This window comes from Pleurodeles waltl, chromosome 7 (genome assembly GCF_031143425.1).
Source record: "Pleurodeles waltl isolate 20211129_DDA chromosome 7, aPleWal1.hap1.20221129, whole genome shotgun sequence".
NCBI lineage: Eukaryota > Metazoa > Chordata > Amphibia > Caudata > Salamandridae > Pleurodeles > Pleurodeles waltl.
The window spans coordinates 74,184,919-74,257,007 of NC_090446.1; the positions used below are offsets into that span (position 1 = coordinate 74,184,919).

At 43.6% G+C, this 72,089-nt stretch overlaps 1 protein-coding gene across 1 annotated transcript; it reads right to left on the minus strand.

Annotated features, from left to right (window-relative positions):
* Positions 1-36,787: 36,787 nt before the first annotated feature.
* On the minus strand, positions 36,788-51,981 carry LOC138303666 (epidermal differentiation-specific protein-like). The gene is made up of 3 exons (XM_069242975.1): positions 51,845-51,981; positions 45,837-45,937; positions 36,788-38,643 (listed from the first exon to the last, which is right to left on the minus strand). The coding sequence occupies exon 3, from the start codon at positions 38,598-38,600 to the stop codon at positions 37,593-37,595; it is 1,008 nt and encodes a 335-aa protein (XP_069099076.1). The 5' UTR covers positions 38,601-38,643; positions 45,837-45,937; positions 51,845-51,981; the 3' UTR covers positions 36,788-37,592.
* Between the last annotated feature and the right edge of the window lie 20,108 nt (positions 51,982-72,089).

Below are 72,089 nucleotides of genomic sequence, written 5' to 3' on the forward strand. Positions count from 1 at the left end.
GAAATGCCAGCTGTGGGTGCAAAGAATCTTCTACTGGACAAGAGAAGCTTAGGTTTCTGCAGGAACGACAAGGGCTAGAGACTTCCCCTTTGGAGGACGGATCCCTCACACCGTGAGAGTTGTGCAGAAGTGTTTTCCCGCCGAAAGACCGCCAACAAGCCTTGCTAGCTGCAAATCATGCGGTTAGTGTTTTTGGACGCTGCTGTGGCCCAGGAGGGACCAGAATGTCGCAAATTGCGCCAGGAGACAGAGGGGACGTCGAGCAAGACAAGGAGCCCTCTCAGTAGCAGGTAGCACCCAGAGAAGTGCCAGAAACAGGCACTACCAGGGTGTGTGAAACGGTGCTCACCCGAAGTTGCACAAAGGAGTCCCACGTCGCCGGAGACCAACTTAGAAAGTCGTGCAATGCAGGTTAGAGTGCCGTGGACCCAGGCTTGGCTGTGCACAAAGGATTTCCGCCGGAAGTGCACAGGGGCCGAAGTAGCTGCAAAAGTCGCGGTTCCCAGCAATGCATTCTGGCGTGGGGAGGCAAGGACTTACCTCCACCAAACTTGGACTGAAGAGTCACTGGACTGTGGGGGTCACTTGGACACAGTTGCTGGATTCGAGGGACCTCGCTCGTCGTGCTGAGAGGAGACCCAAGGGACCGGTGATGCAGTTCTTTGGTGCCTGCGGTTGCAGGGGGACGATTCCGTCGACCCACTGGAGATTTCTTCGGAGCTTCTAGTGCAGAGAGGAGGCAGACTACCCCCACAGCATGCACCACCAGGAAAACAGTCGAGAAGGCGGCAGGATCAGCGTTACAGAGTTGCAGTAGTCGTCTTAGCTACTTTGTTGCAGTTTTGCAGGCTTCCAGCGCGGTCAGCAGTCGATTCCTTGGCAGAAGGTGAAGAGAGAGATGCAGATGAACTCGGATGAGCTCTTGCATTCGTTATCTAAAGTTTCCCCAGAGACAGAGACCCTAAATAGCCAGAAAAGAGGGTTTGGCTACCTAGGAGAGAGGATAGGCTAGCAACACCTGAAGGAGCCTATCAGAAGGAGTCTCTGACGTCACCTGGTGGCACTGGCCACTCAGAGCAGTCCAGTGTGCCAGCAGCACCTCTGTTTCCAAGATGGCAGAGGTCTGGAGCACACTGGAGGAGCTCTGGACACCTCCCAGGGGAGGTGCAGGTCAGGGGAGTGGTCACTCCCCTTTCCTTTGTCCAGTTTCGCGCCAGAGCAGGGCTAAGGGGTCCCTGAACCGGTGTAGACTGGCTTATGCAGAAATGGGCACCAAAAGTGCCCATGAAAGCATTTCCAGAGGCTGGGGGAGGCTACTCCTCCCCTGCCTTCACACCATTTTCCAAAGGGAGAGGGTGTAACACCCTCTCTCAGAGGAAGTCCTTTGTTCTGCCATCCTGGGACAAGCCTGGCTTGACCCCAGGAGGGCAGAAACCTGTCTGAGGGGTTGGCAGCAGCAGCAGCTGCAGTGAAACCCCAGGAAAGGCAGTTTGGCAGTACCAGGGTCTGTGCTACAGACCACTGGGATCATTGGATTGTGCCAACTATGCCAGGATGGCATAGAGGGGGCAATTCCATGATCATAGACATGTTACATGGCCATATTCGGAGTTACCATTGTGAAGCTACATATAGGTAGTGACCTATATGTAGTGCACGCGTGTAATGGTGTCCCCGCACTCACAAAGTCCGGGGAATTGGCCCTGAACAATGTGGGGGCACCTTGGCTAGTGCCAGGGTGCCCTCACCCTAAGTAACTTTGCACCTAACCTTTACCAGGTGAAAAATGGGGGTAACATGCCAGGCAAGATGGTACTTTCCTACACCCACCATATGCAAATATATTGTAACACTGCTTCAATGGAACAGCATTTGGATCCACCACATGCAAATATATTGTAAGCCTGCTTTAATGGGAACAGCCTAGCCCTAACTGCCAAGCCAGGACCTCCCCAAACTGGAAAACAGGCAATCCAGAATTGGATTTGCCCTGATTTGGGCTCATAAGCTAGGTATTTCCTTTGACACAGTGTGCACAGGACCCACATCTGGGCATACCCATGACACTTAGAGCCACATTCTAAGGTCTATAAAAAGGTGATGGGTGAAATGCTTGAATTCTTCTCAGCCACAGGTGATTACTTGGGATCCCGTCCCTCTCCACTCAACTATGTAGACCATCAAAATGGAAGCGATGGAGCATTACCCAGGGTTGCTGCAGAAAGCTGCAAACCTCAAACATGAAAAGCCACTGCCAGCAAGTATACATGATTTGGTGTCACTTGATTTAACATCCATGGGACCAGATGCTCTCCAGCCACCTACCTGCCAAATAAAGCTAACTCATCATAATCACCTTTGGTAAATTAATGTGTCACCCACTGCAGCTCTATCACAACATAATAGCACATGAAATCCAGCACACTCAAGCCACCTTCCATACTAGGAAGCTGCATCACTTCACTTCCAATCCAAACTCCATGGCCGTTAACACCCACAACAAAAAACTCCCACCTAACATACCAAACACTTTCCCCATGACTATGGGTGCCATGGCAGCTTGCAATCCTCCCAACAGTGGGTGATTTCAGATTTGATATAAATACCTTAAGGCTCAGTGTGGAATTCCGACCAGGGACAAATCCGAAACTGATCTTGATGCATTATCAACAGGAGAATCACCACAACCCTTCGCTCTAACAACTTTGTCAACACCTTACATCCTAGTTTAACATGGGCAAAGATTTATATGAACTCTTTTCCACAAGAAATCTGTAAGGCTTGGGCAACATAACTAGTAATACCTCTTTAGTTGTAGGGGGCAAAAATCCCTTCTCTTTAGGCCCCTGGAACATGGTCAATAAGTGAGGTGTCAGTATACTGGGATGAGCAGCATAGAATTGTTGATAATATTCAGCGAAGGCCTGGTTGGTGCTCAGCTGCCTATACAGTAAATTGCAGATTGGCTGTGTACAGCAGTTACTATAATTGAATTAGATTCACCATGCACTAGCCAAGTTAGTAAGCAGCCATCTATACCTTCATAACTGTGCTTCTTCCAAATGTATGCATTCTAATGATGTTTACCTAGTCTGTGAATTATGTCCTAATAAACTTTCCTGGCTGTCACCAATGCCTGACCATGTACAGGTGACAATACAGTTGCTTTTTCTAATTCCCATAAATGGCCCTCAGCTTTCTTTAAAACACTCTCTGGGATTTTTCCTAACTGTAAAGGTCATGCCCAAACAATTGTCCCCTGAGATCACATTAGAAGTGTCCCTCAAAACACAAGGATCCTGCATTGACATCTCATATAATTGAAGGAAGTGTTTGACAGCAACACCTTATTCTGTTTTATATTCTTCATTTAGAAGTGCTGCAGAATGAAAATGGCACAATTTTTGGTATTACCCATTCGCAATGGCAATTTGAGTGGGCTATGATCCCAAAATTGTAATTTTCAAATACTTTGCAGCAATCATGTCCACTAATTCCTGTGAATTACAGAGAAAAGGAAATAAACTATTCTACTGTGAAATACGTGAACATGGGAAAAGTTGGAATATTCACTGATCCCAGGATGTATACTTCTCCAGGCATCAGTCAATCTCTACTGCTATAACTGCTGTAGTGCTTTCATTTAGCCTCCATTTTAGCTTTCCTTTTTAACTTAGCATCTTCTTCTAAATGGTGATTTGCACGTTTGCCCTTAACACTAGAATGTGCCACACACATTTTTTTTTCCTCTTAGGGATTGTTGCCCTGTAGTCTGCTCAATTAGTTCCCGGGTCACGCATTTTGAATGTAACACCTTTGTTATATTTTTGTTCTCATAGGAGATGACCCTTTCTCTCCAGACTAACTAGAGAGATGCTGTTTGTCGCCTCTGGCATAGTACAATAATGATAGTGTTTTATTATCTAAACTGCATCCATGCTGAACTTGGCGAGGGGCACTTCATGCTGAAGTTATCATTGAACTGCTGTGAGGTGTGACTGAACATTGCCCTGTTTGCCTCAACATTCATCCTGAGAAGGAAAATAGTTGTGCAAGATAAATGTGCAGGTTGCACATTAAGGCCCTCATTACAACCCTGGTGGTCGGCGTATAAGTGGCGGTAATACCGCAAACAGGCCGGCGGTAAAAAAAATGACATTACAAGCATGGCGGTTACCGCCATGCCAAACCACCACTTCTACACTCTGACCTTCCAGGGTGGTAACGACCGCTGGGCTGGAGACTTCAGTCTCCACCCCGGTGGCTGTTACTAGACCGCCGGCAGTATCACAACCACGCATATGGCAAGGGATTTCGTGGGGTTCTGTACCGCCACGCAATCCATGGTGGTAGGCACTATTAGTGCCAGGGAATTCATTCTCCCCCACGCCCCTCCCCCTCCCCAGAGTCCTCCCCCCAAATCCACAACCCCCCTACCAGCCCCCAAAAGTGGCAGGACCACCCCCCTCCCCAGCCCCCAACATTGACATACACATCCCCTACATGCACACTCACACAACTACTACACATACACTCTGACATATACGCACACATAGACACAGACATATGAGCACACATTTCCCAAACACACAACACAACCCCTGCATGCACACACGCACTCACACACCCTCTCTACCCACTCACACGCACACCCCCATGCAAGCTCAGAACACCCCGACCCCCTCCCCTAATGGATGATCACCTTACCTTGTTCGGTGATCCTCAGGGAGGGAACGGGATCCATGGGGGATGCTCCGCCGCCAGCTCCCCGTTACCAGAACACAGCCACACCGAATCCTGGGACGTGATTCGGTGGGTGGTGTTTTGATGACGTGGCGGTGGAGCAGCCTCCACTTCACCGCCGACCGCCAGTATGGCTGCTGGCGGCTCTCCATCTGAAAAAGGGCCGAGGGCTGACAGAAGTCATGACACGCTGGGTGGAAAACCACCTGCACTAGCGGTCTTCAGCACGGCGGTACCTCGGCAGTCTTTGCAAAAGACCGCCGAGGTCCAAATGAGGGCCTAAGTCTGGTGCAGCCATCAATGCACCAAGGCTGGCTTCCTAACTCCTAATGCCAAGGTATGGGGTTAGATCATTCTAAAAAGTCTAGCAGAAGGGTACCCCTGCTGTGCTCTCTCTAATTTTAGGAACATTTCACATGGTTGAAGTGTTTGTGTTTTTCACCACTCTAACAATGCTCATTACAATGATGTGTCTCATCTGCTTAATAATTGCAGCTCATTTTCATTTACAAGGGTAAGAACTTTTCAGTAAATGCATTTTTGTATCTTTTCTTAGTACACCTTGGGTATGCAAAACTGACGAACCAAAGGGTAAGGTCTGTTTTTACAAATTCCTTAGAAATTGGAGTAGTCATGTTTGAGGTTATAACATATATAAGCCTGAAAGGTTAGGAGTTTTAGATATGGTACTATGAGCTAGTCATCATTTACTGAGGAAATAATAAGACTCAGGGTCTCATTATGAGTTTGGTGGTCGGCTCGCGGGGAGGACACCACCGTCATGTCAGTGGCATCCCCCCCAAGCATATTACAATGTTCCCACTGGGCTGACTGGTTTGAAAATTGTATTATGCGTTCACACTTGGCTGACCAGTGGGAACCGTGCTACAATATTGGACCCAAAACTAATATCATAGCACACCAGCACCACCAGAATGCGCACTGTCTTCAAAGCTGTCTGTGACATTGGTGATGTGCCAGCAGCTCACGTTGGTTCCTATTGCGGAGCAGGAACACAAGCTATCTAAAATAATCTCTGAAACCTATACTTGTAAAGGTCATAATAGTTTGGGAACCAGTCCTAATAACACACAGCTTGAAGGCAATTTGATACTGATACTACTGATCAGACACCTCAGTCTTCTAAAATGTGCTGGGATAAAAATAAAGATAGGGCCAAAACTAAAACGCTTCTGGATGTCCACAACCGGAGCTTTCAGGAAAACATTACAATTTACATAACTGTGATACTAATAAACAGCTTGATAGGTATCAGTATTCTAATACACGCCTTTTCCTTCCTTTCAGGACTCTACAGATAAGCGGTCAGAGAGAAGGGGATGAGGCGACCATAGACAGTAAGATTATGTGAAACTGGAGACAGACTTACAATGCTCCTTTAATCCTATCATAAAAAAGGAAGAGAAACTTTCACAACCAAAAGTTCAATTTATTAAAAAGAAAGTGGCAGGGATTTCCGATAAATATGTCACAAATACTCAGAACTCTTCTTATGAACAACATGTGGGTGAGAACTCTTCTCAACAGTGCAGCAGAGGTCACAATAGTTTGCCAGACTCTTCTGGAGTTTCTGATGGCAAAACCGACTGATGACTATGTACAGGTTGAAACTCCAGATCAGTGGCTACACCCTCCTGATAGACTTTATGAATTGGTCATACGAATTGAGGGTTACATACCGCGTACTATGGCACAATTTAACTAATGAACATGGCATTCTCTGGGCTGAGGTAGATTGGCTGAGTTTATAAAAAAAAAGTCCCAAAAGGGAAGATGTAAATATTACCTTTCTTTTCTGTTCTTGTTCCAGAAGAATTTAACTCCCTCGGGTGCTCTGGACAAAGTGGTTACGTCCGCTGCCGTGGTGCTGAGCTGCAACCACCTTGTCCAAGTATAGGCCCCCGGGGGAAGCGCTAGTGTTCCCCGCCAGATGGCCTTGCACCCCCCTCCCTTGGGCAGGGATGGAAGGGGAATCGCGTCCCCTTCCACCCCCACCCACCGCCTCCCCAGTGATGTCTGATGATGTCAACACGCAATCGCGTGCTGATCTCACCAGAGGTCGCCGCCCATCACGCTGGAAGCTCAGCTTTCAGCACGATCAGAAGACAAATGCAAAGCATTACTCTTCCGACTGGGAGGTGGGGGCAGGGAGAGGCATGAAAGGAAAGGCCTTTCCTTTCATTTCATGTCTTTATGAGCATTTCTGCAGCCCGCTCGTAAAGCAATCAGGCTGCAGAAAAGCCTACTAGACACCAGGGGGGCAGAAACCTCTAGACACCAGGGATCATGCTTTGCCCTTCTGTAATTGTTTACATGTGGGGAGCAACCCCTTAGGCAAGGGTCGCTACTCTGGGGGGCAATTTTATTTTAAGCCATTACTGCCCACCTTTGGGGCAGATCAGCCTATTTTTTTAGGCCAATATGCCCCCAAGGGGAGCAGAAACTACTGGACACCACGGATTTTTTGTTTTTGCACCAATTTAACCCAAGGGGAGCGACCCCTCAGGCAAGGGTCGCTCCCCTGGGGACAAATGTATTTTATGCCATTTCTGCCCACCCTTCGGGGCAGATCAAAATATTTTTATTAGGCCGACCTGCACCCAAGGAGGGCAGAAACCACTAGGCACCAGGGATTTTTGCCATGCTCTATACTACCGCACACAGTACACTGACACTTATAAATTTACCAGAAATGTTGAAACAAATTTGAGATGAATATGGGGCTGCCCCGGCCCTGGACTTGGGGATGCAACTAAAGGGCAATTTTGCCACAGTATCCTCAATTATATTAAGTAACCTTAAAGGGGAGCAGGTGCACTAGCGGTGTGCATGCGGCTCCGAGATGTTCCTCCACAGGATCAAGAACGTGAGCTGCCAAATATTATCATGGAGTCCTACTCTAGTACTGGTCGAGATAGTCTGGGGGCCAGACCCACAAAACCACAACTACAGGGTTAATCTAATAAAGATTCTACCAAGCAAGCTCCGGAAGGTACTAAGAAATGCTGGGATAAACAACAAACACCTAAAAAAGAAAGGGGATAATCTCCGCATATGGAGACCCCATAAAATAGATATAATCTCAGAAATACAGATAATATAAAGATGCCTAACAGATATCAATATACTGATACACTCCTATCTTGTTACTTTCAGGACTCACTGGGAAACGCAGTGAGAGAGGTGAGCAGTCAGAGCAAAGAACTGAGTATGTGAAACTGAGACAGGAATCACAACGCTCAACAGAAGTTTCAGTTAAAAAATAAGAGAATATTCCCCAACAAAAACCCCAATTCAAAAAGAAAAAGGTGGCAGCAGTTGCATTTTGACATGCTGCTCAAGAAGAGTTCTCTATTGAAGAACAAGAAGTGGGCATTAGCGCTATTAGACAGCGCAACAGAGGTCACAATAGCTGGCCGGAATCTTCTAGAGTATCCGGAGGTGAAAGCAACTGTTGACTTCCTACAAGTAGAGACTGCGAACATGAGTGTCTCCACGTCTGATAAGGTGTACAAGGTAACGTTACAGTTAGAAGGAGACATTTAGAGCACAATCAATGCAATCCTTTGGGATTGTGTTGTAAACATATATGATATTCTACTGGGCGAAAGGGATTGGCCACCTGAATTTGCCCATACCTGCTCATAAGGGGAAGATGTTATTAAACCTTCTTTCTCGCATCTTGTTCCCGAGGAGCTCGCAGAATCCTATGCCATTGATTGGGCATTGGCACAGGCACCTGAGTTATATTACAACCACATAGGGTGGGATAAAGATTCCCCGTATCATGTAATGCCTTTTAAAAATCAACCCCAACTACAACCCCAATATCTGATTTAACACGACAGCAAAAGCTCCCGTGAGGGAAATGCTCACACAACTGGAGTACCAGAGCGTAGTCGAACCCTGTGTCTCACCAATGAATAATCCCTTATTCCCAGTAGTTAATCCGGACCATTCGTACAGAATAGTTTTACACTACAAACAATTAAACAGTCATAGACGCACATACGCTATACAAAACTCACATAGCACAGCACTCATGAACAACATAGTGCGCAAAAAACACAAAACAACACTGGACATTTCCAATGGTTTCTTCTGCCAAAATATAGCACCTGAGAGTAGAGATTTAACAAGTTTTAGCGCACTAGGCTCCCAGAAAAAATTCTGTCATTTACCCCAGGGGTACAGGAACAGTCCAGGACTGTTTGCAGCTCGTGTGACTTCAATATTGCATGACACTGACCCTGAAGCATTGTCCTATGTAGATGATATTTATCTCACAGATGATGAATTACTGCAATATTTAAGTTGGATTTGGCAAGTTCAGCTACAAATTCAATAAAAAAAAAAAAGCTTTCCTTAGCGTCCTGTTTCTGTGATATCAATCAATCAATCACTGCATTTGTAGAACGCGCTACTCACCCGTGAGGGTCTCAAGGCGCTTGAGGAGGGGGGGAGCTGCTACTGCTCAAACAGCCAGGTCTTGAGGGATCTCCTGAAGGTCAGTAGGTCCTTGGTCTGCCGTAGGTGGATGGGGAGGGTGTTCCAGGTCTTGGCCGCGAGGTAGGAGAAAGATCGGCTGCCGATTGTTGTCCTGTGGATGTGTGGGACGGTGGCGAGGGTGAGGCCGGCGGATCGGAGTTGCCAGTTCTGGGAGTAGAAGTTGAGATCGTTAAGGTATGCTGGTCTGGCATTGTGGAGTGCTTTGTGGGCGTGGGTTAGGAGTTTGAAAGTGATCCTTTTGTTGATAAGAAGCCAGTGTAGGTCTCTCAGGTGGGCTGTGATGTTGCTGTGGCAGGGGATGTTGAGGATGAGGCGTGCAGAGGCGTTCTGTATCTGTTGCAGTCTTTTCTGGAGAGCTGCTGTGGTTCCCACGTAGAGTGCATTGCAATAGTCCAGTCTGCTGCTGACAAGGGCCTGGGAAACCGTCCTTCTGGATATGAGCTATCAAGTGAAGGAAAGGGCCTAGCGCCAAAATTGTTGGAAAAATGCGCACAGTTACAACCTCAAAATGCATTTAAAAAACTCCAATCCCTATTGGGTTGTCTAAATTTTGGCAGAGCCTACATTCCAGATCATGCATCATGCATAAAACCTTTATATGACTTAATACGTCCTAACTTTTCAAGTGAATTTTGGACAGTCGAACACACGCATTCTCAGACTTTTACAAATAGACAAGCTTGCAGCACAGCACTTATACAAGTAACAATAAAAAAAATCTGGTCATCAGAGTAATTGCTGGTGCCATTGATTTTACCTAACTTTCAATGAGAGTGAGACAGTCCCAATTGCATACAAATCAAATTTGTATTTAGCAGCAGAACAATGCTTTCCTCCGACTGAGAAAATTCTCACTGCTGCTCAGATGGCCGTTATTAAAGAAAGACCACTAGCCCAAGGCAAACGCATTATTGTCGTCTCTCCAATCCCAGCCCTTTAGGCTGTTACCAAAGCCAGCTTTCCAAATGCTAAAGCATTACAACCACGTTGGATTCAATGGGCAGCATCTTTGACAGCCACTGATGTTGATTACATTTTTGACCCAAAATTACAAAATCAAGAATTTTTGCAAGATGAATTAGAATACCCAGTTCCAGCAAATACACTGACTATTGATCAGTATCAAAGAGTCATATACACCGATGGCTCAGCGCAACCTACAATTGGCACAAACGATCAATACTCCGCTGCTTGTGCAGTCGTAAGTGGCTACATGGAGGATAATATATTTTGTCCCCAACGTACATTCACGCAAACCCTAGGGGATTGCACAGCACAATTAGCAGAGCTAAAGGCTCTGGTGATGGCACTGGAACATACAGATCCTGCACAGTTAACACAGTTGCTACGGCTGCTGTTGCTGCAGTAACCTGTTCTGGAGTGAAACCGGATGATGACATTTGGGCTGCCGTGAAAGCCACGGCTGAAGGCACACCCTATCCAAAGCATTCCCTGTTAAATATTCCTACCGAATGGGAGGCTGCTTTGAAGCCGAAGTAAAAATACCAGGTGTGGGGGTTCGAGTAATTCCCAACAAAGATAAAAGATCAGAGTTGATTAATGCAGCACATGAGGGGGTAGCATCTGCCCATGCTGATGTGGCGGCTACAGTATCATTGTTGCACACACGTTATTGGTGGCCAGGTCTATGCAAACAGGCCAAGCAGTATGTCTTCTGTTGTGACATCTGCCAACAAATTAAAGGTTCCACTGTCAAACTCCCACCACCGACACGCCTCCTAATTTCCAACAAACCATTACAATGTGTGTACTTGGACCACTGTGGTCCCCTAACATGGGACAGTGCATAGAAATACATCTTAATCACTGTTGACTCTTGCTCTAGATTTCAATGGGTGGGGCCACAACGCTCGGCTGACGCTCGGACTGTTATTAAAGATTTGCGACTCTTTATCAGTACATATGCAGTTGCAGCTTTCCTCTCAGGCCAGGGCCCTGCAATCGCCTTGAGGGCATTCAGGAATACCATGGCTTCATTAGGGGTCCAACTCCATTACTCATCTCCATTTCATCCCCAGGGAAATAGTGTCGTGGAGGGAAGAAACCGTGATTCAAAGCAATCCTTAACAGCCAGAGTCTTAGTTAAGGGTTGTAGTTGGCTTAATCACCTGTATGGAGTCCAGAGAGCACTTTACAATCCGCCTAGAAGGTCCCTGGGGGGGATCATACTTCATATGAGGGCCTGGTCGGAACTCAAATGTATGTTCCAGATCTTGATTGTCCTGGTGTGTAGGCAGCAGAAACACCTTTTGACATAAATGAACGTGTCACTGTCCTGCTGGAATTACAACAGTTCCGTGACAACAATGCTTCTGCCAGTGCTGCCTCCATAGGAATTAATGATGTACCAATAACACCTACTGACTGGATTCCTAAAGTTGGGGATCTAGTATGTGAAAAAGTTGCTGTGAAAAAGGAGTTCAGTCCTTATCGTGCACCGGTCTCAGTCTTGGGAATACACAGTACCAGAACTGTCATTCTACAACCGTTGGCTGGTGCAAAAGAAAACCGCTTTGTATCTATCGACAATGTCAAGTTACACCATGTGGCCGATCCTGCACAGCAGACCAAGAGGAGCAGCCAGTAGTTCCCGAATCCCTCTCACTACTGGTCAAGAAGTCCCTCTACAAGTTTTGAGCAGCAATGCTGACACCTCTCCGAGTTTGGTGAGGGTGGAAAATGATCTTGCATTAGTTCCACTAACATCTGTTACAACAAACAATACTTAAAGTACTGATCAATTGGACACAACTTCAACACAGATGGATGGCGTCATTTACTATGAACCACCGTGGGAGACCCTTACCAGTTCTCCTCCTACAAATACAGCTCTAGCTTTTGCACAAACTGCTACTGGATACTTTGCCAACATCAACAACATCTTCTCTGACTCATTTGCCTCTTCTACATCTGAACTGCCAAAAACACGTAAGCTGATAAACTGGCTTAAAACAAATTATTTTATTTTCCCATGGAACTATCTGTGGCTTTCCTTGACTGTATTAGCTTTCCTCCTTTGGATTGGCTTTGCCATAACATTCTTTTTATTAATACATGGTCATTGTCTTCCTGAAAGATCAACAGTTGAACTGGTGGATGAGGTCCGAAAACCCAATTTTTCTTCTTACAAGGTCTGCAGAGATTTGTCTTTCATGAACATTCCCGCTTACCAATTCCTGATGCTATTTTTTGGGATAAGGTCACATTTGATATATGTGGCCCTACGGAGGTCATTCAACTACCATATGTATTTAAACTTTCAATGAACGATGTAATAATACCCGGAGTTTTTTCTGATGAGTGTGATGTGAAAACAGTTGATTTGATGATGACTGAATTGCAGTATTGTACAGTATTTGAAAGTGAAGATGTTTATCAATCTAAAGAGAATTAGGTGATATGTTTTGCTATAATTATTATGGCCATAATTTCATTCACAGAGCAAGTAGCCCAAAGACTATTTTTAATTACACACAATGGAACATTGTCCATCTCCACCACAAAGGAGTTCTAAAACATATTCTGAAAAGTATGCATAGTTTTCTGCGTACAATGTTAAAAATGGTGAGTCATAGTATTTTAAATTGCCATCAGTGGAACATGTCCACATATTTGTGACAGGTACGAAATTCATTTGTTCGTATTCCTTTGTTTCCCAGGTGGCTGTAAAAGGCTATGAATATTGGCTGAAGTCGATTGACTTAAAAAGTGTGAGGGGAACTAGAAATTGACAAATAAGGGGGTAGGAAGCTTTATTTAGAGCATGCCTGATACCTGTTCAAATGATATTTTTAAATGAAACTGTACAACAAACAAGGTGCTTAGGCTTAGCAAAGATTAAGGAATTAAATGGGCCTAGTATTACTGCCCCAGCAAAATTTTACAAATGGCAAAAGTATATACATGCAAATTAAGATCAGCTTGATGAATGGCTCCAGAATGGCATGTTTAATGCTACACTGTCATGTCCTGGTGGGCGGTTAGTATGGCCAATAGATAACATTTTATAAACTCTATGGGGGGTTTTTAGAACCAGTAGGCCGGACCCTCGCTCTGTGTCATCCGAACATGCGGATATAGTAACAAGTAACAACATACACTGTAGGGGAACTATGCCAGCAATGGTTGAAGAGTTCCTCACTAGATGCTGTTAGAGAACACCTCGGTCTCCTTTCTAATAAAACTGACTTACAGGAGTTACAGTTAGGCCCCAGAAAACAACACAGAAAGTGCTTCTTATATGCAGTATATAATTAAATTTGGAAGCTTTCCCAACAAGAAGCTGCTGCCCTGTTAAGGCAAATAGATCAGGAAAACTTACAGAAGGCATTAGCTGTTGTAGATAATGGGATTAATACCCTGTCCGACCGGATATACACCTTAAACAACATAGTTTCTTCTGCAATAGACATAAAACAAAGTGATATGTCTTCTTTACACCATGGACAGAGTCAATTAAGGTCCATTATGCAGTTGGGTTGGACACTTCAAACATTGAGGGCAGGTCCCGTTCCGTGGCAACATGTTAGCTCAAGGGACATATTTTCTACCTTTAATTTAATGCGGCAACAACAACTAATGGTTAAGAAAGAAGCAACGTATGTCATGTTATATATTGAAAAGTTAGAAAAGTTGCCTTTGACTGTGGCTGAAATACCATCTGCTGAGTATTTAAATCATGGGGTTATTATCTGCCTATTTCAACAATAGATTTCACATCCTGCATGAGACACATTTCAGGTGGCAGATGTGAAAGGCTAGGAGATAGTTACATCCATGAGGTGTGGAAGCTGCCCTTCTCGTACAAATGTCTCAGTGGCGTGGAAGAGATCTTTCTTAGCGGTAGTGAATGCAAGACTTCTGTCAGCCATTCTATGGTTTATAAACAGCTGTCCTTGCACTGGGTGTGTAAAGTTTCTGCAGCAAATTTGGCTTGTTATCTGAAGGGAGTCCGGGTCCCCTTGATTAGACCTGTGTTCCAAGTGCTTTCAAATGGCAGCTATGTCCTCCTCAATAGTGAAAACTGTTGTGGGATGCGAGCCGGAATAGTTGATGTTGTTTCAGTCTTTAAGATTGTTACATGCTGCAGAAATGTACTTTTTCCTCCTACACTACAGAGAGAAGTAGCTGAGACTTGGACCCATATTGCTACTTCTAATGTGAATTTTGACAGTTTGAGCAGATTCAATGCTTCATTGTTCCAAAAACATGTGGCGCTCACATCTGCACGTGAGACCTTCGCACTTCAGGTGGCAAGGTCATCAGCAGAGATACAGTCCCTTTTAAGTACTAACTTTCCGAGACACTTTGGTGAGCTCGGGGGACGAATATTTAATGCGTCCAGTACTACTGGAATTGCAAATTTCTTTAAGGCTGTTGGTTCTGGTTTTATTCACACCTTCTCCTCCATATTCAGTTTAATACCATCAGCCATCCACTCAATATTCTCCAGTATTTTGGGGGGATTTCCGATAACTTTGGCTTTAATAGGCGGCATCTTGCTCGTGGTGCTTTTTCTGCGCAAAGGCTGTCCCGCCGCAACAAGAAGGACTGAAAGTGCCCCCACCAACGCAGCTGTGTTGTGAATGCATGATGCAGTACTTTGGAGAAACACTCCTGAAGCAATTGGAGTGTGACTGGTCTCTGTCATTCAGACTGGTTTTGCATTGAGTGCAGCCTGTGTTTTGTGCCTCTGGTGCTGGTTCGAACATGTACTGAAAGTTTGCCTTTTTACGCAGACCTTGCTTTTATTGGACGCTGATCTGTTGATGTTCTCACAGAGGGCTCATTACCAGACAATCACGTTGAGGGTGCGTTTGCTACGGGAAGCTGTTTGCCCTTCATGGAGGATGCAGTTTGAACACAGCACGGAATGCGGCTGCCTTGGCTGGAGCTCAGGCTTTGGAACACGAATGCTCCTTGGTTTTCCTTGGCGGTGAAATTCCTATTTTACCACCTGCTGAAGTGGAAGATTTCTTGTCTTCAATTATCCCAGATTCGATTCACAACTTCCAAAATGACTCTGACTCTTGAAATTCTGCCTTTTTATGTCACAGTTACCATTTTAAATTGTCCTTTTATACATGTTCAAGTGTCTTTTTAACTTGTCATTATTAAAATTTTTATACATATGCCTTAGGTTGCATTTTAGTAGCTTTATATATAATTAGGCTTTAAACCACCTTTGATCCGGCAAGGGGAGGGTGTTGTGTAGCCATTTAGTTATAGCTCCATACAAGGTATTTTAGCACACTATGGCCTGTACTTATACTTTTTTAGCGCCACATTTGCGCCGCTTTTTGACGCAAAAGCAGCGTTAAAAAAGTATAAATACGGGCCTATGTCTGCTGCTGTGCATTTTAACCTAGATATATTTTTTTCAGCTTTGTTTATTATTTTACCATTAGTCACATTTGCGGTCTTGTTTTATTATTCTCTATTTAGCTGTTCTTTGCCTAGGCCAGCACTGCGTTCTTAAACAAGATATTTCTTTCACTCTGTGCTTCTTTCAAGGCTGCAGTAAGATAGGCTGCTGGTAAATGTGGTAACGCTTTGTCTTTGGTATTCATAGAAACATACACATCCTTACATAGGGACATTTTCTCTGAACATCAGCTGTTTTATTATATAAACACTTCTCTGTCCCATACACGTTAGAGGGAGATTCCAGCCAGATGACCATGACTTTATGCTGTTTGTTGAATGCTTCGCTACAGCTGCTTATGCAGACTTCAGGCCCCCCTGCTCAGGTATGAGGGATGATGTCTTCCCTGGGGAACCTGAAGGGCAGAACTAGAGCTTAACATGATGTGCTCTAACATAGCCTAGGTAGGAATTATAGTAGTGACTCTAGTGACAATATGATAGCAATATTTTTATGCTTCACTCTCCTTGTCACAATTTTAATCCTGTTATGCTTCATTGTCCTGGTTATTGCTTTATTATATAATATGCAGTTGCTTCATTAAAATCTTATTGAAACAGATACTGTCTCTGCCTGTCCTTGTATCTGTGAGACCAATGTAACTGAGAGAAATGGATGAGATCTGAGTGACCACGGTTTCCCTGAGGAGTCAATTGTGTCATGCGCTCGGCTGCCCATCATCCCTGCTCTAGAGTGGAGATGAGGCACTGCTAGTTAGCCGGAGCAAAACCTGGATTAGGCTGATAGGTGTCTCCTGTAGTGGGTTAGTCTTAGTCCCCCACACAGGAGGCAATTCTGCTGCTTGTGAGAAAGTAGCCTCTTTCTAGCATGGTTACCCCCACTTTTGGCTTGTCTGTGAGTGTATGTCAGTGTGTTTTTACTGTGTCACTGGGATCCTGCTAGCCAGGACCCCAGTGCTCATAGATGAAAAACCTATATTTCAGTGTGTTTTGCCTGTCTCACTGGGATCCTGCTGCACAGCCTGGCCCAGGTCCCCAGCACTCCACCCTGCAACTCTCAACTTGTTGAGTTGTTCTCCGGCAGCGTGGGACCTTCTTTTGTTGTGCTGCATATACCACATTTTGCACCTCCTTTGAACCCAGATTCCTGCAGCTTCTGGGGGTGCTGGCTGGCATCCTGAGGGCTCTCTAAAGTGCTGAAAGCTCCCTCTTCCTTCTCACACAGAGTTGAGGTCCCCAAGTCTCTCCTGGGTCCATCCAGCGCCATTTTGACACAAAAATGTACTTTTGTTGTAGCCAAGGCTTGTTGGCACCTTCCAACACAAAATCTCATCTGCAATAACCTTCACGCTGTGGACGTCTCTTGCATCAAGCAGAAACCCGCTGGGATCTTCCTAGGGTGCATTTCTGCAGTCTTCGACTAACCAGGGACTACTCTTTTGCACCCTCTTCTGGGTTGGCAGGGGCTCCTATCCTTCCTGGAACTTCTTTCGACTTCTGGACTTGGTCCCCTTCCTATGCAGGTCTTCAGGTCCATTAATCCAGCAGTTATTCTTTGCAGACTTGCTGGCTGCTGCAAAATCCCCAAAACGAAGTGTAGTATGTCCTAAGGAAACTTGCAGTACTTTACTCCTGCTTTTCTGGGTTCTGGGGTGGGGTAATTTACTTACCTTTACTCTCCCAGCAATTCTGCACACACTACACTTGTCTAGGGGGGAATTTGTGGTTCACATTCCACTTTTTTTAGTATATGGTTTGTGTTGCCCCTAGACATATTTTCTCCCATTGCATACTATAGGATTTCCTACTGTTTGCATTGTTCTATGACTATTTACTTGTCTAATTTTGGTGTCTAGTGTATATATTGTGTATAATACTTACCTCCAGAAGGAGTATTGTCTCTAAGATATTTTTGGTCCTGTGTCACCCAAATAAAAACCTTTATTTTTGGTAACACTGAATATTGTCTTTACTTGTGTATAAGAACTGTGTAACTATAAGTGGTATGGCATGAGCTGTGCATGTCTCCTAGTTCAGCCTAAGCTGCTCTGCTATAGCTACCTCTATCAGCCTAAGCTGCTAGAACACTACTACTTCACTAATAAGGGATAACTGTCCCTGGTATAAGACGTAAGTACCCAAGGTACCCACTACAAACCAGGCCAGCCTCCTACGCCGCTCAAATCCAGTAGTCTCATTAGAATAATTAGAGTCTATGCGACAGCATCTTGAAACTGCACAGATATTAATGACTTCTCCCCAAATCCCAAAATTGTTGGAAAAGAATGTCTCTTGAGACGCGGCTGTTTTCTAGGCAATGTGAGAAAAAAGGAACAGCATTTAAAGAAGTAAATATAAAACACTGAGAATGCTGAGTGAGCAGAGCCACTCTTTTTACTGTGCGCCTCGTCCATGAATTATGGCACTGAGGAATGTGCCTGGCTCTGCAATGGGGCGGCCTGCTCGGCCCCTTTAACTCTGTCCTACCAAGCAAATGGCCAATCACCTGTGGTTAAGTCCAACCTGAAACTCCAGTGAAGAAGTAAGCTGACCTGGAAGACCAAGCTGCATAAATAAACAGATACACAATGCCTTTGGAGACATATTAGCAGACTCAAGAAAATCCTGTGAATTTCTGTCTACATAAACGTTTGCGTCACTTTATAATCTTTTGATCTCTGGCTCACCGAGCACAGATGCACACTGATTCCCACAGGCTCAGAAATACTGCATGCCAGATTTGCAGATGGATTTCAGACTGTATGAACTTCCTATTCCTGAATTCCTGACTGGTGGAGGTCACGTGGGAGACAGTTTCCTCCCATAGGAACTTCCAAGGAACAGGTAAGGCTGAAGTGCACAAAAAATGGAAAGAATAGGAGATTACGGTATACCACCAGCCTACTTGGGCAGACTGGCATATACACACATGGTAAATACCATCCGTAGCGCAGTACCCTGAAAGGGCACGTGCAGATGCCAGGATCTATTGTAACAGCTACCAGATGTGGCATCTCGCTTCTCACTGTACAGCAATGTGATGTGATGGGAATCAAGGGCAGCACTAATGCTTATCTGATCTCTTAAGTCAAGTGGAAGTGGCCTACAGTATGCCAAATAAGGGGCCCATGTTGACAGCTGCCCCATCACAGAATAATACATCTAAAAATGAGTTACAGCTATTAACCTTGTAAACTCCTAACCTGACTTTTCTTGCCACATAAATTGAAGAAAAAAAAATGAGCACGATTGCACTGTGTAAAACAAGCCGCGATCGCTCGGCATAGGAAATAAAAAGATAAAGTAGTCCAGAGACCATGCTGAAAACTTGGAACCTTGAATGTTTTCAGTAGTTGGACGGTGCTCTGGGGAGGGCTAAACACAAGAAAAGGCATGACGTAGGCATGCCTTTCTCAAATAAAATCAAGCGATTCTTAAAAGGCAAGCCCACAAACCAACCAAAGTGATGAGCGTGACATGGGTGTGGTTAAAAGCCCACAGAGAGATTCCAAAGAGACGGAGTGCTTGCACGCTCGACCCTAAAAATAAAGTAAATGTTAATAGGTTACTTGACAACAAAATGACAAAATTCCAATGAGTAGACCCAGAGTTATGATTTTTTTGAATTTTTTTTGTCAAAACTAGCACCTAAATGTTCAAAACGCCATCAATGTGCAATTAGCCGCATGAGAACGGTTCAAAGTCGAAAAACATGGTCGACTGTGAAGGATCATGGTTTGGATATAAGAATTCTGTGGGGCCAGGTCAGCGCGTACCTTCGGACTTGGAAAAAGTCCTGATAAAAATGTTCTGAGGAGATAAAGTTCAGGGGGGCAAAGCTGCAGGAAGTGTCCAAAGAGAGAGGATTGTCCTTGTTTAATGGCTTTGGGTGCAGCCACTGTGGAAAAGGAAAACTAAGTAAAAAATCTCAAGTAGGACGAGGTAAAGGGTAGTAGCCAAAGAAAGTTCCCAGGGGTTGGTGACCCCTACAGTGATAGACCACTGAAAAGGACTTGATGCTGCAGATAAGAATGTAGTGGGAGAAGCCACAAAGTCAATCTGAGAAGGCGATGCACTTCGAGCAGATAGGCAAGCAGGTTTATTCAGTTCTCCTCCTGGGTCTCAGAGCAGTTTTAGCCAAAAGTTGTGTAAGTCCCCACTTTTGGCTATCTGGGTACCTTTAGCATCCCTTCTAAGGGTCCAGGACTGGAGGGGCACCACTTTGAGGACCAGGGCTCACCTGGGCTGGATCCAGGTGCAGGTTCAAGATGAAGAAAGACTTTTGTGTTCCTGTGGCTCTGCACAGGATGCCAGCAAACTAGCCATTGTGATGTGAGTCATTCTGCATCTGTCCCAGTATTCCTCACTGGTGTCAGGAGTCAGCGCAAGCTGGGATAGCCATAATCACCTAGACAAATGTGCAAAACAGAGCGGTCAGTGTCAAGCCTCTGAGTCAGACAGCCTGGCTGTATGCTAGGTGGCAGTTACTGACAGAAACACTTACCTATGATCCACCCTCTGTCCTCTTTTAGTTGTTCCATCTTCTGTGGCACACTACTGGTCCTCAGCACAAAGGAATCATGTACTGAAACGGGGAACATGGCATTCACATGTGCAATGTACTGGTCTGCAGTACATACCAATTGGATGTCCATGGAGTGAAAGTTCTTTCTGTTTCTGTACACCTGTTCACTGACTTTTGGGGGTATTATAGGTATGTGGGTGCCATTGATGGCACCAATCACATGCAAATGCATAGAAGTCAGATTTGATGGCAGGGAGGTCAGTACTTTGGGGAAACCTCACATAGGACTGCAGGTGTAGTACAAATGCATTTAGAAATCTTGTCAGTATCATGCTGAACATTGCCTGTGAAAATCCTGCACCCATGCCCACTGTCACTTGAAATGAGCCAGTGGCCAGGAAATGGAGTGCAGAGAGCACCTGCTCTTCAGTAGGGATGGCATGCTGATTACGATTTGCCAGAGTTAGTGCAGGATCCAGTAATGCACAAAGTTTGAGAATAGTTGCACGGGTGAGTCTGTAATTGATTATGATGTGACGCTCCACCATGGTCTGCAAATCAACAAGTGGTCTATACACCAATGGGGCCCCTTCCTCGCCACAAGGGTCGGTACCTCGGAGGGAATTGAAACATGTGTGAGGAACACACAGACATAGGCACACATTGTCATTCATTGTGCACTACTTACTTGATTGTAGGGACTCAAAAGTAAAATGTTCTTGACAGAATTTCATCTAGACCTTAATGAGTGAACAGGGTTTGATATGTGTGGGATTGTTAATGGTCACATTCATAGGTATGTTAGGTGAACAATAGGGCCTGCGTTGTGCAAATATCATTTTTATTAATGCGTAGTTTTGCCCAGAATGTCTGCTCCTTGTAATCCAGAACTGTTGTTGTGGAAGTGACCTCATTCCGCTAGCGGTTGACGTAACAGCGTAAGGCGGTGTTTACCACCGGTCGCACCATCATTGATTAACATGAATGACAATGGGGAATCCGGGCGTATCATGATCGCCGCCGGCGGTGATGGTGCACACCACCGTGGTACATACGCAAATTTGTCACGCCAACTTCACTTGACTCCCTGATCTCATGCGAGCAGGTACTCCACTGAGTGTACTGCTGTGTCCTGCCGCTGGTCATGGAAGTGGCTCGTGTTGCAGGAGAAAGGGCCGCAGCCTTCACCCAGGAGGAATTGGAGAGGCTAGTGGACGTGGTCCTGCCCCTGTTTGCCAAGCTCTACGGACGGCCAGAGGTACAGGTGAGTCAGGGGTTTCGGGGCACTGTTTGGGTGTAATGGATGGTGTTGTAAGTACATATGTGTGCACCTCTGAGCCTGCATGGGCCATGGTTCATGCTGTGCTGCGTGCGTATGTCCTGTAAGTCTGTCAGTACTGTCCGTCCCATAGTAGACGTATAGCCAGCTGTACATATTTTCCAAGTGCCTGACCTCTGTGTTACATTTCTGTGTCTCGCTTTTAGGTCAGCGCCCACCAGAAGAGGGCACTTTGGCATGCCATCACCAAGGAGGTGCGGACCCTGGGGTTCTACAACTGGTGGAGCACCCACTGCAGGAAGAGGTGGGAGGACCTGCGGCACTGGGCGCGAAAAATCTGTGAGGCCCAGCTGGGGAAGACCTCCCAATGTGGAAGGGGTGCCCGTCGGGCCCTGAGCCCCCCAATGTCAGGAATAAGGCTGTGCGCAGTCCAGGTCCCGCTCGAAAGTCTGCTGCGCAGATTTGCGGCGCTTCATGCGCACCACTTGTCATCCCCTCTTGTTCTAAAAGTGGTCATCAGTGACGTCTGCCCTGTGGTAAAGCTCAGGTAGCTGCAGGGTCAGGACATTGGTGGACAAGATGTACGTATCAGTGCTATTCTATGAAGGGACTACAATTCCCATGTTTTTAGAGGCAGCAGCCATCTTGGGGCGTGGCAGGCCTATAAAGCCTAGCCACACCCAAGCACATTGCTCACTATTTTGAAGACTTTGATGCAGTCAGACCTCGTAGGGGTTCCTCTGAAGAAGAGCAGGTTTCCTGAATGGCAGCTTGATCCTTGTTTTTCCATGGTGAATTCAAATACAAGTAGATCGTACTCGTAGCTGTAAGGTCTTGATGAGCCCAATCTTGAAGGGGGTTGTTGCTTCCAGAAGTAAGGTGCCCCTTAGCACAACGAGCAAAGCGTTTCCAGTTCAAAGAGTGAAGCGGCCTTGGCGCAACGATCAAAGCGCTTCGGATTACATGAGTAAAGTGCCCCTTAGCACAACAAGAAAAGCGCTTCAGGCCACACGTCTAAAGCGCCCTTGGCACGGCAATCAAAGTGCTTGGGTCCACATGAGTAAAGCGCCCTTGGCACGGCAATTGAAACGCTTCAATCCACATGAGTAAAGCCCCCTTGGCACGGCAATCAAAGCGCTTCAGTCCACATGTGTAAAGCACCCTTGGCACGGCAATCAAAGCGCTTCAGTCCACATGATTAAAGTGCCCTTGGCACGGCAATCAAAGCGCTTCAGTCCACATGAGTAATGTGCCCTTGGCAGGGCAATCAAAGCGCTTCAGTCCACAAAAGTAAAGCATAGTTGGCATGGCATTCAAAGCGCTTCATGTGCAACCACCAAGGCGCATCTACCCAACGAACAAAGCGCTTCAAGTTCAATGAGTAAAACTTTCAGGCCTAGGAAGTCAATGTGAAAACGTTTCGGAAATAAGAAAATGATAGTTCATTGTTTTTTGGGAAGCATAATATGTGAGTCTTTGAGAATTCCTAGGCTGAGATCAAACGTTTATGTTTATGAATGTATAGTGATTACATGATTGGTATTCAGAGTATGTCTATATTCCAAGACTCTTGCCATCTCTAGGTTCAGAGGTTGCAGTTTGTTTTTGTTCCATGATTCAAAGAAGGGGCTACGCCCAATTCACAAAGGGTCTCAATCTGATATCACGGAGACGCCTTTATTCAAGAGTCTATTGGTGAATTAAACTGTTATCAATGAGCATATGCATATTTGTTCTAACCTTTTCTTTTCAGATGTCTCTCCCTGCAGTTTCCTACCATAATTCCCTTCCCGCCCCCTGGCTTCATCATAACTCTGTGCTATAATAGCTTTCTGAGTTGGTGACGCCGGGAGGTGGGCCTTTTGTTCAGCAGCCTCCTCTTGGATGGCAGCCAGTTTCCCTGGTCATCCCATCCCCCCTCCAACCTCCTCTACCCCTTCCAGCACCCCACTCCCTTCACCCATCCAACGCACACAATCTGACATCCAGTCAAGCACCTCAACACACAAGAAGCACACTTCTAAACACAAGCACCACACCTCCCACCACAAGCATTCACACAGCCAACATACACATGCACACACAGCAACATCCAATTCCACTAGTGTGCCCACCTCTTCTGCCTCCTTGTCTGTCCCCTCTACATGCACACCCACAAGCACTGCACCTTCAGTCACTGAGCCTATTCCTGTACTCACCACAATAGCAGACATCCAGACATGCACCCCACTCACCACAACTACTGTAGTTGACACATGCAGCACACTCACCAGACTTGCAGACACCTACACAACATACATCCACACTGGCAGCCTGTCTTATCCCTCTGTGTACACCCCCCTTCCTCTAAAAACACACCAACGCACCAAGACACCCACCCATCACACACCCACTACACCTCAGCATACTGTCCAGTCACCTGCACCCACAACACACACATCTACACCACTTACGATTACACCCTCTACCTCCACTCCCACACCCTCCTCCAAGCCCAACCCAATTGCACCCAAGAACCATTTCCTCTCCCGTGCTGACCTCTTCCCACCCTTCTTGTCCCTAAGTGTGCGCACCTCATTGCCCTTTCCACTCCTTCCACTTCACAGCTCGCCCCTGTCCGCCCTTCACATTCTCATGCCCCTTCCCCAGAGAGGAAGAAGCCCCGTGCTGATCCAATTACATCTGGCTCCACCTGGTCAAAGCACACACCCCCACCTTCCAAAGCTAAACCCAAGCCCCCTCCACCTTCCGAGCACAAGTCCAAGCCCCACCCCCGTCACAAATCCTCACCTGCACAACCTTCCCCTGTTCCCTGAGGTGTTTGGATGCCCCAGTGTTGCCCCATTAGGTGGAGTACCGTGCACTTTTGGGAGTCAGGTTGGGGCCATTGTAGCACAAACACATCTGGCACTATGGACTGGCCATTGGCCTTGTTGTGAATAGTTATCTCTGTGAGCTGAAATAAATATTTTTGCCCTGTGTTTTGGCTGCACACTCTTGTACCTTGGTCTCTCGTTTCATTGTTTGTGGATGTGGGGCACATGTATGTACTATGGTCAGGTTGGATTTGCCTTGCGTCGGGTAAGTACCTCTTGCTGTGGGGTGTATGGGTTGTGCTGCTGTGAAGGGTTGTGGGAGCTTTGTAGGGTGGGTGGAGTGGGTGGGTATATAACTGTGCCCTTTCTTCCCTTGTTTAGTAGGTTGCGGTACTTACTGTCGTCGTCTTCGTCGGCGGTCTCGGTCGTGGAGGTATATGGCAAGGAGCAGGGCTGGCATGATCTGCAGCTCTCTCTCCATGTCTGCTTCGGCACGTTGTGTGGGCCTCCGGTGAATGTTTCTTTATATTAGGTTCATTTCCGCCTGGCTTTATGTGGTGGTGGTTCCCACCCCGGAACTGACGGCGATCTAGTGGTTCATTATTTGATGGGCGGGTTGGGCCTTTCCGTCGGCCTGTGGGTGGACTCTGTCGTCGTTGTCAGCACTCCTCTTCTGGCGGTGGGTGGTTTTCAGGATGCCTGTGTTTCAGCTGGTTCTTTATTTGGCGGTCTGGACTGCTCCTCTGCTGGCGTTTTTTACTGCCACTGCCGGCGGCGCGTTTGGACCGCCATGTTCATAATGAGGACCAAAGTGTCTTAAGTCTTTTAAAAGCAAACAAAGTCTCTTTCAAGCACAAAGTACCTGGTTCGAGTGAAAAATCTCCGCAAAGGGTCGTCAAGGAGGAGATGCGTGGAAACAAAAGGGTGTGCGTCGATTTCTCATGCCACACACGGCGATGCATCATTTAGTTTTCACGCAGGGCGCTCGATCGTGGATCCTCTTCGGGTTGCGGGGTTTTCAGATGCACCGGGAACGATGCGTGGATTTCCGACGCTGCTAGGATGAAGTCACAGGAGCAGCGTCGAACGGTAGGTGCTGCGTCTAATTTTCTACTGCACGACAGGCGTTGCATCGATTCCTCCCTGGAAGTCGGGCTGTGTCGTTCCAGCTCAGCTGTGCGTCGATCCGGTGAGGCAGTGTGTCAAATTTCCGGTCACTACGCTGACGCTGAGTCGATCTTCTTGTTGCGAAGTCGGGCTGCATCATTCCGGTTCAGAATGCAGTGAAATTTTCACTGCAATGCAGGCTGTGCATCGTTTCTGCCAGGCTATGCATCGAGTTTTGCCGCACAAGGAGTCCTTCTTGCAGAGATGAAGTCTTTTTGGTCCTGAGACTTCAGGGAACAGAAGGCAAGGTCTATCCAAGCCCTTGGAGAGCACTTCTTCACCACAGCAAGAGAGCAGGAAGGCAGCAGGGTAACAGCAAGGCAACAGTTCTTCACAGAAAGCAGACAGGTGAGTCCTTTGAGCAGCCAGGCAGGTCTTCTTGGCAGGATGCAGGTTCTGGTTCTTCTCCAGGAAGTGTCTGAGATGGTAGGGACAGAGGCCCTGTTTTTTTCCCAAATATGTGGCTTAGAAGTGCACCAGGTCCCCTTTCAGTTCAATCCTGTCTGCCAGGGTTCCAGTAGGGGGGTGTGGCAGTCCCCTGTGTGAGAGCAGGTCCTCCACACTCCCAGCCCAGGAAGACCCATTCAAAATGCAGATGTATGCAAGTGAGGTTGGGTATCCTGTGTTTGGGGGTTGTCTGAGTGAATGCTCAAGGAGCTGTCAACTAAACCAAGTCAAACGTGGATTGTGAGGCACAGAAAGATTTAGTGCAGAGAAATGCTCACTTTCTAAAAGTGACATTTCTACAGTAGTAATATTAAATCCAACTTCATCAGTCAGCAGGATTTTATATGACCTTCCTACTCCTTTCAGATTAGCAGCTACCACTCGAACAATGTATGAGGGCAGCCCCAATGTTAACCTTTAAAGGGAGCAGGTCTCACAGCAGTGTAAAAACGAATTTAGGAGTTTTACACTACCAGGACATGTAAACTACATAAGTACATGTCTTGCCCTTTGCCTACACAGTACCCTGCCCTATGGGATACCCAGAGCACACCTTAGGGGTGACTTATATGTAGAAAAGGGGGACTTTAAGGCTTGGCAAGTACTTTTAACTGCCAAGTCGAATTGGCAGTGAAACTGCACACACAGGCCATGCAATGGAAGGCCTGAGACAGGGTTAAGGGGCTACTCAAGTGGGTGGCACAATCAGTGCTGCAGGTCCACCAGTAGCATTTAATCTACAGGCCCTGGGCATATATAGTGCACTCTACTAGGGACTTATAAGTAAATCAAATTGCACAATGGGGTATAATCCAATGATACCATGTTTAAAAGGAGAGAGCATATGCACTTTAGCACTGGTTCTTCCGAATGCTGCTTCTTTAAATCCAATGTTTTGGTCACTACACAACTGGGTTGTCAGGTTCTGAATTTCAGGGCATATTTACAATGTTTCAGCACAGGGCAGTGCCAAAAGCCTGCTTGCTGCGCTGCCCTGAGTCAAAAGGAAAAGGGTGGTTTGTGTCTTGCACTAAATCCATCCTGTACGCTATTGAATGGATAACCTAATCAAGTTCAGCCACAAACTGGCAGTGCTCATCCTGATCAGGAGCCACAATAAGCTTCATGGTACGATATCTGCGGTGATTTGCTGACAGAAATGTCTATGTTTGTAAGAAATGTTGCCCTATTCCAGCCTCTCCAGCTACTGCTATGTCATCACCATTGTCTTACTCTTGGGGATATTTTTATGTCAACATGTCACATTTGTTCCTACAAAGGGTGGTTGAGATACTCCACAGCCTGCCTAAGGTTGTGACAACCCTATATAATGTGCATAATATTAGCCTCCATACCTTGCTACAAAGATTTCTCAATTTCTCAATAGGAAATCATGTTATTATTAAGGCCTGAAGGCAAACAGTATTCCTCCAATCTGCTTACACTTCCAAATAGTGTTTTTTCTTTTGTTTTGGCCTTGTTAGCTGTTTTTGTTGAATAATTTTGCTACAATGTGACCTCTAGGGTTTTAAGATAGGATCGGGCTATTTATAATTCTTTTTATTCTTGATTACCTTGCTGACTTCAAAGGCCTGCCAAAGCCAATAGTTATTGATAAGGACACCAGGGAATTACCATTTGACTTTGCTAATGGCTTTTGTTTTTTCACAAAATGTATTCTAGGTTACTAGGTGTATGTGTGCAATCATTGTGCAATCTTCTAATTTCTTAAAAACAACTCAGAAAACAAGTTGGCTAGAGTACATTTGAGTGCTTTTATGTTAGCCATCCTGGAGTGGGTTTTGTTATACACAAAAGCTGCAGTGTATACATTCCTATTGGCTACATCAGTGCTTTTTTAATGACATTGCACAGCATCAGAACAAAAAAGGATGACGACGCACACATGCATGTGCATCATCTCATGATCCTTGGTAGCCCTCGTGTCACAATGCTCACATGCATGCACCATGATGTTGTGTTATTGTTTGTTTGTTTTGATTTACCACTCCAAATTTTATTTTGGAAATTGGTATATCAGCAGCAATTTGCAGCTGCCCAACCCTAAAATAAAATTATAAAAGGAAGAAAAGAATGAGATGGGGCAGAATGAGCAATGGTGGGGCAGATAGGAGAAGTAAAGCATGAGTAGAAAAATATGGTGGTGGACTGGCAAGGTGTAACTGAATGACAGGACACAAACGAAACCAAGAAGCACAAGAAGGGAGGTTGATATAAAGGGACAAGCTGGTCTGGGGAAGAGAGAAGAGCAACAACGAATGAGCAGGTGAGTTATGAATTTGAGTATATAAGCAAAACATAAGGAAGAGAGCAAGAAAACATATGCACTCGCATTGAGCGCAGGAAGCAAAAGAAACAAGTAGTTCCAAGAAGGCAAGCAGTGAATGGATAGAAATAATTTAATGAAAAGGACTAAAAAGAAGCTATGCACCAGTAAATGTGAATCACAAAAAGAGAAAAGAGAGATATGGGATAAAAGGCAAGCAAATAAGATTGCCAAGAATGCCAAATGATGGTAAACAATTGGCTGGATAAAAGGCCATTACAAATATTGGTATTGCATTGGTCTGCACCAGCCTACTTTTGATACTTTCCCTTTAATAAATTACCATGCTGGCAAGGTCACGTTTCTGTGAACAAGTTTCTGTGATTGCTGTTGAGCTACGTAGCATTCAAGATGCTCCGTATCTTCAATGAAGTCATGAAATTCTACCAGGATTGGGAAAGTACAGCGCACACAGGTTTCTTGCAAATCTCCTGTCACGTGAATGCATTCACTGAAGATTTGGAGTGGGGTTGGAAATATAAAAAGTATTACCTTACAACAAAAATAGGTGTATTGCATGGACGTATGAAGAAAATGAATAATTAATTTTTGTAAATTATTTTATGTTGTGGAATTCTACTTAGAATTGATGTGTAATTTTTTGAAAGACTGTTATGCTACATTAATTTTTTTACCTTTTTCTCTCCACCCATCTCTTGAACATATATTCATGTATATGTAAATGAAATTATAAAATCAAATGCATTTAACTGTACATTTTAGGACCTTTGCAGGATAGTTAGAATTTTTCTATGATCATACATGCAATCAGTTTGTTCAGCTTTTCATTTTTGGTGGGAGATTTATTTCTTTATTTATTTCTACTTATGTGTTCCATGTGCTCTTGCAATTATTATCACTAGAAATAAAACATTCAGGATGGGGGTTTTTGCCCTGCCACAGGGCTGCTGTTAATGTTATCTGAAGTTAACGTTGGTTTGTTATCTCACGTACCTGCAGGGGGTAATAGAACAAAGAGGTTATGGCAGGGAACACACACAACACAGGGTAAATGGTATATGTCCCGGGGCACACATGGGGAACCGAGAGAGAGGGGCGAGGTGAGCGTTCACAAACAAACAAGATGAATGGGGTTGACTCATATCATATCTTGGAACGTTAATGGCCTTCTAGATAAGATCAAATGGGCAGCAGTGCTCACACATGTCCACCGACACAAACCCAGTATGCTCCTGATGCAAGAGACTCACCTCCTAGGAAATCACTGCCTGTTTTAAGCCCGTAAAGGGTTCAACAGGGTATATCATGGGGGGGTCGTAAGGGGCTCACGGGGTGTGGCGATACTGCTTCACTGCTCACTGCCGATGGTGGTGGTACAGCTATGGAGAGACCCACAGGGGCGTTATGTGGCGATCTCAGGGATGATAGAGGGTCGCACGTTGAACGTTGTTATCGTATATGCTCCTCCGACCATGGTGCGCGGGACCCTAGGAGACCTGACTCGACTGCTGCTGGAGTTACCCCCGGGGGTCACTGTGTTGGGGGGCGACTTCAATGTAGTCCCGGACCCTGGGTCGGACGCGAGTGGGGTGTCATCGGCCCAGAGGCAAGCAATGGCCGCTAGTCTATCCGGGTGGATGTTGACGGCGGGGATCTGCGATGCTTGGAGAATATGGCATCCGCATCGCAGACAATTTACACATATCTCCGCAGACCACAGTACGCAATCTAGAATCCACCTTGTGTTCATGCCGGCCACTGATTGCTGTCACCTCTCACACATTGAGATTCTGCCACGGGGGATCTCTGACCATGCGCCAATCTGGTTCAGTGTGGGCCCTGTGAACTCGGTGGTCCGCCCCATGTGGAGGCTGAATGCATGGTATTTGCAGGACAAGGCTTATGTCAATCGCCTAAATGGGACACTGCGCGAGTACTTCAGTATTAACAATGGGCTTAGTGACATCGCCCGGGACTCTATGGGCCGCGAATAAAGTGGTGCTGAGGGGGACGGCCAGGAGCCTCGTCCGTGCGTGGGAGCATTCCCTGACTTCCAGCGTTGCCCGGCTGGAGGCTCGGGCCTTGCACCTGGAGGCAGAGCAGGAGGCTCGCCCCAGTGAAAGGATAACAAGACAACTCTTGCTAATACAAGAGGAGATCCGTAACCAGTCTTTAGAAGCGGCTAAACACGTGTGGCGTGCATCCATGGCCCGGGTTTATGGTTGGGGAAACAAGACTGGGAAATTGCTGTAGTGGCTGGCATCCCAACAACAGACCTCCCGAATCGTCCCCAAAATTTGTAATGAGCAAGGGGAACATGTATCCAAGCTCCAAGAAGTGGCCAAGGTGTTCGCCGCATACTACAGGGTCCTGTATCGGGAGGCGAGTACAAAGATGCCGGACATCTGATCAGTTCTTGGCGGACATTCTGCTCCCGGCGCTGCCCTTGGTGGATTGGAGGAACCGTTCACTGAAACGGAAATTAGAGAGGCCATTGCTGCGACGAGGTGGGAAAGACTCCTTGGCCGGATGCGTTTCCACCAGAATATTATAAGGTGTTTAGGGATGACTTGGTGCCACATCTTGCGAATCTATATGCGGAGGTGGGCCAATTTGGCTCCTTCCCAGAGGGGTTGGATGTAGCCACTGTTCTCGTTTTGCCCAAAACTCAACCCCCGTCCCTTCACTGTGCAGATTACAGACCCATATCCCTGATTAACAGTGAATTAAAGATTTTCGCCACGATTCTTGCCTCCCGCCTTAAGAGGGTGATGCCCCTGCTGATACATCCAGATCAGTGTGGCTTAATGGCCGGCCGCAGTACGCGCCATTGTATACGACGTCTTCACGTGGCCCTTGCGAGGTGTCACCGGCCCCAGAATCTGGCCCTCCTATTTATAGAATTTGAGAAGCCCTTTGACTCTGTTTACTGGGGGTTCCTCTTCTCAGTACTCCAGCGGGCGGGCTTTGGACCAAGGTTTCACCGAATGGTCCGGGCCTTGTATGCAAACCCCACGGCGCGTGTACAGGTGAATGGAACCTTATCTTCAGCCTTCGGTATCCATCGGGGAACACGCCAGGGCTGCCCCCTCTACCCTCTCCTCTTTGCTCTGGCCATTGAGCCTTTGGCACGACTGATAAGGGGAGACCCAATATATCGAGGGTGGAAGTGGAGCTCCTAGTATGAAGACCGAGTGGCCCTATATGCGGATGATATCCTGCTATATATGGAAAATCCTGGTGTGACAGGACCCCGAAGTTTTCATCTCCTTCGGTGTTTTGAGGAGGCCTCTGGGCTCAAAATGAACCCCGCTAAATTGGTGTTGGTCCCCCTGGCAAGGTCACGAGAATGCTTCGACTGGCAGAAGGTGGTGCCAGCTGAGTTTTACATATCTCGGAATATGGGTCGCACTGCTTCCGGAGCTATCCTGGGCTCTGAACCTGACACCGCTTGTATCTCATGTACGGGCGGATCTTCAGCGGTGGCAAACATTGCCTTTAAACGTCTTGGGCCGAGTAGCACTATATAAGATGATGGTCTTGCCGCAACTCCTATATGTGTTCTAAAATATGCTGTTTATGATCCCTCGCTCATGGTTCAGAAAATTAGAGGGAACCACTGCCTCATATCCGAGGCACCAGGTGGCATCTCAAAGCTGTCGTAGAGGGGTGTATGATGGGGATTAGGCATGGCCGATCCATACCTGTATTATTTGGCGACTCAACTCCTTGTCGCTCCCGACTGGTTCAACGGGGGATGGACGGACCCATCCTATCAGGTAGAGATGGATGCGCTGGGGTTTTCTCGTATTCTAGACTTCCTCTATGGCACACCGATTCCCCGAGACTTAGATCCAGTCACTAAGGCAGTCTTTCTTGCATGGCGTGCAGCGCTATGGCACACTGGATGAAACTACGTCGTCACCCAGCAAACTCCACTGTGGCATGGTAAATGGCTGAATGAAACGGCCACACTGGGGGGCTTCACGAAGTGGGACACACTGGGCATCTCCCTGGTGGGAGACGTATGGAAAGGGAACACACTGAAGTCCTTCCAGGAGTTACAGTGCGAGTTTCAATTGTCCCCAAATCAGTTCTTTGGATACCTTCAACTCCGGCATGCCATAAATATGCACCTGACTGGCGTGGACCCAATACCGGAGTTCAACCCACTCAAGGCTAAACTGCTCATGGGTAGCTTGGGGAGGAAAGGTGTTTCCCAAATCTACAGAATGTTAGTAAACAACGCCCCCGGGGACTTGTGCCACCTTAAGATTGGGTGGGAGGCGTGGGTGGGGCCGCTTGACAAAGACGAATGGGCAGAGGCTTTGATGGCTCCTCGATCGTTGGCGGTGTCGGCGAAGTTGAGGGTGACACAATTCTATTTCTTACACAAAGCATACTTATCTCCCGACAGATTGCATAAGATGGGCCTCCGGAATTCTGCCCAATGCTCACGGGCGATAAGGGCCCGGCCGATTTCTTCCACATGGTATGGTCATGTCCTGTGATACAAGTGAATTGGGGGAAGATAAATCAAGAGTTGAACAAAGCACTGGGGAAGGCACAACTGTTGTCCCCAAAAATGGTCCTACTGGGTACATTGGAGGAGCTGGAGGGCTCTAAAGCGGACCGAACATTTGTTGGAACGGCCTTACTGGTGGCAAAGAGGGACATTGCAGCCGCATGGAACACCGCTAGGGGTCCTTCCCTCCAGAAATGGAGGCAGGGAGTGGACTGGTGCGCAGCACAAGAAAAAGTGGTGTATGAATCAAGGGGGTGTCCCCATAAGCATGGAAAGGTGTGGGTGAAGTAGATGGGCTTACTCGTTTAAAGCCGAGCCAGTGGTTGTGTGTACCTACATTTTTCGTGTTATTCTGATATGTAGCTTCAGCAATATCCCGTGTGTTTAATATCAAATGGAGACATAACAGAATTGGTAAACCCACCTGCACAGGTGCAGGCTGTAATGAGTTCGTCCTTTTTGTGTTTTGTACGTTTCTCATGAAAAGCAATACAAATTTGTTTATAAAAAAAACCAAAAACATTCAGGACCTTACTTTGAAGGCATACTCCTGCAAAAAAACTGTTTTAGGGCGCCAGGCAGTTGAGAGGCTGGCAGGCCTGATTTACAATGTTTTTTCATTGCTTGAAACAGTAGAAAGACTGTCTTTCAGGGTTTAAAACTATCTTAACACTGTGTTTGACTTTGAGCTCCTCCTGGCTGTGTTTCAGCTGTCGAGCTAGTGTGGATGTACCTGCGCTCTGGAGTGGTACTTAACTTTAGAGAGTGAGCAGCATTGCAATCACACCCAACCCACCTCCTGCTCTCTGCTGATGAAGGTTGAAAATCCAGAAACAAATGTGCCCAGAGAAACAAGCACTGTCTGTGCCATCAGGGTAAACACTGTTCAACTTTGTAAGTAAATTACAGTGGCTCAATTTATGTACGGCATCTACCATATTACATCTGGGTGTTATCTAAGTAAAAGGCAGGACATATACTTTTTGCATGCCCCAGTAGTAAAAAAAAACTCCCAAAGTCATTTTTCACTACTGTGAGGCCAACTCCTCTTATAAATCAGCATTGGGAATTCCTTAATACACTTTTAAGCTCTAATTCATGATCAAAAAGAAGTAGCTTTATCATGTTTAAAATCCTTGGAATGATAATGATTAATCCGCTTTAATGGTAAAATCAGATTTAACATTACTATTTTAGAAATGCCACTTTTAGAAAGTGGGCATTTCTCTGCTCTTACTGCTTTGTGTGCCTTGCAGTCTGTCTACAATACACATCTGGGGTAGGTGACACCTACACTATGTGCATTCCCTCTGGACAGGCACAAACACAGGAAGGGTTGGTTTGACAAAGCACTCATCTTCATTCTGATGGGCCTTCCTCTGCAGAAAGGGTGGAAGATGTTGACACTTACACTTGAATAGGGAAGTGCCTGTCCCCACACAAAGGACTGATTACCCCCTACTGGTAGTCCAGAGCCAGGGGTGGGAAGAAAAGGGAACTGTGCCCTTCAAGGAGCTGCTTTCACATGACTCCTACTTCACATGCATATTTGGGTATAAGTATTGGGGCTCTAACCCTACCAAATCAGAACACTACTGGTCCTGGGAAGAACTCTGTGGAGTAAAGATCACTGTGCTGTAGAGATTGCCACGCTGCCTGGACCCACTGTTCTAAGGAACTGCTTGTCTGCTTTGCTGAGCTGCCCAGCTGCCTGCTCATCTCTGCCCTGCTGAGGACAAGGATTGGACCCATCTCACTTAAACGCACGTGACTCTAAGGGCTTGCTGGCTTGCCACATCCATTCTCCTGCAGTCTGATGTATATTTGTGTACACATGAAACTCTAGCAACTGTTTAATTGTTGATTCTAATAAAATCTATTCTAAGAGTACGTGGGGATAGTAATTATTACATTTTTGTTCCTTTTTTTGGGAGTACTGGATCTGCTTGACCAACGTGATTTGATTTGAGAAATTGTGCATAAATAATTCCTCCGGGAACATTTGTTCTCTTGACAATTTTTAAGAGTGACATTTTCAGACTTACAATTTAAAATCCACCATAAGTTGCGATTTTAAATTGTGAGTCCAGAGACAACCAACTCCAAATCTTTTCCCAATTGGACGTTACACTTAAAGGATGGCTCAAGGTGACCCAATGTTAACTTATTGGAAAAATAGGCCTTGCAGTAGAGTAATACGAATTAAGCACTTTTTCACTTCCAGGACATGTTAAACTTAAAAGTACATGTCCACCTTTCTAAATACACTGAACCCTTCCCTTGGTGCTAACTAGGGCCTGCCTTAGGGGTGGCTTGCATGTAATAAAAAGAAAGGTTTGGGCTTGGCAAGTGGGTGCACTTGCCAGTCAAAATGGCAGTTTAAAACTGCACACACAGGCTCTGTAGTGGCAAGCATGAGACATGTTTGCAGGGCTACTGTAGTGGGTGGCACAATCAGTGCCTCAGGCCCACTAGTAGTATTTAATCTACAGGCCCTGGGTATATATAGTGCACTTTACTAGGGACTTATAAGTAAACTAAATAATCCTATTGGGTATGATCCAATGTTATCTTGTTTTAAAGGGAGAGAGCTATGCACTTTAGCACTGGTCAGCAGTGATGAAGTGCACAGAATCCTAAATCCAAATAAAATATATTCCTAAAGCCAGCAAAAAGGAAGTCAGAAGGTAAACGCTAGGGGAAACCACACCAAGGATGCCAGGCTTAAGCATTTGTGTGTGCATGTAAGTCTAGGTATTTGTGTGTGGCATCGAGGGCTCAATCTATGTGTGTACAATAAAGGCTGCATGTGCCAGTTTGGATGTATGTATGTGTTTTAGGGCTTGTATTTAGATGTGTGCTTGTGCTATTTGGTAGATTCTGTTTATTGTTTGTGTAGGTTTATATCTACGCAGTATTTCTATGGTGATAACCTAGCCAAAAAGGCAGTGGACCACTGTAAATGGTTAAAGTCCAGCAAACAATTAACAAATGATAGCAGAGATAGGTGATTCAAGAACCTTTAATGCATTATGATGTAGTGTTCTTTAAAGTGTCTTCAACCACTTTTGCGGTGGGTCTTATGGATGCTTCAGATCCAGAGTGTAAAGATGGAATACTCTTGCAGCCTTGTTGTTTGTTTTGTATTCTTTTTAGACTGCAGTCTGCAGTCTAAAGGTGCCTTGGGTGTGGGTGTGCTGAGAACCACCAGAGAAGGTGAGCTTGTCTGCCAGATAAGCAAGGTACTAGTCAGGATAGCATTGTAAATGGTTCAGATGAATATGATGTGACCTCAAGGGGAGCCAAAATAATTCCATCAGGATGGAGGTGATGCCAGCATATTTCTTTAGGCCCTGAAGTATATGATCCTCTTCAGCAGTTCTGAAGTCGCTTTGCAGTAGAAAATGGTTTTGCTTTCACTGCCTCAGAGCTGGTACCAGGCCATCCTAATATTCTGGCAACATGTTCATTGTTGTAATATTTGTAATGTGTTTAGCTTGGTTTGTTCTTGGGGAATAAGAGGTATTCTGAATTGGTAGGGTTGAACTTCAGCGAGGAGCTAACCATCCAGGACTGGGCAATGCACAGGCAGTGTTTGAACCATTCCATGTATGAAGCTGGGAAGACGCTCAGATAGAGCTGTATATTATCAGTATACTGGTGAATTGTGATGCTTTCATCTTGAAGAGAATTCCCATAAGTTTGTGTGTGTTTAGTCTGTGTATATTTTTGCATGTGTACGCATACAATGATTTTATGACAGTGAGGGGGCTGGTGTATCTTTATCCAGATTGCTGTGGTATTCGAGTAGCAAGGTCAGAAGTGTACAAATATCAAAACATAGTATGTGGGGAAAGTATTCTTGGAGACAGGCATCTTTTACCATATCTCAGGCTGCCACGGAGGCTTGGAAGTTTCCGTCACTGATGGCCAGCAAGAGACTGTTCTCCTCAAACCATCCTTGCCAACACGGTAGTGCTGTGATGTTGACATTGACGGATTCAAATGTGAATGGAATTAAGAGACAGGTGCACACTAGAACTGCTTATAATTGAGATTTATTTCGTCATAAGGTCATACAAAATAACAACATGAGAAACCAAACCCGATCATTGACATATTTTGCATATGGAAGGGAAACAAAGAGCCAAAATTAATAAAAAATGATTACTACATTAGTTAACTTTGTGAACTGTATCTTAATAGTAGGTTATTTCAGTGATTTCAGTTAAGTGGCTGGACTCCAAATGAGAACATAGGAACATGAGCATCAAGGAAAGCAAATATTTAAAAAGGAAAAACTGAAAATGAAAGTACAATTCAGTACATGCTTTAGACGTGAACATAATCAAGATATTGTATACTGCATCATGTTAACGATGTTATTGATGTCTCAAGCTTCACATCACTTTTTTGAACCTTGTGGCACAAACATCTTTATAGGAAATATTCAATAGACTTCTTTTAGTTCATGCGTTCTCCCACTGAAACTATAAACTTATGAAACAAGTTAAACTGTGTGTTTTTGTTTAATGCTTGACCATGCAGTGTCACATAACAATAATTTGAAAGATCTAGGGCCATATGTACGAACACTTTTTCCCATAGACACAGAATGGATAAAAACCTTTGCTACATCTGGTCCCTAGTGTCTTATCCTTTGACATTTCTTTGAGGTAGAATCATAAGGGTTGGGTCACAGCATTGACTGTCTGCTGCCTAAGGAGGACTTTTGAAGTGAGATCTTGGAAAACTGCAGCTAGAAAGGTATTCTCTTCTCATATTTCTCAGTATTAAGCAAAACACAAATATGATCACCCAAAGAATAAGGAATGGGCACTAAAGGATCAACTTATGGGAAGGGACTGCAGATCAATGTACGTTTCTGTACCAGACTCACATCGGTATGTTGCAGTTTCAGTGATAGTTTTACTGCCTAGGACAATTTTCAGCTCGACCGGCACTGAGATTGTGATCTCCTTGCACATGAAATTGACAGTCACTTTTGTGCGTGGCGGGGCCTTCACCGGCATGCTCAACTCTGCCTTTTTCTTTGTGGTGAATGATTGAGTCTCTCCTTTCTTCACTGTGAAGGTGTTGGACACCTCTGCCTCAATATTGACCACTCCTTTCAAGGTAAAGGATGTACCCACCTTGACTGATGTCTCATTGCTAAATTCAAAGCTATGGGAGACATATTTTTCAAACTCTTTGGCAGAAGTGGCGGTGAACTCCTGCTCAACACCTGTGTTGTTGGTGTAAAAATACTGATCTATCTGAACGTTCCTTTCATTCTCTACCTTTTTCTTGTCCCACAGAATCGTGGCTGTCACAGAGGATTTCCCAGGACGCAGAGGATACACATGGGAGACTTGATCATTGAAACCGATATCACAGTAATTCGCCAAATATTCACCAGCCCTGGCTACAATGCACCTTCCACCTCTGTTTACATGCTCGTACAGAAGCCATGCTCCGCTCTGGACTCTGTGGGAGGATATATTATCTTGCATGCTCCCAAATGTCAAATTGGCTTCCTCAGTAAGCACTACTGCCTTACCCCCTCCATTGATATTCTCATAGACTGTGATCCGTGGATTGCTCAGATCATCAGTGATCAGCCTAAGAGAGGATACCCCATCATTCATGCTAAGCCCTGAGTATTCTCCCTCCTCTAAGGCTAGGATCCATCCCTGATAGTCTTTATGCTCGTACAGGATCCAGGGCTGCCCGACGATCTTCACAGAGGAGATGCAGTCATTGAAGCTTTCATTTACCAAATTTGGAACATCTGCAGTAAAAGTCTTATGGAGTCCTTGGAAGTTGGCATGCTCATAGACAGTGATTGTGTTCATGGTGATCAGCAATGTAGGTTTCAATGTGGTCCCTTATTTGGCCCTGTAGCAAAAAACAAAAGACAAAAACAAAAGATCTCAGTCAGAGGAGGTACCAAAAAACAAGGTTGATGTGCAGATTCACAGCACTGTTGTTTACTACTCGAAAGAAAGCTTTTATCACTAAGGATACTTTTGCTGTATGTTTTTGGAAAATGGATTTCGAGAATAAGAGCTTCATTTCCAGATATGTTTGTGGTACCTTGGATAAATCAATGCGTTTCTGCATTTCTTCAGGGTGCATGAAGTGTGAATATCAGATGAAGAAATAGAAGAGTGAGGAAGTGACTGGAAGAAAGAAGATCCTTTTCTTGTTCCACTGCAATAACAAAGATGCTGCCACATACTCATAACATATTACAGTATGTTTCAATAGCATGTTCCTCTGCCATAAATGTAATCTTACATGTTACATAACACAAAATTATTTGAAATAATCATACAATTTCTCTGTTTTCTCTTTTCTGACACAGCACACAAGTAAAAGTGAAGTGAGTTTAGAGAACCAACGCAGTACATTGTGTGTTATTTAATGAAATTGTGTGAGATGGAAAGAGAACAAATATTACATTTTGAAAGTACAATCTCTAGTTGGAAAAGAAGAATCTGACAACAATGTAAGGACAGCCATTTGCAGCTCAAAGGCATATTTTGGATAGAATCCAGTCAAGGCAACGAAAAATATGCTAGCTAGATGTTACCTGGTGCTCGGTCTAACCAAAATTATTATTTCAAAACTGGAGAGATGCTAAACATCATTGGCCCATACATTTCCTTAGGATGTGTAGGGTCAGATGTCACTGGAACAGTACTGGTCTGCCTTTCTTCTGAACACACATATGTTTTTCTGCTCAGGAGACCTGTGTCCTGGGGTCACTGCCCTGTGTATGCATTGACCTCATATTTATGCTGTGTTAGCGTTGAATTCGCGTCATTTTGTTTTGGCAAATTCAGTGCAAACTTAACTCCATATTTATATTTTGACGCTAGACATGTCTAGCATCAAAATATTGGAGTTTGCACCATTTTTTGGATGCTTGAACCTACCTTGTGTCAATGAGATGCAAGGTAGTTGTTCCCATCCAAAAAATGGGTCTATCCCCATTGCGCCATATTTATTCTCCTGTGAAAAAATGACGCATGGGTGAGAGGCGGACCCAAATAATGGCGCTAAGCTGACTTAGCACCATTATTTAATGCCTGGGTCAAACCAGGCGTTAGGGTACTGTGGACCCATTTCCATGTGCAAACACCATGGAATGGGCCCACAGGTGCCCACCCCAAGCCCCAGGAACACTCTCTCCCACACCAGAAGGACACCAAAGGATTGGGGACCCCATCCCAGGTAAGTAGGGTAAATAAGGGTAAGCATTAGGGATATTTTTTTTAAAGTGCCATTGGGGGCCCTAAAATGGGGCTCCGTCCATGGCACTGAGGGCAGTGACCATGTCCAGGGGACACTTGTCCCCCGTCCTGGCCATTAGGGTGGTGGGCATGCCTCCTGTATTTTGTAAGACAGGAGTCATGTTTTAGGATGGTTGTGCACCTGGAAATGACGCAAGGCTGGTTAGCGGCATTATTTGGCCTCTAACCAGCCTAGTGCCATTTCTTGGCGCACAACCTCCCTTTCCTTTACCACCACCCCCACCCGGTTAGCGTAATTTTTTTTGTCGCTAGCCCAGGTTTAGCACTGGCTTCCAGCATTCCTTAAACATGAAGCCTGGCTGCCGTTTGAAAATGCCGCAAGCCGGCGCTAAACGTTTTGCTGCAAAACTGCGTTAGCATTGGGACAATGTCTGTCCCAAAGCCTCCAACCCTAGTGTGGCTTTTGATACCTAGTTTTTTATGAGCATATTGATTAACTGATTTCTAGCTGTTTTCTCTTACATAAGGTGTTAACAATGACCTGGCTCCACTATTTTATTTTAAGGAATCTGTTGTTGATTCTTGCATTTTCTGAAGGCTAGATTACTATAACTCCTTCTTGCTTTTATTCTTAAACTTAAGGTTATTTGAATTTCCTCTGCTACAATCTTGCTTGTCTTAAGTAAAATTCACATTTCTTTTTATCTTTCAGCCTTCAATATGCTGCATTTTATGACACATGCTTTTTTCAAAGCTTTGTTTATGGTACATCTTTTCTTCTCAATTCTGGACTTCGATTTTTTCAGACTTCTCCTACTCCTTACTATCCTGCAGGGACTCTTAGGTCTTCTTCTCACTGCTTGCTAAATATTCCTCACTTTTACAAGACCAGAAATGAAAGATGTTTCTTTTCTGTGTTTCCCTCAATGCTTTGAATGCTTTACCACCTCACATTAAGTGTACATTCAATCACTTGGTGGTATGAAACAACTTGTTTAGTTAAGCACCAGAAAACTCAGTTCCAGAACAGCTGTATCACCATATAAATGTAATACACAAACAAATTAATTAATTCATTCATTCATTCATTAACTAAGAGTAAAATCCTACAAGGCCACTTAGGTGTTAAAGCAAGCATACAAGGAAATTGCCCATATGTGTCTTTAAGCCAGATAGTAGGAGCTGGCTGCAGAGGGCTCCACAATGAGCTTGCAATAGTTTCCAGCCTTTTTTCTAGCACTCTTGTTAGATGCCAACAAATGTTCACTGGGTGATCTCTAAAGGCAGTCAGAGATCAGGCTTTGTTTCAGATAATGAGAGGTATTACCATTATTTTGTGTTAGGGTCTTAAATGGCATTCTTGTAGCAACTAAGAACCAGTGCAGTTCTTGCATTCAATGAGAGGTACGGAATGAACCATTCTCACTGAGGAGTCTCACAGAACTTGCAACTTATTGACATTGGATTATAAAGTTCCTGTCTGAGTCATTGTCATAATCAATTATAGCACCATTATTGGCTATCACAATGGTTGACCTATTCCTGATACAAAGATGATACGTCTTTAGAAGTGATTACAATGATAATGATGACTTTACAATCTGATTAACCTGGCTATCTATAAAAGGCACACATCAAAAAATGGTTTTCACTTAGTTATTACCGGCATATCATTGTCACCCACCATTAAGGAGCCGAGTATTTTATCCAATGAACCAAAAAGCAGAAACTCGGTCTGAGAAACAGTCAAGTTCAGGAGTCTCATTCATCTATTACCTGATTGTGATGAAGATCTCTGCTACTTTTTGTGGTTAATCATCTGCTCTCTAGCAGTGGAGAGTAACACCTTCTAGGCATGTTACCAGAATATTGTGATCTAAATATTTCCTAACAAGAAAAATGTACATATCTTGTTTATGAAAATCTATCTCCACTGGATTTAATAATAGAAATCTCCAGTCAATAAAGATATATTTCTGAAAATTATACTTAGACCATGATATTCATGTCAGACCATATTTTTGCTGTCAATGTTATGAACATACAGATCATTATTTAAGTGTCTTCAGGATAGTTTTCGAAACGGATACTCGGATTGAAGGAGTTGCTAGAGAAGAGCCTGACCGCTGATATTAAAGAAGAGTGAACACAGGCATGATCCTAGCATCACCTGCATTGAACCTTCACCGGTCTTGTTGATGCCCCCTCTACTTCAAATCTTGCCTTATGTTCAGAGTCCAACCATTTCAGCAACACTACTTACCTCCCTGTCTTTCTTGCCAGTCTATCTAAGATATTGGGATTAACAAGTGAGTTGCAAAACATCTAACAAATCCAGCAATATACAGACTGCTCAATTTTAGAAGTCCATGATGTTCAAAATAGTAGACTGGACATGCATCAATGCAGTCTCTGTTCGTCTGTGCAGGAGAAAGTCTGATTGTACCTCCAAGGGCATCTTTCAGCTCCATCTACCATTACAACTGCACTGCTACTGCCTTCTTATGTATCTGATGGAGCCATGGGATATTTGCGGCCTGCCCATTGATTTTCCAATCTGTTATCTTAGGTCCATGCACATGTTTATTCAAAAGGGGTGATATGCCCGTACCCCAGCCCCACCACTGATAAAACTGCTGTATTGATTTGGGACCTTGGTGGTCTGGGAAAACAGTGAACTAACTGAATCAACTTCTGTCAGCATCTTGTGACTTCTTTTCCAACTGATACTTGCGGCAATGCCATTATTTTTTGTGCTTGTGATGTTAGTCTGGAGCCAGGCGAAGCAGAAAACCCGAGCACTTCAAGAGGAATTATCTAGAAGTTTCTACACCTTCTAGATGCACTGGGAATAAGTATTGGACCTCAGACACAACTCTTCAGAGCACTCCTGTACCTGTGGATATTAGAGAACAAGGGTGCTGTGCTGCTCTGTTGTCTGAAGGACTGCCACTGCTGCTCTGATACTCTGCTGCTCTGCTACCTGCTGCCCTGCTTACTGAAAAGAAATATCAGACCTGCATCCTTTGTTCCAGGCTGAAGAGACTCCAAGGATCAGTCAGCTGGCCTCCTGTTCTAAGTTACAGGGACATAACAAGCTCCAGGGGCTCCTTGAAACTGCCAGCTGACCTGCTGCCCAGTTTTGCAACTGGACCTGCAAATGGACCTTCCTCAGCCCTGCTGGTCTCTGCTGGAGTCCATTCTGACCCTCAAGTGTTACCCCTCAGTTCAGAGACTCCTGATGTGGCTCACTTGAACTCCACAGAAGTTTTGGGGCTCTTTGTGGCTGCAAATGGGCATTTGTGGCACCAAGACCTTTGCGCCCACCCCTGCCACCAATACCATGTTCCGGAGATCCAACTCTTTGTGCTACAGCATCAACCCCCATGGTGACCCCAATACAAAGCTGCAGCTGTGACCGAGTCTGATGCTGACAGGCTCTTCGTGTGAAACCCAAGACCATCCTCACTGCCCGGCTGACTCTTTGCGGTACTTTCATTAAAAAGTCCCCAGCAAGGAATCAGAAAACTGAAAATATGGCAGTGGGTGTCAACAACAAGAAGTCAAAGGCACCAGGATAGGATGACAGACCGCTCACACTCTTTTAAATATGTCCATGCCTCTCCAAAGACATTTTTCCTCGTGATAGACCGCCCCAAATAAAATCTAGACTGAGAAATGTGTGTTCATACATGTATAATCTCCCCACGTATATTTATTTCTGTATTAATAAATAACCATATAGAAATTAGAGAAAAATCTGTTCTGAAATGTTTATTTGATTGTTTAATTACCGTTTTACTGTGATGCTGCTGCACAATTTAAGTACTAGGACACTTTACTTTTCACAACAATAACATACATTCATGGCAACAGAACAGTATGTTATACATTTGAACTGCATCATATGCATTCAAAACCCAGATTAAGGAGGTGACATTTTAGGAGAATTAATCAAACAAATTGCAGATATCATTTGAACAAGTAGGACTTTAAGGGGCATATTTAAGAGCCCCTAGCGCTTCCTTGCCCCACATAACAGTAATTTTTTTAAGTTAAGGTGGCCAAAGAGGCCAAAATCCCTGGCTATATTTACAAAGTGGTGCAATGCATGCATTGCACCACTTTGTAACCCTTTGCGCTATATTATGCCTGCGGCAGGTATAGTGAATATCCTGGATTTACTTTAACAGCACTTCTAGGGGGATAATATATTTTTCTTGCCAAGTTACCTTTTGTTCATTGAACACCAGAGCTAGGGTTGCCATCTAAGACCAATGGGTCTTTTGATGCCTTTGTCTGCCCAACCACATTCTTGCAATCTTGTTTCCATGGACTTTGTTCTAGATCACACTTCTGACTGCACCTCTAAATGTAAGGGTACAGTGGACTTGCTCAATGTTGAGTCATAATCTCTGTCAATTCAGCAAATTGTTCATAAAGCACTTAGCACATCGCCGTGGCTGCAACAGTCATATTTGAAAGTGAAACACAGTTCTTTGGAAACATGTGCTCAGCCTTTGCTCTGCACTTAACAGATATAAAACTACCCTAGTTCCATCATTCACAGGCTGTTAGGCAGACAAAGGGGATGAATTACGAACTGCAGAAATTCTAGAATTCTTTTTGTGTCTAGAGCAGACAAAATGGGCAGCACAATCATGGCTACCAACATTCGTCCGCAATAACAAAATCATACTGGATTCCTATTTATTTTGGAAGCTGACTCTGCTGAAGAACAAAGTAGAATTAAGATGCTTTGGAGATCATGCTGTGGATCTCAGCGGGATACTACGTCATAGACACTGAACAGAGAAATGGGGATTATGCCTAAAGGATGAACTGTGATCGACAGGTTTTCTGGATTAAGTCCAATCCATAAATTATGAGAAAATGCATTCTTTACAGACCTAAGAAAAAAACTAAATAATCATAAAACACGTGCTAAACAAAGCAGTGTTTACCTGCTTTTGTTCTAAAGTCTTAACTGAAGTGAGATTTTGGAAACCAAGAATAAAACAAAGAGCTAAACCATATTTGGCTACATTTAAGTCATTCTTTGTGATATGTTATCTATTAGTTATACATTAATGCAGCGTCCCTCTGCTGTTTTACAGGAAAACAAACTCCAAGCCTTCCTCTTTTGGCCTGTTTCCAAAGCCTTGCCATCATAATTTGAGCCCATTCAGTTTTCCATGCTTCTTTGGTGAAACTTTAGAATCTGAGACATGGTTAGCATTCCCGTCCATTGCTGTAGCATGGTGTCTGACCTACGGTGTCTGACCTGCACTATGAGGTCCATTCCATGTAAGATGCTACAGGTGTCCTGGAGGCGCTGCTATACACAGCACTTTAACCAGTGCCCTGAGTCAGAACGTAGAAAATAGGGTATAGTCAGGTATCACCTAATCTAATGCCATCTAGGTATAGTATTGATATATACCTAGTCTAGCATGCATGCATGTAGCCATCACTGTGGTATTAAATCCATTTCTAGTGGTGAGTTTCATAATACTGTGAAGCAAAACAGTGCACCTGACTGACAGCCCATACATGCAACAACAATCAGCGAACCGTGCCACTGGAACACAAAAGAAAGTAACCATCCAATGGCAATGCACACAGGAAAGATTGGAGTCCCTGCAGTATGTCGAAATCTTATCAGTCAAGGTCTGACTGATCCTATAACCCTTTCTTCCAAGTCCCAGAAGAGTTGGTCCTCTGATGAGACTCAGGTAGTCAACATGGGAACCAGGGCCCCCCACCCCTCCCTGAGCATTTGCTTCCTAATAGGAAAACTATGACACGAAGACCTAAAGATATTGCACTTACTTCTCCGCAAACTGCTTTTCTAAAGATCTTGTTGGCTTCCGGAGGTCTCCTGCTGGCTCTTCACAAGTCTCACACCAGGCAGCTGATAATTACGGCTGGATCTACAGGAGAAGAGAAACAATGTTGACATCATGAAATTTTAACATAAGTTTATCAAACTTGAATAATTTGAAATCAACAGCCCTACAGCAGAAGTCCTGCTTTCTGCTGTGCAGTGTTCATGAGGGAACCAATACAATTTTTCTACTGCATGCAGACCAGCATAACTGTCCATAAGTGCTTCGTAACTAATCATGGGCCTGATTTAGTTCTTGACGAATGAGTTACTCCATCACAATGATGACGGATATCTTGTCCACAGAAATCTAAACCCTATTATATCCTATGGGATTTAGATGTCGGTGGACAGGATATCCGCCACTGTTGTGATGGAGTAACTCGTCCGCCAAGATCTAAATCAGACCTCATGTGACATTCATTTGGCGCAATAGTTCCAAAAAGTGAAACTGCAAATTTGCTTTGACCCTTAGAGGGCGCTCATGTCTTATGTCAAGTCAGAGCCCACCTTTGAGTACTGTACACACCCCTGTGCCCAGGCATGACAGCATGTGCCAATAAAGGAGCAGAGTGCTCTTTAGTACCAGTTCAGAGCTCATAACCCAATGAACCAAACATATCTATTAGGCACTGTGTGATGAAAGGGTGGCCACCGCCTAGTCTGCTACATCTCTGGGTGAAGTCACACAAAAAACAAGCATTTTCAATGCAATAGGTCTTGCATTTGCTTGAGTTAGAGCTATTGGCATTGTAAATTGATGACTGGACTTTTCTTGCCACATAAAATGGTCAAACCGGCCTCCTAAGTTGGTCTTTTCCTGCAACATAATTCCAGTGGCCCTGCATATAACTAAAGCACTTCCATTTAACTTCTACCTCTATTTGCAGCAAAAAATTAAAATGTTGCCATTTAGCATCCTACTAAAGATCTGATCACCCTATGCAAAGTGTAAGGAAGGGCTGATAAATACTTGTAGGCAATTCAGAAAAGCACTTATGAGTATGGGAAGGAGGACTATAGGAGTAATCATTTACATACTCTTACATTTCTTTGCAAATGTGGACCGAAATGTCCAACTCTATAGTACGAAAATGGCACAATCCTTTCAATTTCTACCAGTTGTATATTTTTGTTAATGTATTAGATCTTTTGAGGACAAATCACAAGGCATTTAAAATTATGTGGATGAGTATTGCATGACGCCTCTTCTAGGTACTCGTACAAGCCTTTCTGAATTGACCCCAAAGTAACCAGACTCCATCATTCTCCTACTGTCCAGGTGAACTCTTTATGCTGATTCAGACGGCAAAGAATTTCCAGAAAATGGTTGGTACTAATGGATTCAAGTAAACAGTATTCCTATTTACTTGTTACAGTTGATAAGCATGCAGAAGTCATGTTGAGCATATGTGGTGCTGGGACTGGCAGAAAGCAGCCCATGCTAATGGGCATCATTCAACCAGCCACAGTATATATGCTCTTCAGAGTCTGTCCACTTGAGCCAATATGCAACCAACCATGGTGTATGCACTGAGGAGCCATCACGAAGTGTGTTAGGGGCAAAACTCATACTCATGGGTATTATACATCAAGGTGTTACTCTGAAACACATACAGCCAGTCCCAGCTGTACGTTCTGAGGAGTCCTGACAGGAACATCAGAGAAGAAACTCTATATAATAGGCTTTATACAACCAAAGTAAAAGTTCTGAAAAGTTAATCTGAGAGCTGCAGGGAATAGCCCATGAGCATGGGTATTAATACAGCCAGGCACAATATCTCTAAAAAGTATGTCCGGGTATAGTAGAGGTGCATCCTAGGTCCTGATCAGATAACCGTACCTGGGTCCACCAATGAGCAGTGTGATGGTGTGACTCAAGGAAATCAATGTTGCTAATCCAGTTTGACGGCCATTATTGTTAACCTGTGGCGGTTAACCATTTCCTGCTTGTCTAAATTGCTGTCCTGCTTGAGAGCTTTTATTATTTATCATCCTCTCATTATTTCTCTGAGGGATTGAATAGTTGGCATTGTTACCGCAGCCAGCCGAAAATGTACTTTATATGTGTCATTCGCATCTCATATAACATACATACATAGCGAGGACCTCTGCCCGTAAACATGGGCTAAAATGATCCTGTTGACTCCCTAGTCCCATATGTGGAGTCAACGTGGATAATGTTTTATAGCATCCATCCTTGTGGGAAATGTTTCCTTTGGAGGATTGTGCATGGCTGAGATTATTATTTACTTAAAAAACGCTTCATTCTGAGACTTCTCTGCCCCGGTGCTCTGATTAAGCTGATGAAGAAAAAGCCACACATATTTGTGTGGATTCGAGAAAATTGCGCTACCTGACTGCGAGGTGTACTGGAGTCAATACACAGGTTAGGGAATGCTTCAGAGATGGCGGCTTTAGGTTCACCTGCGGTATGTTGGGAAATTAAATGACAACTTGCGCTGGTATTCTTAGCTGTGTCTATGTTTACATTCTGCTGTTGTTGAATTTTAATGGCATGCTGCAGGCCTCTCTGGGCGCTATTCACTCCTGACGGTCTGGTATGTGTAATTCACTGTGAGGAACACCAGCATACTGGCCTTGAAGGTAACTGTAATGCCTTCTGGTGACGTGTTATGCAGGCGTGATTAGGACACACTAGAGGACACGTGGAATGCGTATGTGCAGCAGCGGCCTCCCAAATCTCAAGGGGAGGGGTGTGCAAGTGGGGATGGAGACGGGGACATGGGAAAATAAAAATAATACAAGCATTGGCAAAGTCAGTTCTGATGATTTGAAAGCAGGGGGTTAAGCACAGACGATAAGAGCAACAATAAAGTTGCGGCGCACTGCAACAATTACAAAATAACTGTTCTCCCCAGCACCAGATGAAGAGTATAACGGAAGTTAACTGTAGTTGAGCGGTGCTCCTCTGCAGAAAAACGGAAGTGACATTTAGCAGCCGGGAGAAAAGTCCTTTATTCAATACAACAGGTCGTCCAGGGAGCGCATGCGCGCTGCTTAGGCTCAACCTAACCATGATAAAATGAGATCCCAATCCCACAAGAGAAGCACATAGAAAAATTTCCCGGGTAGTTGTAAAAGGGGAATGAAACAGCCATGGTTGACGTAAAGATTATAAGAGCCATGCTGCATGCTACCTCATGCACTCTACCTCCATTCAGTGAACTAACCTCATCCGATACTATTGTCTCTGCAGGAAGTTGTGAATAATTACCTTCGAGTCCCATATGAAGCAGAAGGAGCAGTAAAGCGATCCCTGCTACTTGCTACACCAGACAAGAAATACACACCTTCATTCAAAACGTATCTTAGCTGTCCCCTACTGATATGGGAGTAAACAGTAAGGTCCATATTTACACTTTGTTTGCACCGCTTTGCGTCGTTTTTTGATGCAAAAACTGCACAAACGTACAAAATGTAATGATATTTTGTAAGTTTGCGCCGTTTTTGTGTAAAAAAATAACACAAATGCGGCGCAAACAAAGTATAAATATGGGCCTAAGTACTTCCTAGCATCAGGCGTCACTCACAGTGTCACAATCAATGCTAAATTTGTAAAACAGTAGGTGCCGGGTCCCATAGCTTTTCCCAGACACCTGCTGCCGGTGCTGCTGAATGTTGAGGCTGCTGAAGACTAAGGTTGAGTAGTCTTGTCATCCCTCTTCCACCCACCAACCTACGCTGCCTGCCCATTCTTGCACTTTCCTCTGTAAGATTCCTCTTGCACTTTCTTTTTTCATTCCTGCTGTCTCCCTGTACCACTGTTTTCCCATCTCTCACTTCCTCCTCCTTTCTCTCTGTTTTGCTTATCTCTTTCTTCTCCTGGATAAAAGTCTGCTGGTGACAAATAAGCTCACATGCCAATGAATGCTGTTGAACTCATTTGTAACCACCGCCCCATATTAAGCGCTGCTAACACCGCCTGAGAAGCCAATCACACATGGCTGTCCTGGGAGATGAAACAAAATACAGCTAAATTTGGATGAATTGCAATTGTTGAAGCGCCAACCCAATCAAACACTCTCTGCTATGTTGCCTTGTGTGCTGGACCACAACATAACTGAGACACACATTGACCAATGGTATTAATATGGAATATCATATATTAAGTTTTGAGAACAGACCTAACAAAGTCACTTGGTTCACTTCTGAAATGATCGAGGACCAATCAAATTACAAAGATAATCATTTAAACCCCAAGAACCCATGATGTCTAGATTGTTGTTTTCCGAACACATACAGTATGCAAAACAACTTGAGAAACACATCAGAAAATCTAAAAATGAACAAGTCACACAGCAGCAGCCCAAAGCACACCAATGATGCACTTCTTTTCATGCTGCTGGGCAGGTGATGAGGAAAATGCTATCATTCACAGTGTGAGACAGCCAGTGAATAAACTCAGTGGACCCACTGACCCTTGCTGTGGTAGGTGGAAGCAAAATGTGAATTATTCTTGAAAAGACCAATGGATAAGTAGGGCTTACCGAGATTTTACTTATGGCACACATATATATATATATATATATATATATATATATATATATATATATATATATATATATTTATATATATATATATATATATATATATATAAACACATACACAAAACGCAGGTGGTAACTCATTTGGTAGAATGATAAAAAGAATGCAGTGGCCTTAGACACCCATGCCACCATGGATGTGCCAGCCGCATACATCCCACTAGAGCTACTGGGGCGCCCAAAGGTATTCCCTGTTGATTTTCATGCCAAACACATGGACATAGAGGAAGGACAACTTACAGCTGCTAAGCCCGGAAAGGGACACCTAACAAAAGTGAATCCACTCAACGTCAGGGCACTCTTAGATATTGCTGGCAAGTCACAAATGGCTAGCCTCAAATCTGCTTAAGGTCCTAAACTGCTCTCACCCAGACAGTGAGGTATTTGCAAGGGGGGCTTCACACAGGGTGTCTCACAAATCCTCTCGGAAGTAATGAATGACCTACTGATGCATGCAGGCAACAGCATGACCTCTGTAAATGTCATAAAAGGGCATTTCTAAGACACTCCAATCCTATGTAATGTAATCGGTGCTCTATACTGTCCACACATCCTCCATAGTCCATCTAAGGACAGGGCGTATGTATTCTGCAAGAGGAGTAAGATGCACTCTTAAAGGTGCAGAGGACCAGTGAAGCTACACTTGACCACAGCCAACGTCCCAAGATCAAATGAGCATTCAATGATGTGTGATTGTGTGGGTGAGTGAGCGTGTCGGTGTGTGTGTTTGGATTTTTGCTCAAAGTGTATCTGTCTAATGTGCATGGATATGAGTGCGTGTGTGAGTTGTGTGTTTGTTTTGGGGTTTGCTTAAAGTGTATGTGTCTGATGTGCATGGATGTGATGTGTGTGTATGGATGGGGATGCCTGGGTACAAATAGAGCCTCTGCATCAACACAACAACAGGCATCAAATCACCAGGGCTTGGTCAATAACACTTGGGGTGTGAGCTTCAGATTTCCCAACAATCATGGAGGCATGTAATCTTAAAATACATTATAGACAAGCAGGGCGCATGAGAGGAGCTTAACGTGCAATGGAAAGGGAGAGTAATGGGGATTGGTAGGAGTACTGAGCGAAAACACATTATTTTGTTCAATAAACATTTCTGAGAACTTTGACAACAGAAAAAGGGAAAGAGTGTGTGTTTTTGTCTTCGTGTATACACACATCCAAGGTGAAATCCGACAGACACCTCACCATACCCGACTCAAAGCACTTGTATCCAACTTTTCATCAGAAAATACATTTATTAGGTGGAGGGTACACCCCAAACACCTCTCCTAACGCTACGCCCCTGCAAATCGTACAACTTTCCTTGTAAAATCGTTAACTCTCTGAAATAGGAAAGCCTAGTGCAGTGAGCGCCCGTGCAGTGTACTCACCAGGAGATGATCCCTCGTCCTTCTCACCTCGCACACTCATAGGAGACCCTGTTCTTATAACACACGACCCTGGCCCCTCCCTGGCCCCTTCGGCACAAGCCCCTTCCTCTTCCCCGCAACCCTTCATCAAACCGGTTCAGTGACTGATTGTTGTCTCATCAATTTAAGAGGCATTTTAAGACTTTGGAGGAGACCTATAATAAGACCTTTTCAGCGCACATCCTCAGGGCACAGGCCTCGACAAGATGCCATTACTGGACACGAATGTGTGAGGCCTCAGGGGACAAAGGATGCTGGGTCTAGGCAGAAGTGGCTGAACAGGATGTGGACTCAGGTAAAAGGGTAAAACTCCTGCCTGTGTGCATGATTTTTGTACCTCCAAAGCACGAATCTATCTTTTTAGAAAGGAGCGCTGTAATGGGCGCTAGATGCAATGGGCATACCTTCGGAATGGGATTGAAATTGGTAATAAATTAAAAGTTGAGCCTCGGAAGACACATAAACGTGAAAGTTTGACAGGAGCAGGACATCCACCCTTATAGTTAGGAAATAGAATTTAAAAAACCTTAGGAATTCAGTTAAAAAAACAAAGATAACAGGGACGCTGTAGTTAGGTTCTGAATTTACTTGCACAAAACCAGAGAAATTCAGCAGTGACAGAGTTATTTCAAGTAACTATAACTTGCACCCTAATGTAACTATGACTCGCACCTCCACCATGCACAGTTTTTTCTTCAATAATTTGACTGCTAATGTTTCCTTTATATTTTTAACGATGTATAGAATATCTGGGGTAATTAGCAGTGCATGGCGAGAATACAAATGATAGTTACTTTAGGCCGCGAGTTATAACAATTGCCCCGGGGAGGTGGCGGTCTTCAGGGCTGCAGGGGCTCCACATGACCCCCCAATTATCATCAAGCAATTTTGCTGTAGGCACATGGAAGCCCAGGAGGGGGGCCCGTGCGCCCGCTCCTTTATTTTTCATATGCCCCCGGGACCTGGCCCTCCCAGGTGCTTTAGTAAAATAAGAGCAGGAGACCACACTTTTATTTAAAAAAAACAGTGCCCCAAATTTGCAATGTCGTCATGAAAATGCGTCAACATTTTCTTTAAAAAGTGCTTTTTTGCCCTGGCAGGGTACCTCTGTAACCCTAGCACCAGAGCTAAGGAGTCAGGGTGTCCTTACACTGGCTCCTTTTCTTTTTTTTCTCTTTTTTTAGATAGCTGCCAACACTTCCTGGTTGAAGTGTTGGCAGCCAGCCAGAGCTCTGCAGATCTATGCACGAGCTTTTATTATTCATGAAGTCATTTTGGAGGAACCACAGCCCTATATATATAAATTTGGATTTCATTTAATTGCTCCTAAACTTCTGAACAGATTTACAACAAATAACAAAAAGCATAATCTGCATATCAAAAGCTACCTTTCTACCAAAGTTGGTATAATTTCGCCCAGCGGTTCAAGCTGTAGTCGTGTTCAAAGCTCCTATGGGAATTACCATAGGAAGCACACGTTTCTTGACTCCCCCTTTTACTTACAGATAACACCAAAACTTCCCATGTGCAACAAGAATAACCTGCACACTGTTTTTGGGAAATTTTGTGAAGATTCGTCACATGGTGCCAAAGATATAGGCAAATCAAAAAACGCTTTTTCTATGGAAACATATATATTTATATATTCACTGAAAAAAACAAAGGTGACAGGGATGTTATAGTTAGGAAATAGAAGTAAATAAAAAGTGAAATTCACTTAAAAAACCAAAGGTTACGAGGACATTATAGTTTGGCTCACATTTTAAACGTGCAATACCATAGGAATTCTCCTGTTCTGGTTAGAGTTATCTCAAGTACTCGTTATCATAACTCGTACCCTAAGGTAACTATAACTCACACACCCGCCATGCACACTTTTTTCATGAAAAATTTGACTGCAAATAGTACATTGATATTTTCACTGATGTTTTCAAAGATGTCATGAGTGCTGAAATTTATGGGGTAATTAGCAGTGCATGGTGAGGGCGCGAGGTAGGCAAGGCAAGTGGGGTAGGGTAAAGGTACCCTGCCCACATTTCTTTTTTTTCACATTTTTTTTGGGCGACTCAGTTGAAGATGAGTCTCAAAATGGCTGCCAACCTTTACTGGCTGAAGTGTTGGCAGCCACTCAGATCACTGCACAAGATCGACGAAGTCATCGCAACCCTATATATACAAATTTGGATTTCCTTTAAACCCTTGGGTGCCCAGGACGTAACGGTTACGTCCTCAGCCACACCGCTCGTCTGCTGAAGACGTAACCGCTACGTCCTGCACCTGCCCCACGGGGGGAGCACTAGAGCTGCCCCTGTGGGCCTCCCACCACCCTCCCCTCGGCAGGGATGGAACGGGGATTGCTTCCCCTACCACCCTGACCCCCCCACCTCCCCCAGTGAAGTCTGATGACGTCAGCATGTGATCGTGCACTGACCTCGTCAGAGGTCGCCCCCATTGCGCTGGAAGCTCAGCTTCCTGTGCGATCAGAAGAGAAACTGATTAGTTTCTCTTCTGATCGGGGGCAGGTGATGCCGGAGAGGCATGAAAAGGAAAGGAAAGCCTTTTTTGGGGCCGCTCCCCCAAGAGGGGCATTTTTTTGTTAGGCCATTTCTGCCCTCCTTGGTGGCAGATCTGCCTAATTTAATTGGGCCCATCTGCCCCCAAGGGGGGGGGAGAAACCACTAGGCACCAGGGACTTTTTTAAATTTTGAAATAAGGGGAGCGACCCCTAAGGCAAGGGTCGCTCCCCAGGGGGCAAAAACATATTTAGGCCATTTCTGCCCCTAATTTCTTGGCGGCAGAACCCATTAGACACCAGGGATTTTTTTTAAACGAAATTGACATGAGGGGAGCGACCCGTTGGGCAAGGGTCGCTCTCTGGGGGGGAGGGGGCAAAATATATTTAGGCCATTTCTGCCCCAAATGCCTAATTTAATTATATTATTAGGCACCAGGGATCGGTGTGTGTGTGTTGTGTGTTTTGTTTGGGAGGGCGGCCCCTTGGGCAAGGGTCGCTCCCCATGGGGGCACATAATTGATGGCCATTTCTGCCCCCCTGAGGGCAGATCAGCCTTTTTTTGTAAGGCCCATCTGCCCTAGCCACCAGGGAAGATTTGCTTGTAAAAAAAAAGATGGTGAGGGTCTGGCCATACCCCCACCCCAAATAAATGGTGACAAAGATGTTCTGCCCACTGGTGGGCAGATGGGGTAATTACCCCCGATCCACTACCGCGGGGGCAAAAAGCCTACTAAATGCCAGGGCAATAAAAAAAACAAATAGAGGGGTGGGGGCTGCCAACCAGTATGGGCATGCTTATGCCCCTCACCCCAACTTAAGGGGGTAACAGTCTTTCAGCCCCCCTTGCAAACTAAAGGATCTTATCCCAATGGCAAGCAAGAGGATATTTGAATATTTTGGATTTTGATTTTACATTTGGGCCAAAACAGCTTGGCCAGCTCCCAATATCGTCCCACTTGGAATGGTGAGCGGCTGCACTTTTTGCACTTTGGGACACTGCCACCTAGAAAAATCTACCAGACCTAGACACATCTAAAAACTAAACATCTGGATGAGTCCAGGGTGGTGTGCTTCACATGCGCCCCACACCATTTTCATACCCACAATGCTCTGCAAACCTCCAACTTTGCTTGAAATCACGCATTTTCCCTACATTTTTGCAATGAAACCTACCAGAATCCGTAGGAGTCAACAAAATTCCTACCACTAAGCATTGTCTCATCTATACCGATAAAAATTCTGCCCCACTAGTCAGCCTAAAATGTTTTTTTTCAACTGCCCCTTTGGACGGGCTTTGGTTCCCTCTCTTAATTTCGACATATTTTTGCCATTCCCTGTCACAGGCATTTGGCCCACCTACTGTTACGATTCTGTCGTCCCCTCACTAGGGGGCGCTGTACATGGGCTGTACATGGACTATCTGCAGCCTGGGTATCACCATTAACACTCATCCAGAGTCCCTTTCTGGCTCCTGCTTGCTTCCCCTTTCGATACTGTATGCTATTGAAGAACTAGATTTGCTTCCATGGACTTCAGGTCCCATAATGCATTGCCTAGTAGTCAGTAAGACCTGGAATCTGCTGGCCATTTTTTCCTATGGGAATAGTCTGGTTGTTCCTTTGTCAATAAGTGAAATGGGGTGTAATAACAGGGGACTACTGGCGCTCAGGACACTAATTGGCCAATTATAACATTAGGGGTTGCCTACACAAGGGAAAACACCCATCACTTCGAGGTTCAAAATGAACCCAACAATACTTAACACAATGTGAGGCCCCCCTCGCCCAAAGTTTTCTATTCACAAATCCAGTAAATCAAAACTCAAGTGAGTAAAGTTCAAAAGAACGCAGTCTGAAGTATCACGCCAATCTTTATAAAGTCCAATACAATCCAGAAGTTTATTAGATCACATCTTCAAATTTACAGCATCCTTCAAGGAAAAACACTCCGAGCCAACACGTGTTTCGTCATGGGGAAGTCCTTTAGTCCCCAGCGACTTCTTCAGGGCTCTACATTGTAAGTAAATCATTTATATTAGAAACCAAAATGCTCAAACAGCATGATGCTAAATTATAATTTATATAGGTCCCCTTTATGTGAAAGGAAGCAGATCCCCAAGTAGTATGAGAGGAAAGGAGATTCTTTTAGTTGTGAAAAACCCCATTGGTTAATTCAAAAACAAAGGCACACCCACATTAGTGATCCACCAAGTTACCATGTAAAAGATGGTCAAAGTGCTACCAATCACCAGATAAGCTGCCAACTCAAACAATTAAAATCACAAATGTCACCATAACCCACTCCTTCATTCACCAAAAAGAATACTCTATGCTAATATCAAAAAACACCCAAAGAACACTCACCAAATCAAAAAGGTCAATCAAGTGAAATATTACTGGACATTTACCAAATGTGTGCTAAAATGTATTGTTAGCCTAGTCATACCTTATATATTCCCAATTTCAAAAACTTTAAAGTTACTTCAAAGGTAGGTAATGTTCTTATTATTACTGCTCAGTACACCAACATATCTGTTTAACCAAAGAAAAGCGCCACATACAATTCAATATATGACCAATAATCCCAAATCCAAAAGCACATCAATAAGTTGAGAATATTAATCTTACATCAAGTACCTTAGTTCTTTTAAGCTCAGTATTTGCGAGCTTGTGTAGTTCAAAGCTAAAAAACAAACAGAAATGCCGAGTTGTAGTCCACATTAATTGTTCCTCTCAATTTCAAAAGCCCAGACAGTCCACAACAGAGTCCCCAACGTCCTTACCTCTTGTAATATATTACGATCGATCCAGAAACAGCGTTTCCATGCTAAGGAAACGCTACGCCGCGAGTACGCACCAGCGCGCCTCGCCTCTACCGAGGTTAAAAGCCTTTCCGGGGCGCGAGATCACCTCGCGTGATCAATATCAAAGACGGACTGTTAGCTGTTAACATGACGGAAAGAGGTTACGAAGTGCAAAGCCACAGTACGAACGCGTCAAACAAATTCACGCGCGAAGGCTGTGTGAAACTTTCCGATAATTATTTACAATGTATCTTCTAACACCAAGAGCTACTTGTGTATTGATTCACATAGGTCGAAACTAGAAATGACGGTGCGTTAGAAACCACCGCGTTTCACAAATGAAAGAAACTTTCGGAAAATTATTAACAGTAAAACCACTAACACCAAGTACGGCAGGTCAATAATTAATGTGGGACGATACTGAATATTGCCGGTGTAACTGACACAACCGTGTTACAGATCAGAAAAGAAGCTCATATCTTGTACACACAAGTGTACAATTAAATAAAATAAAGTACACCAAGCTAATTTACTCTTACCGTTGCAGTTAACAATTGCTTCCCAAACAGATAAGGAAACAACTAACAATAAATACCATCCCCTATTAGGCACATTAACTGTTCCAGGCTACTCTATCAAATAGTTCCAAGCAAATATAGACATTGACAAATGTCATCATCCTTATTATAATCAGGGCACCAATCTTGAAACTCAGAGATCAAGAGAAATCAACAAGTTGAGAAACAGAAAATAAAGATATGATAATTAGAAACCCGCAAAACTATAATACCCTTGAAATTCCATATGTTAACCACTAATAAAGTAGTATCGTTAGTGTGAGAATTTTGGTTAATAATAACAATGTCAGTGTACATAAATTGAAGTATACAACAATCCACGCATTTTCAACATGACTGGTGATTATCTCGTTTGTGTTATCATCGATCTCCCAAAAAGAACTCCAACTCGCTGTCAGAGTTGAGGCCTGATTCCAAAGCCTTTAACCTCAGTATCCATATTGCCTCTTTCCTACGTAGCATTAGTTCTCTATTACACCCTCTTGGACTGCGGGGAACATGTTCTAGTCCAAAAAATTCAAAATTCTTATGAATTGATTGTAAGTTACATGATAAAATATGAGCAACTATTGGATATCTTACATCACCATTTTTAAGCATTCGAATATGTTCACCAATCCTAACCTTTAGTGGGCGTATTGTACTTCCTACATAAATGCGAGTACATTTGCATCGTATTATATAAACAACATGAGTGGTGTTACAGCTGATCATAGTACACATTTTGTAAACTTTCCCCTCCAAAGAGAATTCTTTCATCCTATGACAAGCCCACTGACATACTCTACAACTACCACATTTAAAGAAACCCCTCGTTTGTGCAGATAGCCAAGCTTTGTTGGGAGACACCGTAGTAAAGCTGGGACTCAAAATGTTCTCTTAAATGCAGAGAGTACACACCCGCAACATCAAATTGCTTCTATTCCTTTTGGTGAAATGGTGAGGGCACGACGAAATTGTAGTTTGGATGATTAATTTTTGTTTCATGTGAATGATATGGGTAAAAGATTTAGAGCACGTGGCTATTCTAATAAAGTGATTAAGAAGGCAAAATCAAGAAGTAAAAATGTTAACAGGATTGACACCTTGAGAACTAAAAATTCTAAGACCGTGTTAGATGAATCTAATAAGGTACGTCTTATAACAGATTATAATGATGCTTCTTTGATTATGGTTAAGCTTGTGGCTAAACAATGGCACTTATTATCATAGGATGAGTCAATTAGAAATTTAATACCAGCAAGAGTGCCCACTACTTACCGGAGAGGGAGAACTTTAAAAAACATTTTGAGTCCCAGCTTTACTACGGTGTCTCCCAACAAAACTTGGCTATCTGCACAAACGAGGGGTTTCTTTAAATGTGGTAGTTGTGGAGTATGTCGGTGGGCTTGTCATAGGATGAAAGAATTCTCTTTGGAGGGGAAAGTTTACAAAATTTGTACTATGATCAACTGTAACACCACTCATGTTGTTTATATAATACGATGCAAATGTACTCGCATTTATGTAGGAAGTACAATACGCCCACTAAAGGTTAGGATTGGTGAACATATTCGAATGCTTAAAAATGGTGATGTAAGATATCCAATAGTTGCTCATATTTTATCATGTAACTCACAATCAATTCATAAGAATTTTGAATTTTTTGGACTAGAACATGTTCCCCGCAGTCCAAGAGGGGGTAATAGAGAACTAATGCTACGTAGGAAAGAGGTAATATGGATAATGAGGTTAAAGGCTGTGGAATCAGGCCTCAACTCTGACAGCGAATTGGAGTTCTTTTTGGGAGATCGATGATAACACAAACGAGATAATCACCAGTCATGTTGAAAATGCGTGGATTGTTGTATACTTCAATTTATGTACACTGACATTGTTATTATTAACCAAAATTCTCACACTAACGATACTATTTTATTAGTGGTTAACATATGGAATTTCAAGGGTATTATAGTTTTGCTGGTTTCTAATTATCATATCTTTATTTTCTGTTTCTCAACTTGTTGATTTCTCTTGATCTCTGAGTTTCAAGATTGGTGCCCTGATTATAATAAGGATGATGACATTTGTCAATGTCTATATTTGCTTGGAACTATTTGATAGAGTAGCCTGGAACAGTTAATGTGCCTAATAGGGGATGGTATTTATTGTTAGTTGTTTCCTTATCTATTTGGGAAGCAATTGTTAATTGCAATGGTAAGAGTAAATTAGCTTGGTGTACTTTATTTTATTTAATTGTACACTTGTGTGTACAAGATATGAGCTTCTTTTCTGATCTGTAACACGGTTGTGTCAGTTACACCGGCAATATTCAGTATCGTCCCACATTAATTATTGACCTGCCGTACTTGGTGTTAGTGGTTTTACTGTTAATAATTTTCCGAAAGTTTCTTTCATTTGTGAAACGCGGTGGTTTCTAACGCACCGGCATTTCTAGTTTCGACCTATGTGAATCAATACACAAGTAGCTCTTGGTGTTAGAAGATACATTGTAAATAATTATCGGAAAGTTTCACACAGCCCTCGTGCGTGAATTTGTTTGACGCGTTCATACTATGGCTTTGCACTTCGTAACCTCTTTCCGTCATGTTAACAGCTGACAGTCCGTCTTTGATATTGATCACGCGAGGTGATCTCGCGCCCCGGAAAGGCTTTTAACCTCGGTAGAGGCGAGGCGCGCTGGTGCGTACTCGCGGCGTAGCGTTTCCTTAGCATGGAAACGCTGTTTCTGGATCGATCGTAATATATTACAAGAGGTAAGGATGTTGGGGACTCTGTTGTGGACTGTCTGGGCTTTTGAAATTGAGAGGAACAATTAATGTGGACTACAACTCGGCATTTCTATTTGTTTTTTAGCTTTGAACTACACAAGCTCGCAAATACTGAGCTTAAAAGAACTAAGGTACTTGATGTAAGATTTATATTCTCAACTTATTGATGTGCTTTTGGATTTGGGATTATTGGTCATATATTGAATTGTATGTGGCGCTTTTCTTTGGTTAAACAGATATGTTGGTGTACTGAGCAGTAATAATAAGAACATTACCTACCTTTGAAGTAACTTTAAAGTTTTTGAAATTGGGAATATATAAGGTATGACTAGGCTAACAATACATTTTAGCACAAATTTGCTAAATGTCCAGTAATATTTCACTTGATTGACCTTTTTGATTTGGTGAGTGTTCTTTGGGTGTTTTTTGATATTAGCATAGAGTATTCTTTTTGGTGAATGAAGGAGTGGGTTATGGTGACATTTGTGATTTTAATTGTTTGAGTTGGCAGCTTATCTGGTGATTGGTAGCACTTTGACCATCTTTTACATGGTAACTTGGTGGATCACTAATGTGGGTGTGCCTTTGTTTTTGAATTAACCAATGGGGTTTTTCACAACTAAAAGAATCTCCTTTCCTCTCATACTACTTGGGGATCTGCTTCCTTTCACATAAAGGGGACCTTTATAAATTATAATTTAGCATCATGCTGTTTGAGCATTTTGGTTTCTAATATAAATGATTTACTTACAATGTAGAGCCCTGAAGAAGTCGCTGGGGACTAAAGGACTTCCCCATGACGAAACACGTATTGGCTCGGAGTGTTTTTCCTTGAAGGATGCTGTAAATTTGAAGATGTGATCTAATAAACTTCTGGATTGGATTTGACTTTATAAAGATTGGCGTGATACTTCAGACTGCGTTCTTTTGAACTTTACTCACTTGAGTTTTGATTTACTGGATTTGTGAATAGAAAACTTTGGGCGAGGGGGGCCTCACATTGTGTTAAGTATTGTTGGGTTCATTTTGAACCTCGAAGGGATGGGTGTTTTCCCTTGTGTAGGCAACCCCTAATGTTATAATTGGCCAATTAGTGTCCTGAGCGCCAGTAGTCCCCTGTTATTACACCCCATTTCACTTATTGACAATTTGAGGGGGGCATCTTGGACGCAGGCCTTTACACGTTTACAGTCTGCGTTATGGATAGAACTAAATTAGCTGAGGAACTTTTTGAGAGCCTAGCTAAGGGAGGTGTAATTCAGAATACATCATGTAATGGCTCAAATTTACAAAATGAAGGCTTGAGGAGCAAATTTATTAGATTGGGGAGACTAAAAAAGAGTGAACTATCTAAGTGGTGGGACGGGGCAACATTAAAACAGTATAAGAAATTAAATCGCATCCCCGAGGCTTAAGATCTCAGATTTTTCCTACCTTTGATGACTTGGATATGGATTTGCTAGTTATGTGGGATAACGAGCTAACTACTAGCTCGATGAAACTTATGGATATTTTAATTATCAATTCGGAGAGGAAAGTGACCAAACTACAAAAAGATATTGAGGTTTTAGAGAAGGAAATTGCTAATTTGAATCTTAAAGAAGCCACCGATAGAAACTACAAGATTCTGGAGGAAATATTACTTAAGCATCAGGAGGAGATCACACAAAGAAAAGCACGTAAATTGAAACGTGATGAGAAGGATTATTTGACAGGGAGAATTTTCACGTTTTCCAGCAAATATGATCACCTAGTACATACCAATCTAGCTCCTAGGAGGTCCAGCGTTTCCAACATCTCTGACTCAACATCTATTAGTACCTCGATCACTAGGGATAGTGAAGGAGAGGGTGGTCCAAGCACTTCTGCCCAGGCTAGTGACGCTTTGGAGGGCAGCACTTTTTTACAGGAGCTAATGAGAATGAAACGGGGCAAATTTATTCAAAACAAAGGAACACCCCACACAAAAAGACTAGGAGGGGGAACAGAGGATCAGGTGGTCAAAATAAAGAATCAGGAGGGGGTCATAACAAGATCTTGGGACAAGAAAAATTAGATGTGGAGGAAGTTTCAACCATAAATGTGGTCAACTTGTCAAAAATTGAACTAACATCAGGGGTGAGTAGTCTTTTAGCTAAAGGACTACATTTCTGCCCTAGAACTTTTGGGGATCCTTGCAGATCCAAAATTGACCTATTTAGGTTTGTTCGTAAACTTAAGATAAAAAGGTATTTTCAGATGAATCAAATGGAAAATATAACTTCGGATGAGACGGTTTCTCTACTAAGTACTTTGTCTATCGAGGAGGTGCAAGATACAGCACTCGTACTTTCTTTAGCAGAACGGGATGAGGATCCGGACATTTTCTCTAGAGTATTACATGATTTAGAGGTTGATTTCAGCAGAAGTATTTCCAGTGGCTTAAAAAAGAGATCATGTTGGACTCCGAAATCTTGTGGCATAAATACTTTTGATAAGTTCTTTGACCTGGTCTGTCAAGACTATGACAAGTACATGGCTAAGAACAGATACAGACAATTTTCTAAAAACCTGAATCCGGATGAACTAGTTGCATTGGAAAAACTCAGACAAGATAAAGATGTTATTATTAGACAAGCTGACAAGGGGGGAATGTTGTTCTCATGAATAAGGTAGACTATGATAATGAAATCTTGTCACAACTGAATGATTTGGCATGCTATGAGAGTGTTACTGGTAACCCCATCCCTCACCTGGTGGATGTGATAAATAAAAAAACTATGTTTATGGCAACAAGAAGGGTTACTGAGTAGAGATGAATATTTATACTTAAAGGTTACTCATCCAAGATATCCATGTCTATACACACTTCCTAAGGTTCATAAGGGTCTGCCTTTTCCACCTGGAAGACCGATTGTCTCAGGCTTACAAGGTCCAACTGAAAAACTTTCGGAATTCGTGGATTGTTTTTTACAACCAATAGTTTGTAATCTCCCATCTTTTATTAAGGATACTACCCATATTCTTAGTATTTTGAATGATGTAGAATGGGATAGGAACATGTTGTTAGTAACACTTGACGTAGTATCCCTGTACACTTGCATTAAACAACGAGCTAGGACTAGAAGCTACTCGTTTTTTTCTAACCAAAAGATCAGCAAGTCTTTGGCAACATACTGTAATGTTAATGGAGATGATTGACTTAATTCTTGACAACAACTTCTTCCTATTCAATAATGGCTGGTACAGACAGAAACGTGGTGTCGCAATGGGCTCCAAATTCTCTCCTTCCTATGCGAATCTATTCATGGGTTGGTTCGAACACAAATGGGTTTGGGGCTCTGAATCTACTAGATGGCAAACTGATATTCTCTTTTGGCGCAGATTCATAGACGATTGCTTCCTGATTTGGACTGGTGGAGAACAAAAGTTGTTGGAATTTTGTACCTTTTTAAACTCCAACACCATGAATGTGGAATTTACATATCAATACAGTGCAGAGAAGATTGTTTTTTTAGACGTAGAGGTCTTTGTTTCAGATAATAAGATCCAAAGTAGACTTTTTAGGAAAGCTACAGCGTGTAACTCAATCTTACATGCAGAGAGTGCACACCCGCGACATCAAATTGCTTCTATTCCTTTTGGTGAAATGGTGAGGGCACGACGAAATTGTAGTTTGGATGATGAATTTTTGTTTCATGTGAATGATATGGGTAAAAGATTTAGAGCACGTGGCTATTCTAATAAAGTGATTAAGAAGGCAAAATCAAGAAGTAAAAATGTTAACAGGATTGACACCTTGAGAACTAAAAATTCTAAGACCGTGTTAGATGAATCTAATAAGGTACGTCTTATAACAGATTATAATGATGCTTCTTTGATTATGGTTAAGCTCGTGGCTAAACACTGGCACTTATTATCACAGCATGAGTCAATTAGAAATTTAATACCAGCAAGAGTGCCCACTACTTACCGGAGAGGGAGAACTTTAAAAAACATTTTGAGTCCCAGCTTTACTACGGTGTCTCCCAACAAAACTTGGCTATCTGCACAAACAAGGGGTTTCTTTAAATGTGGTAGTTGTGGAGTATGTCGGTGGGCTTGTCATAGAATGAAAGAATTCTCTTTGGAGGGGAAAGTTTAAAAAATTTGTAGTATGATCAACTGTAACACCACTCATGTTGTTTATATAATACAATGCAAATGTACTCGCATTTATGTAGGAAGTACAATACGCCCACTAAAGGTTAGGATTGGTGAACATATTCGAATGCTTAAAAATGGTGATGTAAGATATCCAATAGTTGCTCATATTTTATCATGTAACTCACAATCAATTCATAAGAATTTTGAATTTTTTGGACTAGAACATGTTCCCTGCAGTCCAAGAGGGGGTAATAGAGAACTAATGCTACGTAGGAAAGAGGCAATATGGATAATGAGGTTAAAGGCTGTGGAATCAGGCCTCAACTCTGACAGGGAGTTGGAGTTCTTTTTGGGAGATCGATGATAACACAAACGAGATAATCACCAGTCATGTTGAAAATGCGTGGATTGTTGTATACTTCAATTTATGTACACTGACATTGTTATTATTAACCAAAATTCTCACACTAACGATACTACTTTATTAGTGGTTAACATATGGAATTTCAAGGGTATTATAGTTTTGCAGGTTTCTAATTATCATATCTTTATTTTCTGTTTCTCAACTTGTTGATTTCTCTTGATCTCTGAGTTTCAAGATTGGTGCCCTGATTATAATAAGGATGATGACATTTGTCAATGTCTATATTTGCTTGGAACTATTTGATAGAGTAGCCTGGAACAGTTAATGTGCCTAATAGGGGATGGTATTTATTGTTAGTTGTTTCCTTATCTATTTGGGAAGCAATTGTTAATTGCAACGGTAAGAGTTAATTAGCTTGGTGTACTTTATTTTATTTAATTGTACACTTGTGTGTACAAGATATGAGCTTCTTTTCTGATCTGTAACAGAGTTGTGTCAGTTACACCGGCAATATTCAGTATCGTCCCACATTAATTATTGACCTGCCGTACTTGGTGTTAGTGGTTTTACTGTTAATAATTTTCCGAAAGTTTCTTTCATTTGTGAAATGCGGTGGTTTCTAACGCACCGGCATTTCTAGTTTCGACCTATGTGAATCAATACACAATTAGCTCTTGGGGTTAGAAGATACATTGTAAATAATTATCGGAAAGTTTCACAAAGCCTTCGCGCGTGAATTTGTTTGACGCGTTCGTACTATGGCTTTGCACTTCGTAACCTCTTTCCGTCATGTTAACAGCTGACAGTCCGTCTTTGATATTGATCACGCGAGGTGATCTCGCGCCCCGGAAAGGCTTTTAACCTCGGTAGAGGCGAGGCGCGCTGGTGCGTACTCGCGGCGTAGCGTTTCCTTAGCATGGAAACGCTGTTTCTGGATCGATCGTAATATATTACAAGAGGTAAGGATGTACTACACAAGCTCGCAAATACTGAGCTTAAAAGAACTAAGGTACTTGATGTAAGATTTATATTCTCAACTTATTGATGTGCTTTTGGATTTGGGATTATTGGTCATATATTGAATTGTATGTGGCGCTTTTCTTTGGTTAAACAGATATGTCGGTGTACTGAGCAGTAATAATAAGAACATTACCTACCTTTGAAGTAACTTTAAAGTTTTTGAAATTGGGAATATATAAGGTATGACTAGGCTAACAATACATTTTAGCACAAATTTGGTAAATGTCCAGTAATATTTCACTTGATTGACCTTTTTGATTTGGTGAGTGTTCTTTGGGTGTTTTTTGATATTAGCATAGAGTATTCTTTTTGGTGAATGAAGGAGTGGGTTATGGTGACATTTGTGATTTTAATTGTTTGAGTTGGCAGCTTATCTGGTGATTGGTAGCACTTTGACCATCTTTTACATGGTAACTTGGTGGATCACTAATGTGGGTGTGCCTTTGTTTTTTAATTAACCAATGGGGTTTTTCACAACTAAAAGAATCTCCTTTCCTCTCATACTACTTGGGGATCTGCTTCCTTTCACATAAAGGGGACCTTTATAAATTATAATTTAGCATCATGCTGTTTGAGCATTTTGGTTTCTAATATAAATGATTTACTTACAATGTAGAGCCCTGAAGAAGTCGCTGGGGACTAAAGGACTTCCCCATGACGAAACACGTGTTGGCTCGGAGTGTTTTTCCTTGAAGGATGCTGTAAATTTGAAGATGTGATCTAATAAACTTCTGGATTGGATTGGATTTTATAAAGATTGGCGTGATACTTCAGACTGCGTTCTTTTGAACTTTACTCACTTGAGTTTTGATTTACTGGATTTGTGAATAGAAAACTTTGGGCGAGGGGGGCCTCACATTGTGGTTGTTCCTTTGTACTGGATTCTCTCCTCCAGGACTTGTGAGAGTCTGAAACTGCACACACCTGTGACCACTTTTGAGCAGCCCAGCCATGTAACTCTGCTTTAGGCTTGCCGCTGCCTGGAACTGCTTATAAGCTGCCATTTCCTGAAGCTCCTCATCGTGCATTGAAGTTTGTTTCCTTTGTGTACCGGATCTCTTGTTGGCTTGTTTCCCAGTCCTGTTCCTGCTGGCTTCAGCCAGAGCCTCTACCTTGTTTCACAGTCCTGTTGCTGCTGGCTTCAGACAGAGCCTGTTTCCCAGTCCTGTTCCTGTTTGTATCAGCCAGAACCTGCTCCCTGTTTCCCAGTCCTGTTCCTGCTTGGCTCAGCCAGAACCTGCACCTTGTTTCACAGTCCTGTTCCTTCTTGCCTCAGCCAGAGCCTTCTCCCTGTTTTCCAGTTCTGTTCCTGCTTGCTTCACCCAGAGCCTGTGATCTGTTTTCCATTCCTGTTCCTGCTGGCTTCTGCCATAGCCTGTGCCCTGTTTCCCAGTCCTGTTCCTGCTGGCTTCTGCCAGAGCCTGTGCCCTGTTTCTCAGCCCTGTTCCTGCTGGCTTCTGCCAGAGCCTGTGTCCTGTTTTCTAGTCCTGTTCTTGCTTGCTTCAGAAAGAGCCTGCTCCCTGTTTTCCAGTTCTGTTCCTGCCTTACTTCAGTCTGAGCCTGTTCTCTGTTTTCCAGGCCTGTTCCTGCTTTGCCTCCTAGTTTGTTCCTTCTATTTCTGTTTCCTCTTGTGTTCTTGTGTCTGGTAAGTGTATTATCAGTCCTCACCTATGTATAAATGTATCCCTTTGTACTGGGGTTGGCTCCTGGTTTCCAGGAGGCAATTCCTGCCCCATCCTTTGTCTATTGTTGTAAGTAGTCGTAAGCGCCTAACTGGGACAGTGTGCCATTGCTGTTTTCCAGGAATTGCCACTGTGTCTCCAGTTGGACCCAGAAGGGCTTGTCTCGTGTATGTATGTACAATCCTTGTTTGTGCCCTCAGGGTCCAGAGACAGAATCACTTCTGCTGCCTTCGTTCTATGGGGTTTGTGGGGTGAGTATCTGTAAGAGTAATCTGCACAAAGGTATTGACGTTTCCTGTTGCTGTGGGAGGTTCTGAGCCTTACCTGTGTACAACCTTAGTGGTAACCCCAGTGTGGTTGTCCATTACTGATCTGTTCCCTATTTGTTCACACTAAGGTTGCTCTTCCTTCACTATCCTGTTTCTGTGCCTTACTATAGCTGTTCATTCCTGGTGTATGCCTTTATCTGCTCCTCTGCTTCGGTACACTACTTCCTTAAGGAAATATTCTGTGACCTAAGGGGTGCTACGTCTGGAGTCCTGACAGAACCGGCCCGAACCGTGACACCTACACAAGTGAGGTATCATTTTTATCGGGAAACCAAGGGCAACGTTGGGTGGTAAGACATTTGTGCCGGTGCGGTGTTCCCATACAGAAATGTGAGGAAAATGTGATTTTTTTTTAAATTTGAGGTTTGCAGGGGATTCTGGGTAAGAAAACACTGGGGGATCCATGCAAGTCACACCTCCCTGGATTCCCTCAGGTGTCTAGTTATTAGAAATATCTGGGTTTGGTAGGTTTCCCTAGATGGCTGCTGAGCCCAGGACCAAAAACACAGGTGCCCACCCTTGCAAAAACAGGTACTTTTGTAATAGATGACCTTGATGTGTCCATGTTGTGTTTTGGACCCTGTTGCGGGCACTAGGCCTACCCACACAAGTAAGGTATCATTTTTATCGGGAGGCTGGAGGGAATGCTGTATGGAAGGAAGTTTGTGGCTCCCCTCAGATTCCAGAACTTTCCAGCACCGAAATGTGAGGAAAAAGTGGTGTTTTTTTGCCAAATTTTGAGGTTTGCAAAGGATTCTGGGTAACAGAACCTGGTGAGAGCCCCACAAGTCACCCCATTCTGCATTTCCCTAGGTGTCTAGTTTTGAAAAATGTATACGTTTGCTAGGTTTCTCTAGGTGCCGGCTGAGCTAGAGGCCAAAATTCACAGCTAGGCACTTTGCAATAAATTTTAGTACATTTCCTGTCGCAGGCACTATGCCTACCCACACAAGTGAGGTACCATTTTTATTGAGAGACTTGGGGGAACGCTGGGTAGAAGGAAGTTTGTGGCTCCCCTCAGATTCCAGAACTTTGCAGCACCGAAATTTGGGGAAAAAGTGTTTTTTAGCCAAATTTGGAGGTTTGCAAAGGACTCTGGGTAACAGAACCTGGTGAGAGCCCCACAAGACACACCATTCTGGAGACCCCTAGGTGTCTAGTTTTTAAAAATGTACAGGTTTGCTAGGTTTCGGTAGGTGCCGGCTGAGCTAGAGGCCAAAATCCACAGCTAGGCACTTTCCAAAAAACATGTCAGATTTCAATGTAAAAATGTGATGTTGTCACGTACTGCGCTGGACTTCTCACCTCTGGATTTCGGATTGGCGAATACACCAAGTCTTCTACAGGTCCTGGATGTTCCCAGATAAGGGCGACCCCTTCTAGTAGCCATGGTGCCGCTTGACAGGCTACGCCAAAGCAGACCGTATCCTCCAGAAGGAGACCCAGAGGGAAGAAAAACCCAACACTGGGGAAAAAACCTCTAACAGGAACTCCTGAAGGAAAACAAGAAAAAACAGGACTTGACAACAGGAAACAAAAATAGGCAATATCCAGGGTACAAGGCAGGAAAAAAGGAACAGGCAAAAATATCCCAAGGCAAAAGCAGGAACAAAGAACAGGCAAAAATCTCCCAAGGCAAAAGCAGGAAGAAAGAACAGGCAAAAATCTCCCAAGGCAAAAAAGCAGGAACAAAGAACAGGAGCGAACAGCACAACCAGAAGGAAGTGTTTGCAACGCAAGGAGGAACAAGACTGACTGACTTATATACTGAGAAAAGGGAAGTGACATCACAGGAAAGGGAAGTAACACCATCTTGGATTGGGAAAAGCCCATAGACCAGTATAGGAAAAAGGAAGTAGTATAAAAGAAAAACAGAGCATGCTGGGACAAAAACACGAAGAAGACAAGATGGACACAACATGGATAGAGACAGGCAAAAGGCCCAACAAAAAACCCACCACCAACAATAAAGAAGAAAAAAGGCTACAAGTAAGTGTAGCGCGACCGGGAGCGAAATATATGCTTCCCAGAAAGCATAGTCAAAAAACGCGGAGAACGGCGCTCCGAATATCGGTAGCGTGTTCCACCCGCGAGGACAGAAAGAGACGCTGCGTCAGAGCGCGGCGTTACAGATGTGTCCATGTTGAGTTTTGGGACGTTTCCGGTGGCGGGCACTAAGCCTACCCACATAAGTGAGGTACCATTCGTATTGGGAGACGTGGGGGAACGCAGAATAGAAGAACAAGTGTTACTACCCATTGTCTTTCTCTACATTTTCTCCTTACAAATGTAAGACAGTGTGTAAGACAGAAGTCTATTTGAGAAATGCCCAGTCATTCACATGCTATTATGGGGACCCCCGAATTCAGAGATGTGCAAATAACCACTGCTTCTCAACACCTTATCTTGTGCTCATTTTGGAAATACAAAGGTTTTCTTGATACCTATTTTTCACTCTTTATATTTTACCAGAAGAATTATTGTATACCCAGTATACAATGAAAACCCATTGCAAGGTACAGTTCATTTATTGTCACTGGGTACCTAGGGTTCTTGATGAACCTACAAGCCCTATATATCCCCACAACCAGAAGAGTCCAACAGATGTAACAGTATATTGCTCTCAAAAATTTGCCATAGATGGACAAATTTACAGAAGAAAACGTGAGAGAAATGGCTGTTATTTTCAACTCAGTTTCAATATTTTTTTATTTTAGCTGTTATTTTCTGTAGGAAAATCTTGAAGGATCTACACAAATGACCTCTTGCTGAATTCAGAATTGTGTCTACTTCTCAGAAATGTTTAGCTGTCTGGAATCCACCATTAGTTTCACACCTGTCTTTGTCACTAACTGGAAGGAGGCTGAAAGCACAAAAAATAGTAAATATGGGGTATGTCCCAGTAGAATGCCAAAATTGTGTTGAAAAATGTGTTTTTCAAATTCATGTCTGCCTGTTCCTGAAAGCTGGGAAGATTGTAATTTTAGCACTACAAACCTTTTGTTGATGCCTTTTTCATGGAAAACACACATGCTTTCTCCTTCAGCACTTTTTCCCCATTTTTTGCAACAAAACTAAATTTTAGCTGTATTTTTGCTAATTTCTTGGTCTTCTCCGGGGGAACCCACAAACTCTGAGTACCTTTAGAAACCCTAGGATGTTGGAAAAAAAGGACGCAAATTTGGCATGGCTAGCTAATGTAAACAAAAAGTTATGAGGGCCTAAGCGCAAACTGCCACAAATAGCCAAAAAAAGGCTTGGCACAGGAGGGGGAAAAGGCCTGGCAGCGAAGGGGTTAATTTCTCCTAAGCTACTGAACACACTTACACCAAATACAAAAAAGGCTGATCTGCATTCTACCTTTCTGCCAAATTTGGTGTAATTCTGTCAGGTGGTTTGGTATGTAGTTTTGTTCAAAACTCCTATGGGAATTAACATTGAAAATTCCCTTTTTTTGAATCCCCTTTTTCTCTGCCCCCGCTTGATGGATCACTCTGAAACTTTCCATGCACCACAAGCACTTCATGAAGATTCATCAAGTGGTGCCAAAGATATTGGCAAGTCAAAAAATACTTTTCAATGGAAACTAGGTCCTAACTACTGTATAACTATCTACTGGAGAATGCCAGTAGGTCATACATATATATATATATATATATATATATATATATATATATATATATATATATACACACTGAAAAAAACAAAGGTTACAGGGACATTATAGTTAGCTACTGAACATATTCATACCAAATAAGCGAAAGCGTAATTTCTGTACGGACAGCTAGTTTTCTGCCAGATTTGGTGTAATTCCGTCCAGTGGTTTGGCCTGTAGTCGTGTCTAAAAAATCCTATGGAAATTAACATGGGAAATGCAACCTTTTGTGAGCCCCCTTTTTCTCGGCCCCCGCTTAATGGATCACCAGAAAACTTTCCATACATAACAAGAATCACCTCAACACCTTGTTTGGAAAATTTTGGGAAGATTTGTCAAATGGTGCCAAAGATATAGGCAAGTC

Excerpts from the sequence above, each read along its gene's own strand:
- LOC138303666 (XM_069242975.1), bottom strand. The coding sequence starts at position 38,600 with ATGAACACAATCACTGTCTATGAGCATGCCAACTTCCAAGGACTCCAT.